We start from the raw sequence: 71,351 nt of genomic DNA on the forward strand, positions 1-71,351 counted from the left end.
GAGGATTTTACAGTGGATTTCATGTCCTTTGACTCTAATTTTGACACATTTCACGAAGGATATTAGAGATTCAGTGCATCCATATTCATTAAAACAACTTAGTGTTCTCTCAGAAATAACTTAGTCAATGAGATATAAGAATATATATATCGGTTGTCCCATGATGTTTTTTTATAAGGTTCATAAGAAAGTAACATTTAGATCTTCGTGGGATGTATGCCTTCCAAGTGTACATTCATAAGAGATTTCATGTTAAAGTTTTTAAAATTGTATGCCAAGTCGTGTGATTATTGTGTACCATCTCAAAATTTTTGCTTATTATAGCTATCATTGGATATTGATTGTAATCAATCTACAAGAAAATTGTGTTTATGTTTTGGAGTCTCTTCGAAGCAAGGTTCAAGAGGATTTTCATGGAGTTATAAATATGTAAGTGTAATTGAACTTTCTTAGCTCTTAATTGAAGTATTTATGTTTAACTAATGTTTTTAAACTATTTAGTGGATTGAAAACATGGTAAGCCAACCACGATCTCCAACACTATCAGTCTTCTCCAAAATGGAAACCTATAAAGGTAAATTTGTATTCATTTTTTAACAATTTATGTTCATTCGACTTCTTTATAACAATTTAACAATTGTTTTCAAATTCTTTATATGCAGTGCCCTCGTCAATTAAATTCTGTAGGATGCGGGTACTATGTGCAAAAATATATACACAAAATAGTGCATAATCCTACTACTCTCATTACTAGCCTCGTACGTAAATTATTTATTTTTTATATAGTGGTAGCTTTAATTTAATAAATGGACGTAAACTTATGTTGAATTTATCTTCTTTTTTTTTTTCCTTTCTGTAGTTCAATACAAAAGATGCATATATGCAAGGAGAGATCGACGTAATTTGGACCCAATGGGCAAGTTTTGTTGGCCGATTTGTGTAAGGATGTAATTCTTGTTTTTTGTCTTAATAGAATGTAAATGCTATCTTAGAATGAATTTGTGGATAAATTCATAGGTGGAAGACATGATCTGTTTATCATTGAAAGCTATATTTATAGTATTGTGATTCTTGTTTATTCATGGAATTAGTACTACTTGATATTTGTGAATGAGAGAAATGATGGCTTGGTGTAAGTATTCTATGAAAGTCTAATTCTGGTTGGCTTGGTGTAAGTATTCTATGAAAATTTGGTTCTGGTATTGTGATTCTTATTTGTGGATAAATTCATAAGTGGAAAACATGATCTGTTTATCATTGAAAGCTGTATTTATGGTATTGTGATTCTTGTTTATTCATGGAATTAGTACTACTTGATATTTGTGAATGAGAGAAATGATGGCTTGGTGCAAGTATTCTATGAAAGTCTGGTTCTGGTACTGTGATTCTTGTTTGTGGATAAATTCATAGGTGGAATACATGATCTATTTATCATTGAAAGCTGTATTTATGGTATTGTGATTCTTGTTTATTCATGGAATTAGTACTAATTGATATTTGTGAATAAAAGAAATGATGCCTTTGGTGTAAGTATTCTATGAAATTCTGGTTCTGGTATTGTGATTCTTGTTTGTGGATAAATTCATAGGTGGAAGACATGATTTGTTTATCATTGAAAGTTGTATTTATGGTATTGTGATTCTTGTTTATTCACGGAATTAGTACTAATTGATATTTGTGAATGAGAGAAATGATGGCTTTGGTGTAAGTATTCTATGAAAGTCTGGTTCTGGTATTGTGGTTCTTGTTTGTGGATAAATTCATAGGTAGAAGACAAATATTGATGAGTATATGTAATGGATTGGAAATATTGATTCTTGTTTGTGGATAAATTCATAGGTGGAAGATAAATATTGATGGGCTCGCCAAACAATTTTTTTATACTCTTTAATATAAAACGGACATTTCCTGACCCAACACGAGACATGTAATATCATTTTTAACTTATTTGACCAAAAAAATGGATTCGGCAACGGAATTTTAAAAAAAACTGATAGATTCGGGCTTCAATGTGGTTAAGAATTAAAAAGAAAACAGGCTTTAATGTCCGTTGTAATCGACATTAAAGACCTTTAATCACTAAAGACCTTTAATGTCGGTTGCAAGACCTTCAATGTTGAGACATTCAATGTCGGTTACAATCGACATTGAAGGTTGCAATATTGGTGTTACTAAAAGCCTTTAATGTCAGTTTAAAACCGACATTAAAGGCCTTTAATAACACTATCTTTAATGTCGGTTGTCAACCGACATTAAAGCCCGAATTTCTTCTAGTGAGACTATTCATTTCGTGGTCCGATCTTATACAAACCCCTTTGTATAGAACACCCTTGCTCACATGTAGATCTCTACATGAGTGATCAGGATCAGATCATTTGTAGCACTTTACAACAATTGTAACATCTACAATGAGGGTTGTATTCGTAGTGTCACCATGATAAGGTATCCACATTATCAATTTACTACAAACCATTTAGGTTATCACTTAACATGATCTATCCGTATGTCTCTATATACATGTTTGAGCTACAAAAGATAATTTAAGAAGTTAGTTTATTGGTTTTGTGGGTTAGTACTACTTAATGTCAAATAAAATACCTTAGATTTTATTAAATAAATAAATCGTTTGTACATTACGATTACAAACTATATGACCCATAAAATTTAAGGCATCAACCTCAACAGTAGAATCATCGTAGAGTCATCCATAGACTCGAAAGTATCAATTAATATCCTGAACTTTTGGGTTATATCAATTTAAATTTTAAAATAATAATTGTATCAATTTAAACCCTCAACATTTATAAACATATCAATTTAAACTCTAAATTAATAATTACATCAATTTAAATTCTGAATTTTCATAAGTGCAACAACCAAAACCTTGAAGGTTTCATAAGTATATCAATTTAAACCTTTTATTATGTTTTATTTTGATATACTTATGAAAGTTTAGGGTTTAAATTGATATACTCATGAAAGTTTAGGTTTAAGTTGATATACTTACGAAAATTCAAAGTTTAAATTAATATAATTATTAGTTTACGGTTTAAATTGATATACTCATGAAAGTTTAGGTTTAAGTTGATATACTTAAGAAAATTCAAAGTTTAAATTAATACAATTATTAGTTTATGATTTAAATTGATACAACTATTAATTTAAATTTTAAATTAAAATAATCCCAAAGTTCGGAGTTATAAATTAATATTTACCCCTAGCAAAAAACTAAATGACCTAACAAATGGTGCACCATTCTTTACTTATTTTATTTGTCTAGACAACATCGATTTATAGATTTTTTTTTCTTTTTCCTTTATAACACTGACTATTATCGTATTAAATACAAACATGGGCTAAAGACTACACGTAACTCATCCATTTACTTAACATATAATATTAATTATCATATGTTACGTATTTAGTGAGGCTCTAAACCATAGATAAGTTCTACATTAAATTTTTTTCTACATTACAAAAATCATACAAGTTGAAGATATGATTAACAAAACAATAGTACTTATCTAAGGATCTTTTGTGAACTTTGAACTTCTTGGAAAAAAAAAATGAGGGTGTAAAGGTAAAAGGCTAAAACTAAAAGCAATAATACAAAAAAGACAAGGTTAGGGAATTGACTTTGGAGGGAAAGAATAATTTTTTTTTTGTCCTATATTTTGGATCTAATTTGGTCTGTCACACATTTAGTTCTTATATTTTGAGTTTGATTTCAATTTAGTTTTTAGGTTTTAAAATGTTACAATCTTACCATTGACATTTGAAATGTGTAATAGATTTATAAACTTTTAATTTTATGTTTAATAGATTTCATAAATATAAAAATAAATTGTATTAGATAAAAAATTATTTGGGTCTAATTGAAATTTTAATATTTAATTTGTAGTTAATATAGACGTGAATTTTGAAGCTTGTGTACTTTATTTCTATAAATTTGTGTCCACTGTAACATTAAGATCTGGATCTGCTATTAGATCAGATGATGGGTAAATTTAACCTCTTTTATGTTTGAACAGTTCTATATTAATTTCATCTGCTATATTTTGTACACTTGATTGGATGAATCTTCACCATTCGAATTGAATAATATGGCCCCATTTCCAATTTTCTTCAAAATATTTCACTTTTCATGAGCAGATTGATTCATATGTAAATGCCCCATGTGGGTTTCGAATATTCAATTTGAGCCTATGTCAGTATAGTATTCCGATCAAATACAAATTTAGAGTTCTTTTTTTATTTTTTATTTGTTGGGTTAAAATCATAAAAGGTCACTCATATGAAATCAGAATATTATTAGATTAAAATAGAAAATTTTGTTTCATTTATAATTTACTTGTTTCATATAATACAAAAACTACATATTACAATGTTTAAATCCTCGAGAACTTAAATGAGTTAGGGTGAATTTAAAATGATATATGTACTCTCTAACACTCATTCACTCATGGGCGAGAATCAGAATTCAATATTAATAAGAGGAAATGGAACTCAGAATTTCCTAATTTAAAACTCTATATATTAAAGCAACTAATTAATCCAAAAAGTTTTAAGTATGGTTTACGGTAAATTTAATATTATATCAATGCTTTCACAAAAGATTTGGTATAATTTTCTTCTCGTCCCTAGATTTTGGATATACTTTTCATTTGGTTTCTAATTTTCAAAATGTTGTATTTTTAGTTCTTAAGTTGTGAGTTTCATTTTAATTTAGTCCCTAGATTTCAAAAACATAACAATTTTATTCTTGAGATTTAAGTTTTATTTCAATTTAGTCCATACATTTCAGATTTACATTTTAAAGTCTAATTTTTCTCGAAATGCCCACTTTCAATCTTTAATGTTAACGTCTATTGAATAATTTTTAAAAAATATAAAAAATATATATATAATTAATTGAGTTTAAATAATTTTTTTCGTCATTATTAAAATTTAATTTTAAATTTCACTTCACATTATCTTAAATTAATTAATAGATTTTAGCATCAAGATTGAAGTAAGTATTTAGTGAAAAAAATGAGTTTAAATTTTAAAATTTAAATTTTACTTAGAGATCAAATGGAAAGAAAATTCAAATCTCAAAGAAAAATTTGATATATTTTAAAATTTAAGAACTAAATTAAAAACAAATTTAAAACTAAAAAGACTAAAAATGTAACATTTTAAAATTTAGAGAAAAGAGAAATTAGACCTAAAATATCGAGATCAAAATACTAATTTTCTGAAAAAAAATTAATATTTTATAGAGCAATTTTTTAAAGCAAAGGGAGCATGAATACATGTATGAACAGATGCACCATTAATTAACTACCGAACCCATGTAATTCAATTCAATAAGATTAATGCTTTCAGACCAAACCCAAAATTGATCTGTCCTTTTTTTTTTGGGGGGGGGGGGGGAATTTATAATTATTCCAACCTGTTTCCAGGCTCTGGTGACCTTTAATAATAATCTTCTGAATAATGGCAACTGCTTTTTATTGTTGTAAAATTGAAGAGAAAAACGAGTTACGGCCAAAATATGGATATTTAGAAAATATATTATTGAAATAAATATAACCTAATATATAAATAAATAAAACAACAAAATATAAAAAATTATAGAAAAACGAAAATTATGAAATTCTCTTTAAATTTCTCTCCAAAGTCTCTCTTCAAAATCCACCAATATATATTATTTATAGACAATTTGGCAATTGGGATGTGACATTATTTGAACACTGAGGATGTGATTGATCTAAGGAGTTATGAAGTAAGGGATTTAGAAGTAGGAGTTGTGAACTCTACTCCTTGTTTGGCCCGACCTAGAAAACAACAATTTTATATCTTATCAATTACTTACATAGGCCTCAAGAATTTACAACTACCTCGATTTCATAACTTTTATTTCTCACTATTCCACTCCTTAACTCAAACACCCACTAAGAATGTGTAGGCAACATGTATAAAGACATAATGGTTAGTGGTAGAATGTCATTTAGTTTTTTAAACACTAAATATTGGGCATCTTTTTTTTTTTTTTTTTGTAATATATAAAATTTATTTTGTTTTATTTTATTTCTTTTTTTTTTTTTTGGGGGCAGTCTCGTGTTAATTAAATAGAATTGAGATATTAATTTGTGCACAGTTGTACAATAACTTCAAAAGGGATAACCAACAACGAACATATTGGCAATTTGACATTAGAAAAAAAGAAAGTAGCCAACAGACGTTCCCATTTATTTGGAAAAATATGTAGACCTACTTTTTTTTTTAATTTTAATAAAAAATATAATTCTTAGTGAAATTTCTTTTTGGTGAAATCTTGAATGTACTTATAATTTGTATTGAGAAGCTAAATTTATTTAAAGACAACGACTTGGTGCAACATATTTGGTTGATAAATAATATGTACTCTTTGTGAGTTAAGAAGTTCAAGTCATATTGATAATTATTTTATACTTAAACAAAAATTAATGTATGTAGTTGTTGATTAATTGATACGAGAAAGCATATTCCATATGATCCAATAAAAGCTTATTTAAGCTTATTTTATATGGCGTTTAGCATGCAACCAAAACTGGCATATTTGGTTCATCTCCATTATTTGGTGCCCTTTTAGGTGATGTATACTATACTTGGTTGCTTAATTTATATACTATGTTTATCTTATTTTTTTGTACTCTATCAGCTTCTCCCCCCACCAAATAATTCTCTTGTTCATCATTTTTTTTTCTTTTACTTATTACTAGTATGCTTTAAATTAATTCTACAAAATTCATTGGATACAATAGATTTAATAATATATTTTCAGAACGTCACATGATGTTTTTACTAAATATAACTTAAATTTCACTTTCATTATTTTCTATCACCGATCTTTCTTTGCATAGTCATTTGATTCCTATAATATGATTATCTTCTCTCATTAAAATTCCTTTTTTTTTTCTTGAAATAAGGTTTCTTTAATTTGAACAACAAATTAAAATTTTTAAACAGGTAGCTTTGAAGGATTTTTTTTCTTCTTGTGTATGTAATGGTTGGTTGCAAGTGCCTTTAACATAAATAAATAACCAAAAAAGAAGAAAATATATACTTAAATAAGCTCGATGTTTTCTTTCAAACAAAAAACACTAAACAAACAAGATCTTAATTATTTTCATTTTAGTAATGGGAAATTGAAATCCAATTTTAGTCCTTGCAATTTGACTCTATACTATTATTTTTGAAGAATATTGTTGACTCCCACTTGAATGCTTCTACCCAAGATTCTCATCCCACTAACAACAAAAACATGAGCATATTTTTCTTAAATAGTTTCAAAAGTAATTGTTTTTAATTACTAATTTTTCTAACTTTGCATCAAAAATATCTCATCAAGTTTGAAAAATACCCTTAAACTTCTAATATAGGTTCAAAAATACCTTTACCGTTAGTTTCGGATGAAAATCGTTAGTATTTTATGTTAAAAATACCCTTGAACTTTCAAAATTTTAAAAAATATCCTTATTTTTTTTTTTAAAAAAATACCCTTACCGTTATATGAACAAAAATTGTTACTACCGTCTTAGTTCTCTATTTCCATCTCTTTTTCTCCCTTTCTTCTTTAGTTAAGGTAGATGAACTATAATAAGAAGAAAGAAAATAAATGAAGCACCTAGGGATTTTAGTAGTTAAATATTTTAACAAAGTTGTACATTAATAGATAAATGTGTGTTGATAACTAAATACGTTTTTTTTTATTTGACTATTTATCATTTTGGTATGTTTTAAGAGGAGATTTTGATTTTAAAAATCTGGGAGATTTTATGTTTTAATTTAAAATTTTGGTTGGTGAGAAAATTTGTATAAGCTAAGAATTGAAAAATTAAGAGAAAATGAGACTATCTATATAAAAAAAATGAGGATATTTATATAATTTATTTTAACATTGATTCTTTTTTAACTTAAAAACTTCAAATAAATTGATTACCACATCGACGGTGAAAGCATTTTAATTTTTTTAATTCTAGAATTATTTTGGCAATGATATATTAAAGGTTTATGTTCCTATATTAACGTTGAAATTATTTTTGAACTTTTTTTAAGTTAGGTTTTTTTTTTATTTTTAAAAATTTAAGGGTATTTTTTAAATAAAACTTAAATAGCTTCATCCCAAACTAACGACAAGAATATTTTTGAATTCTTTTTTAATTTTAAAGATATTTTTGAAACTTTAGAAAGATTAGAGGTATTTTTGACCCGAAGTATAAAGTTTAGGAATATATTTTTTTTTTATAATTTAGCCTCTTTCTAAACACCGATATTCTTTTAAGCCCCTCTGGTTAAGCTAAAAAATAAAACTAAAAACATTAAAAAAAAAAAATAGTTTATTTGTTTTAGAACCATATAGTTTCCAACAAACTTTTGAAGTTTATTAATGTAGAGTATATGTTATAGATAATAATATAGATAATATGGAGGGGGCGACGTCGTTTGGTTTTGTATAAATTAGTGAAAACCAAATCAGTTTGCCGGCAGAAACATAAAAGAGACGAAAAAAAGGTTAAGGATAGGATAATGATGATGAAGATGATTATACTTCCAAATTGTTCCCTTAATCAAAAGCCTTCCATTTCCCCCTCCCTTCTTCCACCTTCAAAATTACCCCATCTCTCTTCTTCAAATACGGTGAGATTTCTCCTTCAGTTAAACATATTTCAAATTTAAATAAATAATATTTCAGAAACTAATATTGTATTTTTGTTGAACAGCCATTAATAATCCCAACGGAGAAGTTGAAGCCTCGGCAGATCATTCCTTTGAAAATTCATGTTCTGAAAAATCTCAAAACAGCATGGATGAAACTGTTGGACGGCTTTGTTGATTCAGTCTTTCAATTCTCTGATCAAACCCTTCACCCAAATCAGGTAATTATATCTATATAATCTAATTATGTAATTACTTTCTTCGTTAATTCTACTTCCTCTTTATATTTTGGGTCTACTTTTCATTTGGTTCCTAAATTATTTTAGGTTTATTTCAATTTAGTCCCTAGATCTCTAAAATGTTACAATTTGATTCTTGAGGTTCGAGTTTTGTTTCGATTTGATCCATAAATTTTAAGATTTATCATAAATTTAAATTCATTTTTTTTTAACTGAAATGCTAACTTTATTTAGTTTTTGGCTTTAATGTTTATTAATTAATTTAAAATATTTATGAAGTTAAATTTTAAAACTAATATTAATAGTGATTAAAATTTAGTAAAACTTAAATATTAATAAATATTATTTTAATTATTTTAAATTAGTGAATGCACATTAACATTAAATACTACATGTGAGTATTTAGTGAAAAGTTGGGGTTATTAATACGTAACATTTTGAAATCTAGAAATTAAGAGATATTTTTTTCCTTAAAAGTATGTATGTATATATAACTTAATTTTCCATGCATATGTATGAGTTGTACCATTTTTTATCCCTAAAATTTGTTCACTTTTAATCTCATTACTTTTCTTAAATCTCAAATTTCATCCTTCAAAGTTAAATTTTTTTGAATTTGGTTAACTAAAGAATAATAACTATCAGGTAAGAAACATACACTTCTGAAAATATTGCCGAAGAAATTGATACAAAAAAAAGAGAGACAATCTCTTGAAAAGAAAGAAATTTTTGTTAATAATGTACAAGGAAGAATACTTTTGAGAGAACACTCTTTTAGTGTCTCAACACTCACTCACTCTTCTTCACTAATTCTCTAGCTTTGCTTATCTTTCTTGCTTTCTTTGCACGTTTGCTTGCTTTATGAATGGGGATATATCTCCTATTTACAGGCATTAGATTCTTGGAGCCCAAGTAAAAGATCTCTCTAGGTTCTTCTTGAATTCTACATGTCTTTCAGATATTTCTTGAGTTATCTTTATCTAAAAGAATTATCTGAAATTTCTTGGAACCTAAAGAAAATTTAGGATATTTCTAGATCTTTTTTTTTAGATATTTATTTATAGATTTCAACACAATTCTAGAAATGTCTAATTTATATATTAGTGTCATTATGTACATATTTCAATAACATTATAAAATAGTTAGTGTTATCTTTTACTTCAACAAAAATATTTCTAAAATTTATATAGAAAAGACACATAGATAATTATTTTTTATTTTTTTTAGAAAAACCAACAATAAACTAGTTAGAAGTATTAAAAAGTAAATAGATTAAAATTGAAAAGTTGCGGGTGGAACCAAAATAATATATATATTTGAGAACGAACCAAAATAATATTGAATTTTAACCAATTTATATATTTGTATGAACAGAGTAACTTTGCGCCGGTTGAAGAGATGGGAGCGGCTGTTGACGTCACCAACATCCAAGGAACCCTCCCCCAGGAGTTTCCCCAAGGAATCTACTTAAGAAATGGTGCAAATTCTTTAATTACTTTAACAAAAATATTCCAGAGAGTATCGACATTTGCACATCTCATCAAATTATTCGATCATACTTTGATATATGACAAATTATTTTTATTTATTATTTGAAATATTTTAATTATTTTTTTTATTGGAAATGATAAGAGAGGGAAGCATAGAAGATGTACCCAAGTATTATTCATACTAAGATTATCTTATCTTTTTAAAACGTAAATAAAACAATAATTTTTAAGAAAGAAAAGAAAAATCAATAGCTTCTCATGTGCTAAATTTTGGTTGGAGTTGGACCTAAAAAAATAGGTACACACTCAATACACCAAATGTTTCCAAAAAAAATAATAAAATGCAGTTGAATACCAACAAAAAAAAAAAGATTGTTTTTAAATAAAAAGAAAATAAACCAACTAATTTATAAATAAATATACTTGAAAATATTTTTAGTAGTTTTTTTTTCCGCAAAGGTATTGTAATTAAAGTGTGAGGGAGAATCAAACCTCAGATTACGAGGTTGATAGTATAAACACTATGTCAGTTGAACTACGTACTTATTGGTTATTTTAAGTAGTTTTAATATTTAAAATATTTACCCCAATAAAAATCTATCATGTGACATATTTTTTAAAAACAAAATAATTAGATTTTTTTTTTTTTTACTATATAAGAAAAATTGAATGTATGAGATTAAGAGTAGGCTAATCATTATCCATATTTTCTAAAGAAAATATTTGGATTCATCCTAGCCATCACCTATGTTTGCACATCTCACTAAGTTATCCAATCATAATTTGTCATATTTTAATTTTTTTTTAGTTTCAAGTATTAGCCATTTTGTAATATGAAAGTTGAATTATAGAGAGTTTTAATTGAATCCGCAGGAGGAAATCCATTGTTTGGAGGATTGAAATGGGCGAAATCGGTTTTTGGAAGATCGAGTTTTATATGGGTGGAAGGAGAAGGAATGCTTCACGCCTTGTATTTCAAAAAAGCCGACGACACCAATAATAATGACGATGCCAAATGGAAAGTGTTTTACAACAACAGATTTGTTCAAACTGATACATTCCGTTTGGAAAAACATGAGAAAAAACGACCCTGTTTTCTTCCCACGGTGGAAGGCGATTCTCTGGCTGTTCTCTTTGCCTTTTTACTCAACTGGGTATGTGTGTATGCATTAGTTATTCATAATTTTAATAATTATATTGTAACGTAGCAATTAGTTGATATTAAGGGGTGATTTTATGGGTCGCCCCAGCTTAGATTCGGAAAATTCAACAAAGATGTGAGCAATACCAACGTATTTGAGCACTCGGGTAAATTTTACTCAGTTGCTGAAAATCATTTGCCCCACGAGATGGATATCAACACTCTCCAAACTTTGGGGAATTGGGACGTCAATGGTTCTTGGAACAACCGCCCCTTTACAAGCCATCCTAAGGTAAGGTTTACTCTTCTTCTTTTTTCTTTTTTTTTTTTTTTTTTTTTTTTTATTTATTTTTTTTTATTTATTTATTTTTTTTTTGTCTTTAGGTTTTGGATTTGATTTCTATTTAGTTTATAAGTTTCAAAATGTTGCACAATTAATCTTTAAGTTTTGAGTTTGGTTTTAATTCAATCCTTAAGTTTCAAAATGCTACAATTTTATACTTACATTTGAATTTTGCTTCAATTTAGTCCCTATATCTCGAGGTTTACACTTTTAACTTCGATATTTCACTAAATACTCACTTTCTGTCTTTTGGAATTAATTTATGTTAATAAATTAAAAATTGTTAAAAGAATTATAATTAATTAAGCTTCATTAATTCTATCACTTTTCAAATTAAATTTAAAATTTCACTTCTAATTATCTTTAATTAATTAATAGAAATTGACTTCAATGATTTTGAAAGTAAGTATTTAATGAAAAATTAAGGTAAAAAATGTAAAATCTTGAAATCCATTGATCAAATTGAAACAAAATTCAAATCTCAATGGTAAAATAGTAACATTTTGAAACTTAGGGACTAAATTGAAATAAAACTCAAAATTTAACAACTAAATGTATAATATTTTGAAATCTAGTGACTAAATAGAAACTAGAATAAGACTTAGGACCAAAAAGATATTATTATTTTTTTTATAGTAATAATTGAGGGGGTTACATAAAAAAGATGGATGCATCAAAATACACTCAATTATTACTCGTTTCATTATTATTTGAAAAAAAAAAAAATTTGGGTGTATGTACCAAATTTTTTGCTACCTACCCCAATTTTTCAAACTACAACTTGTATATGACCAACTTCTCTTTCTTTTTCTGAAATATTTTAGAATTTTTTTCCATATGTATATGTCTCAAGTCTTGTTATATATTTTTTTTAAGGGGCAATACTAGATGTACCAATTTTCATGTATTTTACTCTTGTCATACATAAAAATAAAAATAAAAAATTATTATTTTTTTTTTTTTTTAGAAAACAATTAGTCATGTGATGAATTGTGACTAGAAAATTTAATGAGATGCACAAAAATGAGTAATGATTAAATACAATCAAGGCACCTAATCTACCTGCATCCTCTTTTTTAACCCAAAGAAAAATAAGAAAAATAATTCAATTTTTTAAAAAATATTGTCACATAATAGAATTTTATTTGATAATTTTTATAGAATCTATTAAGATAGATGCATATGAGAGAACACCAAGTTTCTCTTAAGAAAAAAAATATTGTATTTTTTTTGTTTGAAATTATATGTTCACCATCTGCAATCAGAAAGCACCGGAAACCGGGGAGCTGGTTATCATGGGCGTCACTACAACAAAACCCTTCATGGAAGTTGGAGTTATCTCTGGTAATTTTTTTTTAATTAAAAATAATATATTCTCCTACAAACTAGTTAATTCTTTTATTTCAACGTAAAATAATGATTTTCGAAATTTATGCTATTTGACACCTGAAATTCAACTAATATATTAGCAAAATATAATTTGCGAATTTATTATTAGACTAACTGACCTACCCCAACTATTAATTCAGGTATATGAAACAATAATTTAAAAAAGTTAAATACAAACTCTTTAATATATAATTGAAATTTTGAACAATATTATTAGAGGATTATCATTGTGACAATCCTATTTAATAATTTTTGTAGTCGCTTATTTTGATATTATTTGGTCCATATCATGGAGGATTATTTTTCTCTCTTTAATTTCTTTATGTTAATTTCATCTGCAGGAGATGGAAAGCGAATGGTTCATAAAGTAGACGTCAAACTCAGTAGAAGTAGCCTTAGCCATGAAATTGGTGTCACAAAGAGGTAAAACTAGTTGCTTAAAATGTTAGAGATTTGAATGTTTAACGTATTTATTTTTATAATTGGTTGATCAATGCTTGGAGTTGAATTATAGGTACAATGTGATATTGGATTACGCATTAACCATGGACTTCAATAGACTTATTAGAGGCGGAGTGTAAGTTAATCCTATATATCAATCAAAATTAAATCCAATTCAACATATTATATAAAATAACTTATTTTTAAAACTAAACATTTGAATATTCCGTATTACAGATTCTTAAAATACGATAAGTTAGGATATTCCAGAATAGGAGTGATGCCTCGTTATGGAGACGGCGATTCAATTCAATGGTTTGATGTGAAACCCAATTGCTCCATGCATCTTTTCAACTGCTTTGAACACAACGACGATGAGGTTAATTAATTTACCAAGAACAAAAATATGCATATTTGAATTTAATGAATAAATGTTGATTAGTTATTAACCATGAAGAATATAATAATTAATATAAGACAGGTTGTGGTGTGGGGATGTAGAGCTAGTGATTCAGTGATACCTGGACCTGAAAAAGGAGTGAACAAATTTGATTGGTTCTGTGAAAGATTTAAACAAAACATTAATGTTGAAGATAATGATGATGAGTCATCGTTGGTTTCTCGTCCTTACCAATGGAGGCTAAACCTCAAAACAGGAGAAGTTAAAGAGGAATATCTCACTGCAACTTCCATGGATTTTCCCTTTATTAATTTACGTTTCACTGGTCTTCCAAACAAATTTGGTTATGCCCAAGTTCTTGACTCCGTTGCTAGTTCTAATTCAGGTATTGCTAATTAATTTATTACTGCTCAATCTCTTAATAGTTACTATTTTAAATGTGGATATGATTAATTCTCTCTAGATTCATATAAAAAAAAAAAGTAACGTTTTAATTGAATTATTCATTTTGGTTAGTAAATATACAATATTTTATCTGCTTTTCTAATGTTATGTTGAATTTAGGGATGTTCAAATTTGGGGGCTTGGCCAAGTTGCATTTCGAAGAGCCTCGGACTAGTGATGAACTTTCACCGGTAATTTCTTTTTTAATTATCCAATAAAAAACAACCATTTCTGAGTAAGTTTTTCTAAATTTCGATATGACATGCAAATTGAAAAAATCGGAGGACTTCACCATTTTTATTATGCATATAGACTATTCCTCTCATTTCTAATTAAATTTGTGATAAAATGCATATTATCGAATATGATATTGAGGATCATCTCACTTTAAAAAAATAGTAATACTTGAGTAAAATCTAAGCTACACCTATTTTCGTGCATTCCTTTCGATTTAAAAAAAAAAAAAAGAACATTAAAAAATATTTTTTAAAAAAAAAAAAAGAAAAAACTTTACTTTCTAGGTTTGAGATCTAATTTCTATTTGGTCCTTAGATTTCAAAATCTTACACAAGTTTTGAATTTGGTTTCAATTTACCCTATAGATTTCAAATTGTTGCAATTTTACCCTTGACATTTAAGTTTTATTTGAATTTGGTCCTAGATTTCAAGATTGTACATTTTTAACCTCAATTTTTTATTAAATACTCATTATGAAGTAAAATTTTAAATTTAAGTTTAAAAATGATGAAAATATTGATGAAAAATGTAAATTTAGAGACTAAATTCAAACAAAACTCAAATGTCAAGAGTAAAATTGCAATATTTTGAAACCTAGAGACTAAATTGAAACAAAACTCAAAATTAAGAACTTAATGTGTAACATTGTTAAACATAAGGACCAAATAAAAATTAGACCCCAAATCTAGGGACTAGAAAGATATTTTTCTCAAAATATTAATATAAAATGTATGAATACATTGCGAAAAGAATATGAATGTAAATGTGAACATATCTTGGTTGTGAATGAGAATTTGCAGGGAAAGAAGTGTAAAGAAGAGGAGATAAAAGTGGAATACCATATGTTGGAGCACAACTCATTTTGCAGTGGAGCTTCATTTGTTCCCAGAGAAAATGGAGACCAGGAAGATGATGGTTGGATAATTGCTCATGTTCACAATGAGATTACCAATACATCACAGGTTAATTTCATTTCGTTTAGTAGCTATTTTGTTTTTTTTAAAATTAAATCTATTTCATTCACATTTTTACAATGATATACATCTTTTTTAAACATAATAGTTGAACTCTTACTCAAATTCCAAAAACAAAAACAACTTTTTGAAAGTTACTATTTTTAGTTCTAAAAATTTGGCTTGGTTTTGTAAATCAATGGTGAAACGTAGAGAACACATGAAGAAATTTGTGAAATTGAAATAATATCCATAGGCTTAATTTAAAAAACAAAATAGTTATCAAATTAGGCCCTCGAATTTCTAATTTTGTTTTGTTTGTTCTGATTTAATCAGGTATATATAATAGACGCACAAAAATTCAACAATGAGCCAATTGCAAAAATAAGTCTGCCACAAAGAGTTCCCTATGGATTCCATGGTGCTTTCATGCCCATCTCATGGAACAAAAAATAGAATATATAATGCAATAAATTTTGATTCAGAAAAAGGTGTTCATCATAAGTCTGGTCCGTTTTTCAGTTGTTTAGGTATGAGTATCAACTTTTGTAATTATGGCTCTTTATTATATTTATTGTACTCTTATCAATATGTAGCAACCCCCTTGATTAGTTTCTTCACATTACATTTTCTTTTTTTGGTTCCATTTGTAATTAGATGGTTATTAGTTAGTCCAATTATGTTACTTTTAAGTTGTTGCCATATATGTTTTAACTAGTTTTTCTTTGCGAAAAATATCAATTTTTCTACCTTAGACTTCCGTTCACATCAAATTAAAACATTAAATTTAGGTTAATAAACTTGAATAATTGAGCTATATACTCGGTTTGACAGTTATATAAAAATATATAACATTAAACATGTTCATAAAGTAATTAATAATAATTTATATTTAACTTCTACAATGATTAGTTACATTGTTTTGTAAACATATTTTCAAAACACATTTTGAATACTATTAATAGTTTAAACTGGAATTCAATTTTTTCGAATCTATTATCAAACATATATATCATAACCTGAAATATATAACTTCATTTTTTTTTTTAATCTCATTATTTCAACTGGTCTATCAAACAATCTTTTAGTGGACGTTTATGACACTGAGTTAGTGGATTATAATAATCAATAAGTTATAATAGTTAGTTTTGGTACAAACTATTTTAGTTTAGGTTATAATTGTTTGTATTTGAGGTGGAAACTATTTTTATTTAGGTAGGAAATAGTAAATACTATAGCAAATAAAAAAAAACATAGGATGAGTGATAAATGGTAAATATTGTAATAAAAATGGTTTTGAAATAGTATTCATCTATATTTAATTGTAGGTTATAAATAGTTGTACACGTCACTATCATATTTGGTACCCCGATTAGAGTGGACTATAATAATCCACTCCACCGATTTCTAGCTACTGTTATTTTTTTTGTAGTACTAAAAACAAAAGTTTTTACTATACTGTTGAAATAGAAAGAAAGTAGCAGAAATTATGGGCTTAGAGTATTGCCATGTTTTTAAAATTATGAGAATGGATGAATAAATTAAAAGCCAATGGAACAAAGGATCGTGGGGAAAGTGACAAGATCAACTAGATAGTGAGACATGTACAATCAACACATTATCTTATGCCCTTACTTGAATGGAATTCCTTGCTTCCTCAACAAATTCAAATGATAATTTCAATCGTTATATAGAACATCTTGAGTCTAATTTTTATTTGATTAATAAATTATATTTATACCATAAAATTTGATCTTAATTTTCTTTTTTTTTTTTATTTGATCCTTCTTTATTTGTCACTAAATTATTCTATATTGCCTTTATAATTAAATTAATTTTACTAATTCTTCATTACTATTAAAATTAATTAAGAGATTGTGTACCATAATGTTTGAGCAATTAGTAAAAATTTCAAGAGTAAAAAGTAAAAAATATTGAAATTTAGAGACCAAATGAACTAAACTTAAAATTTAAAGCAAAAATATAGCATTGAAAAGCATAGAGATCAAGTCATAATTAAGCTCAAAACTCTGTTTAAAAAAAATTAAGCTCAAAACTCATGATTAAAAGTGTAATATATTTTGGAACTTAAGAGTAAATGAAATTAGATTTTTAAAAAATAAATAAATAAATAAAACTAAACCCAAAATCTTGAAATTGAAAGAGCATAATCTCGTACTTATGAATTAGATTATACTCATATACTTAGCATTTTCCCTCAATTACCCCACTGTCTTTATCTAATTTACATTAATTATCCAATCCCAATCAACTAGTCTATAAATTTATCCGTCCTTGTTTTCTTTGTTTATGTTTATCTGATCAGTTAGATTTTTTTTTAGAGTTGTCAAAATAATATAACTCAACCAATATAAAAGGTTAGAAGTTCGATTATCCACTCTATATATTTAATCTAATAACTTTGAAAAAAAAAATAGAGTATGATGAATTTAAGTCATTCATGACCCCATTTGCAAAACCTTTCCCTACAAATTAAAGACTTGTCGTTTTTCTTTCAATATTAATCAACAACATTGTTTCAAAAAAAAAAAAAATGAACAACATATTTCTTAAGCGTTTTTATTCAAGCCCTAATGCTTTTATATTTAGTTTGATTGTTTTCATTAGTTAGTTTTATTTAATGTTCAACTTTTAACTTACTAGCTATAAAAATACGTGCGATATATGTGGTTAAAAATTTTTAGATCATCAAATTTGTTTATGAAATGTCAAGAACAAATAAACTTAGATTTTATTAAATTTAAATAACAAATATAGAATTAAAATAAAATAATTAATGATCAAAATTATATATATCTTATTTTAGGTTAATTCACAATAATATAAAATGAGTTGAACATTTTTTTGGATATTTGAAACACTTGAAACATAAATTTTGATAATTGTTGGTTTTATTAGTATGCTTGTGTGATTTAACCGAATTTATTTTCTTCCAATAAAAATAGTACAATTCTTATTATTAGAGTAAATTTGAGAATAAATTAAGATAAAAAATTATAGATATGTATGATGTATGCTAATACATTTAGTTTAGATCTTTTGAATCTATCAATTTGATTATGTTGTTTTATGTTGTTGTCATGGGTAGTTCTCCTAACATAATGAACAAAAAAAATATTAAATTCAAACACATGAAAACCAAGTAAACATTTTGGTTCAAATATATAAATAAGATATTTAAGATTTTAATAGTTTAGAAATCTAATAAAAAATCTAATAAAATAATAAAATAACAATAATATAAAATTTCTAAACTAATTAACAAAAAGATTACATGCTCAACATTAACATTATAATTTAAAATGAGACAAATTTATGAATTTTTGTGATATTCATTATAATTATGAGCTACCAAAAGGAAAAAAATATTAAAATAGACTAAATAATTTACCAATTAGGAGAAGATCCATTTGACAACTTGAAAATTAAAAAGTTTCCTATAATTTCTCACAAATAATGGAACATACAGGAATGAATAAAATTGTAACATCGTGGTATTGTGACATCCTTTACTTTCACGTCTTCTATAGTATTGCTATGAGGTCAATTCGCAATGGTTAATACTCCCTCCTGAATCTTATTCTTTACTTTCACATCTCTTATTCGTCCCCTTTTCTCCATTCAAACTCATTTTCATTTCTTCTCAAAAGACCCAATTCTTGTTTATTTTTACTTCTTCTTTTTCAATAAAATTCTACACTATATCTTAAATAATTGGTCAATTTGGAGAAGACCTATTTAGCAAATTGAAAAAAAAAAAATTATCGTAATTTCTCTGAGTCGTCTCCTTAAAATTCATATAAAAAGACAACAAAATTGTAGAAATTAATCATTATCTTACTTGTAGAAGAGATGTTTTAGTAAAGTGGGGAATTTGAACCATGAGGATGAATATTATGAAAGAGATGTTTAATTTGCTGGAATTGTGTGTTTTTATAAAGATGTAATTTTTCCGAAAGTTTCAAAATGAAGGGATGGAAAAAATAGTAATCATTAATAATTTTCACATAAAAATAATAATAAATTTATATATATTACTTACCTCAAGTTAGAAATTGCAACTCCTTCCCCTCAACATTATTTAATTTTATACCGGCCAGAAAAACGCTAGTGGAAGAGGGAGAGATTGATGTGGCCGAATGTGTCTGGTGCCACTAAACCAAGAATCAAAAATCGAAAAGAAGAAAAAATATTGGGGGAAAGAAACAAGAAAATATTTAGAAAATATTTAAGAAAAACAACCTAACAAGATTCACAACCTATATATTTAGTCAAATATATTTATTTTAATCATTTATATATATAAACATCGATATCATATCTCAATGACCAAGTAAATCTCAGAACAAATTCTATTACTTTTGTTATCCTTTTCTACAACTTCTTGATATTAATTGAGTTGTGTATTTTATTTTTTCGGTAGACGGCGAAGAAACTCACCTTGATGACTTCAATGTGAGAGTCTTGGGTGTTGGTGACAATAGAAATCCATTGAAAAAAAACAACCAATGCAACCGTGATACGAAGGAGGATCGAGGTCATCATGAAATGGAGGACGAAAACTTGGTTCTAAAATTCTTTCGACAACATTATGAAAATGAAGAGATAGAGCCAAATAAAAGTAGAAAAGTTTATATTTACTATTAAAAATTTTGTAGTTATAATGTGAAGAAATGTGTCGAATTCAAAAGGTTTGATATTGTACGTAAAATAGAACATATTAAATGAGGGTAAAATAGGAATTTTTAAGAGATGTAAGGGCAAAAAGGGAAGATAAAAATTCTCCCCTTATTGTCCCTTTTAATATAGTATAGATTTAGTTTATTACTCTTATTAAATTTTCAATTAAGTACTTAGGGTTGTAGAAATAATCTTTCATGTTTGAGAATATAAATAGGGACTATTCAAAGCTTTTCATATCATGAAATTATTGATATTTTCTCTCTATACTGAGAATTTGCTAGCTAGTTATATTTCAGGTGATTTCCTATGCTATCGACTAAAATTTTCGCATTTTTCATTATAATTTTTTTTTACTAAACCAAGAACAATCAAAAGTGAATTATTACCGGCCCCTTGGACAATGGCAATGTGTGATATACACCCACTTGATGAACAAAAGTAAGGGGACGGTACATGAAAACAAATATGAACAGCAACAATAATTATGCACCATTAACTGCCTTGAAAGCACGAAATTCAATACATTTTATTATTCAAACCAAACCCATTTTCAAACTTAAATTGTTATCCTATTCAAAAAAATAAAAAATAAAAAAACCAGCAATAATTATTTTCATCCCATTTTGATGCTCTACAATTTTCTAGGTACAAGAACAAGATGCTCGACAATCAAACATATTATATAAAACATGCAGCTAGGGCTTATAAATCTGGTCTTATCCATCAATACAACAGCGTTTATTAATGTTTGTGAGATCAGTATATTAATTAGACGTAAATTTGAGATACTTTTCTCTCATACACGTCAAACGATAAAAAACTGTTGCTAATCACATTGTGGTGATCACGCCGAAATCTTTCTTGTCATGATGTAAACGGTTGAATGTGTGGATTCTAAAAATCTCTACCTTATAACAAATTGATATATACATTTGGGAAAATTTTCTTGTATGCTAGTCGAGTTTACACATTTTTTATACTCAAATTAGTGATCCAATCACAGTTTAACACGTGACAGACTTTTCTTTCATCTCTTTTTATTTTGATCTTTTTTTTTTCATTCCAAATAACATCAGTTAAATATACGTGGAAAGTTGGTGAATATTAAAAAATAAAAATATAACGGGAAACTTAGATGCCTACACAACTATAGATAAACTTAAGGTACTTTTCTATCAACTACAAGAGTTACACATTTTTTTCAGCCAAACTCATTGTTTGAATCATATTCCTTTTAGTACAACAACTATTGGGGTGGGAATCAAACGTCCAAGTTCTAAGAAAAGAAGGTGTTAGACAATGTAGATTCCATCTCAAAATCAATTACCTATAAGAGGAGTAACTCATCTCTATCTTTTTAAGAGTGTGAAGTCCTTTGGTTTTCTCAATGTGGATTCCTTGAGAGAATGTCATGTTAATTACCATTATTGGCATGTTCCAATAAGTGACAAACTTATCTTTTTATCTCTCTTTATAATATTTTGACATTTTTTCTTCCGTCCAATAACTATGAGACGTATTTAAATAATAATATGTATAATTAAAGTATAAGCTATTAATATTTTATCAAATTAGTTATTTTATTAGATTGTGACCTATTATGTGATCTAATTAATTAAAGTCTTAAATTCCTAATTGAGTTAATAGGTAGAAGAGTCCATTCTTAGTTAATTAGGGTTTAATAGGAACCTTAATTGAATATTATATAAAGAGATCTCGGGGTTAGGATCCCTAATATACCAAAACAATATACACTAAATTTTTTTTGAATCTCATCTAGAGAGAGATCTCACTAAGGACAATTGGAGTTTTGGTTGAGGAAGACAATAGCCACTTTATTTTATATTTATCATCAAATTTTCATTGGAGTCCGGTATGTTATTCTTGACAATTTGACATGAATGATCATAGATTAATCTATTCCATATAGATTTAAAGTTTTTTTTTTTTTGTTTTTGCTAATAATAACATGTAACAGTTGTAGAAAACAGAAACTATGGACTCACGGTGTGGCAACTTTGATGGAATAAAGTCTCCATAAAGTGTGAAATTAATTAGTAACAAAATTGAATTTAAACATCAACTCCTGGTTTGCCCAGGCTTAGGTAGAGGCACCCACATGTGCGTTCAACTGTGCGCTGCTTCATTCCATAATATATTATTATTATTTCATGGGTCATGCACGGATGCCGCAATTTGGCAATGCCATGGGCAGTCTCCACCGCAACAAGTCGTGTAATTTACACAGCATAATGGTGGAAAATGAGAAACAAAACGATAATAAGGCAATAAAAATCCCTCAGCCGCGGAGTCCGGAATCGCCTTGGAGTTTGTCCCCAGCTCATAATTTGCATTATCATTGCATAGCGTCGCTGCGTCGTGGGGAAGGGAATATATATTGCATTGCAATTTCAAAGGGCGTGGTGTTTACTGCCTCTGGTACCTGCCGTATTCGTGCTTGGAAGCAGCCTGACTGTATGGACCCTGCCTATTTCAAGGCCCCCGCCGGTGGAGTCAATGCCATTGCAACTTCCGGTAATACTTGTTAATATTCAATTTGTCTTCCCTCATCACCAATTTCTCCATATACCCATACCTAAAAGCCAAAGCCCCCATCATACTATACTTACTGATTTTTTTTTCTCTTTTTTTTGGTTTTTTAGTACAATCGAGGCTAGAAGAATTCGAATTACATAATTAGTGTTTATTAAAACACTCGTATGTTAATTGAACTAGGTTCGATTTGATCTAACATTTTGTTGGAGTCGTTATACAAATGAGTTAATATGCACAAAAAAAAAAAAATAATAATAATTCCGGAATCATAAGTGTTAGAGAGAAGATAGATAGAGAGAAATGAAGGCTCTCTTTGATTAGGGTTTTCCTCACTGCAATGCTATTGAAAATAACAATAAATACTATAAAACCTAGAGGCTCATTGAGCTTTTATAGAATAGAAAAATAACCTAAATTAAAGTAACATAATATAAAATGCTATTACATTAAACATTGAATATTCTAACACTAGACTTTGCAATTTGTTTAAAAAATACTCATATGCTTCAAAAGTTGCAAAACTTACGCTTGAGAAGTAGAAATCCATTAAAATTTCAAAACGTTGTATATGGTAGTAATAAAAAAAGATTTGGAAGATCACCACAAACATTTTCATTTTCCAAATTTTGTCTAAAATTCTTACTCCAAGGATAGGCTTGAAACATTTTTGAAAAAATGAGGGTATTTTTTAAATAAAAGGAAATTTATTTTATTGTCATAATTTAGTCTCTTACAAATTTAAACAATAAAATATAGTCCATTTGATAACAATTTTATTTAAACTTTATATTTCTAAAATTTATGTTTGTTTCCCCATTTCTTTACTATGTTATTTCCCTTTTTTTATTGGAGTAGTTGAATTCTTAATCAAATTTAAACAAGGTTCTTCTGATTTTTTTTACCAATAATAATGTTTATAAGATTAATTTTTTATATAAAAAAATAATAATTATTATAACACGACCCTAAATTAACATAATTTAGTGAAAATAGGTAGATTCATGTGTTATTTTAACTATTTAGTTACTTTCGTATGCTATGGTACAATTTTAATTCAATTAAATCAGTTTTATCCTTGAAAATTTGTGATTTATGTTTATAAAGTCCTCATCCTTGGAGGAGTATACTTAATATTCGAAAGTATTTGTTTTATTGAAGTTTTTTACCATACTCGTTTTGATACTGAACTAATGAAAAAGTGGAAATACGGATAAAGTGGCAGGAAACATGTTGTTCACGTCACATAGAGACCTAAGAATCCGAGTATGGAATTTCACAGTTTCAGAAAAATTGAGTTGGAAAAAGGTTTGTTGTATTCCAAAGAAAAGCTCTTTGCTGTCATTGTCCAAAACCAAAAGAGAAGCAAGCAGCCACAAAGACACCATATCTTGCATTGCATATTACCTCTCACAAGACCTCCTCTACACCGCCTCTCACGACAAAACCGTCAAAGTCTGGCGAATCTCTGACCGCAAATGCGTTGACTCTTTTCTCGCCCATGAACACAAAGTCAACTCCTTAACCGTCAACCAAAACGACGGCTGCCTCTTCACTTGCTCCTCAGACGCAACTGTCAAGATTTGGCGAAGGCTATTCCCAGAAAACTCCCACACCCTTACGATGACACTCAAGTTCCAGGCTTCCCCTGTAAACGCCGTCGTTTTGAGCATACACCACGACGCCACTTTCCTCTACTCCGGATCCTCCGATGGGACCATTAACTTTTGGGAAAAGGAGAAGGTTTCTTATAGATATAACCATGGGGGGTTCCTGCAAGGCCACCGATTTGGGGTTCTGTGTCTGGCGGTGGTGGAGATGCTGGTTATGAGTGGCTCTGAGGACACCACCGTCAGGATATGGAGGAGGGAGGAAGGGGGTTGGTCTCATGAGTGCTTGGCAGTGCTGGATGGCCATAGAGGGCCTGTCAGATGCCTGGCAGGAACCTTGGAGACCGTGCAAAACAGAGTAATGAACAAGATGGAGACCATGGAAAACAGAGTAATGGAGAACAGATTAATGAACAAGATGGAGACGAATGTTTTGGTTTATAGTGGGAGTTTGGATCAGACTTTTAAGGTGTGGAGAGTGAAGGTGTATTTGGGTCATAATGATCAATACCAAAAGGAATTACTGGAGTATGAGGAGGAGGAGGAGGATGAGAACTTGAAGATGAAGAAGCTCTATGAGATGAGCCCTGTCTTGTCTCCTTCTTGGGTTCAGAAAAAGCTTCAACCTAAATATTTCTGACTTCCTCATTCAAAATTGTAAATTTAATTGCTATGATCTTTGTAAGATTCTTGGCTAAAAGTCACCAACCGAAGAACACAACAATAGACGATATATAAAGCAGTTTCATTTTATTTAAATGTTTGAAAAGTAAGCCTAAATTTTAGGGTCCGAATCATTTCATGTAAGCACGAATGTTCATCATATATTGTATCCCCTCAATCCACATTTGTTTTTCTCCTTTCCCACTGCATTCAAACTCTATTGTTCTATCTGTTGTTACAATCCCAAAGTAAGCCCTCTGCTGCTCGCCATCCATTTCCCTTTCCCGTCCAGGCCACGCCGCAACGTCACAGTTCACACCCGAGATTACACCTGAAACAGGACATGGTTCATCAATAGAGAAGTTGTGTAGGGAACTGAAGAGATGGTCTGTTATTTGAATGAAGCTTTGTCTTACATTTTTTGTTTTTCGTAAATGTTCCTGCCATATACCTGCTTTTCAATTTTGCCACAACCTGTAGACATATTCTACTTCTGAATACTTATTTCCAATTCCAAGAACGTCGATGCAAGAGAACATTAACAGAATATAAAGAAAGAAACTTGATGCATTGTTAATTGTGAAATACAAATATCAATCTCAGAACTTCATCACTCCAGCCATTTGACACGCTTCTTGTCTTACCTGCCAATTTGAATTTATGTTGAAAGAAACTTGCTTCCAGTGGAGAACCCCTGTCACCACCATGTTTCTATCAGAATTTGATCATTTGTGACACTATTCATGCTAAAAATGCATACTAACTGTACCAATTATCTTTTATCTTTCGTTTTAACCAATACCTTTCCTTGTGCGTTTGAGAAGCTCTCCTCCTCTGGAAACATAGTTGATTGCTATCAAGATGTTTGATTCCTTCCCTTCTTCTTCAACCTTATCCTCACCCACCCCAAAGTTTGTTGCTCCCAACCCTTTCTCAAGCCTTGTCCTGAGGGTTGCAGCTCCTCTTAAAGCTGCGGTAGTGAACAAATGTTGTGATTATTATGCATTTTACTACACCAGTTCTGAATATTAGCTGCTTATGAAGTTTTCTTAGTAACCTGTAGCTGCTCCTGCTGTTAGTGTCATGATATCTCCATTAGTTCTAGCATTGATTGCAGAGTTAACTACATTCAAGATATGTTCATGGCTAGCTCCCATTTCCTCTGCCATCTCTATGCAATGAGATGCAACTAGAGCAGCTGCAGAAGCTATGGCTGCTGATGTCTTTAAAGGCCATTTCTGATTACCAGATGATGTTTCCCGTGAAACCAGTGATGCAATAAATGCTGCAACTGAAGCAGCAACACCTGCGACAGATACAGCTGCATGTAATTGAGCATTCTGTGTTCTGATTTCCTGCTTCTTCCTCTCCTTTTGATCCTTCATCCACCTCCCCAATGTTTTATTGCCTCGTAATATGCTCTTGTATAGCTGCATCAAAGGAAAAGGAAATGATGAATATGATATACTTTGCTTCTTCTTTCCCATGTACGTGTGTGTGTTCTGAAGGAAGAGTGAGAGACATACCCCATTTCCAAAAAGTTGCTGGTTGGAAAAGAATTCTGGGTTCAATGCTTGGTGAAGTAACAATAGTTCCTGCTCATAAAAAGATGCATGTGCAATTCACTGAATTTGAGAGAGACTCTGTACAATATTACAAATGATGTAGCAAAAACTAATTTGTTTGCAGAATTTATATTTCCTCTGGTGTGTGTGCTTGAATTGAATGTTTGCTTCAGACAGATTCAAGATAAAGTACCTTCATTTCGTCACTTCCTCTTGGTGAAGCTGGAGGACTATCTCCACTGGGTAAGTGTCGAAGTAGCTGAAACATTAAGAACACAGCCAACACATAAAGTTCCAATCAGGATTAACATAAAAGAAAAAGGAGGGGGATCAGTTTGGCTTTTTGCAAGATATAGGAGGTACTTTAAATATAAAAGATACGACTAAAGAAAAGAAGGGTGGAAAAGGTATCTCACTGGTTCCCTCAAGACCGTGGAATTTGAATCATGTGCTTCAGCACTAAGAAGGCCAACCATAGAACTTTGAAGATGACTTGGTGCATCATGGGCAGTGGAAAGTGCCTTGGTGAGCTCTTTGGCAGAAAGGCTCCAAGATCTGCCAAGATACTCCATGGACTCGATTGGAGTTTCAGGTAGAACACTTGAACCTGGTAACCAATTTGCAGGGCCATTTTCATCTATGTTCTCAAGCCGGGTTGATGAACATTTAGCTAAACATGAGCTCACTGAAACCATTTCAACACACACACAGACAATTAATCACTACTCTAGTTTGGCTCCTTATAACATTTAGCCAAAATTATGATTTACAGTAATGTCAAGAGAAGTGACTATGCATGGCCTTACTTTCATTGTCTGAGTTAAGAGAGATGAGCATGACTTTTTCCTTCAGTCTTCAGATGCTCATTTACTGAAAGAGACAGAGACCCGGCTCCTGAGGAAAGGAGGGAAGTTTATTTGGGGTATTTAACAGAGAATGATGAAATGAAGGTAATGTTATTGTCCCGAGTTTCAAGATTCTTTTACTTTATTGAGGAAAGTGAAAGCCAAACAGAGGACACGAATTCCATAGAAAAAATATAAAAAGAAAAGACCCCATTACAAGGTCGATGGTGTATTTGTTTTCGCTGCTTTCATTTTCCACTTAAACTCAGCGGCCGCCTACATGATTGCTATGGTTCTCATCTCTGTCCTTCATGACTTTATCAGAAAGTAAAGTAAAAATCTGTATCTGCATCCATTGAATTTACTCTGAACTCTGAATAGAACTAAGCAAGTAGTAAAAAGAATGTCACCATATTTTGCTAAAAGCTATGGCATTTGTTTTTATTCCCATATCAATTCTTCCTTTATAATAAACTTTTCACAACGATCTCAACCATACCATACTTTAATTCACTTTAATTCACTCAAAAAATAAAGTAAGAGGCCTATGAACTTATGTCGAACAGTTAGCCTGCATTTTGAAAAATAGCCAGCGATAGCTCCTAGAAAAAGAGAGCCATGTCTTGTTTTTTTTCTCAGGGGCCTGAAATTTTTACTGCAGATAAACATCTGATGATTGATTGATATACGTTTATACCATATACCAATACAATATACTACTTTAACAAAGCTTTTAAAGTGTGCAACATTTAAAATTGTTAAAAGGTTTATATGATTTGCAACGCCGTACCTTCTGGCTTATCTAAGAGCCACGGGGAATCGATAATATTTGATAATGATGATCAATAATTATGATAATCATAATGATAATCCCAAGGATGGCGTCCCTCTGTAACCCAAAATGAAAGTAAGCAAAAACATGAGACCCACCAAGGGAGCCGCCATCTATGCACTTTGCAACTTTCATAATTGCTGTTATGTATAATCATAAAAGCGGTATATAGTGCACTATCCCTAGTGCCTCCTGAATCTCAGGCACTCAACAACACGCATTCATTTTATTATTTAATCCTTCCGCAATTTTTTTTAATCCCATTTGATTGCAATGTCACTCCAATTTATACCTTTTTTTAATTTAAAGATAATACCCAATATCAAATTGATGACAAATTCATAAGGAAGATCCATACCCATGACTCTGTCAATAATCATCCAAACACACCCGTATTTGTCAACTTGAGCACAATATAGGTTCAAAACCAGAAGTTCAAATATTTCATCTCACATGTTGAGTTAGAATAGTGACTCATTCTACTTCTTTTTTATAAAAATAATATATAAAATCTTTCAGGTTGGCAATAGGATCTCATTCGTTTAGGATGCGTCACAGGTGCCTGGTGGACTTGACCTCCAACCCACTTTCCTTTGGTCAGGTCTCAATCTTGTCCGAGTTAACCTACGCAAGAGATCATCACACCTATGTGGTGCATAATTGCTAATTCAACTAAGCATGAAAATGAATAAGATGGAATCTCTCTTTTATTGATTACTTACTCTTCTCTTTATGGTGGTTGAATTAGGTTATTTCTACCATGGGATCCTCTGACACATGTCCATGATTGCATATGATAGTAAAAGGTGTCAGAGACGTTTTTGGCACTCGAGTGTGTAAGGGTTCCACTCAAGCCTTGACTTGTTTATTATTCGATTGGTATATATTTTTTTATTCAATTCGTTGGTGCAAACTCCAAGGCACCGACATTTCTCTTTTGGAACGCCCACTCCCCCTATGCTCTTTCCAAGTATCCTTTGGACTTGGACCCACTTGTGAGTTCTAGGCCTTGCCTTGGACATCCCTCAACAATTTATAAATTTCACACAACACGATAAAAATTTAAAAATCTTGACTTCGTAAAAGAGTAAAGATTCAAAAGCCTCGACTTCGTAAAAGAATTTACTATTGTTTTAACTCATGCTTAACACTCAAATTTATCTGTATGTGAAAAGTTCAAATTCAAGAGTAAAATAGTAACTAATAGAAACCCTCTAAAGTAGCATCATTATATCTATATCTAAAAATAGTTAATATCAATTATAAAAATGTATGTCAACTTACACATACTTCAACATGTAGGACACCCATTATCTTCCTCAAAATTGAAGATTTGATCCTCATGCCAACCTTTATTGAGTATAAAGAAATTATATACATTTATATCTGGCCAGAAATTAAAAACGAAAAAAAAATGTAAAAATTAATTAGGTACAAGATTTTCTTTTTTTTTTTAATGGCCTTTTATTTTACCTATCCTAACAAAATAATTGGATGTACATCAAAAGAAAAGAATTTGAACATGGAAGAAAGAAATTGATGTAGTGGCAGCATGTCGTTAGCTCCATAATTTGAGAAAGGGAAAAGACGATGATGGCAACAGAAGGCAGAGTCAGGTAAAGCACGAGGATCATTATTACTGCGAAGAGAGATGTTACAAGTAGTGGTGAACAACATTCATAGCTTGTCAAGCATGCCAAACCCAAATCTCCATTTTTCTTTTACCTTCATCTGTGGATGTCTTATGTTGAATCGTAGATTTTGCTGTCGGAAAAGAGATTTTATACCCAAAACATTAACACCAAACCCCATTACCCTATACACCATTAAACACACACCCAATTCAATTTCAGCTTTCACTTCTCCATAAAACAGACACAGAACTGAGTAAGCATCATACAAGTCCCCCACAAATACTGAAAGCAGAGCAAGGGAAGATGATAGAAACAGCACAACCAAGAGGAAGAAGATGATGATGAGGAGAATGAGAGCAATGAAGGAACCGTAGAGACAAGCAAGAGCTATCAGATCCAAATTAGGAACCATCGGATCGGTTAGGCTCCTGCAATCTTTTGGAAGCCAGTGTGGTAATGGTTAAAAGTTGGAAGTTGAGGAAAGGAATAGGGATGGAGTGACCTGCACTTTATGCTATGCTTTGGAGATTGAACTAAGGAAGAAGGAACTAAGTTTGTGGTGGAGAATTTCATAGGATTGCTGAGCAAGGCAAATCCTTGCCTATTCTTGTTTGCCACAAAAGAGAGCAAGAGAAAGAATCTAGTTTGGTTACAGTACTTATGAGTGTTAAGAACCTCCCATTTCTGAGAAGGCAAATTTCAATCAATCAGAATTGTTCGATATGGTTTTGTATACAAACATCTGCATTTTCATTATTATGAACAAAATTATCAAAATAAGAACCCATCAAATCAAATTGAATAATCCGGGAGTGAACAGTAGCAAGCCAAAGCAATCTAGTTTGACGCCTTAAAAAAGCCATTCAAAATTGCTTTAACTTTTGCAATGATAAAAAAAATAAACTCAAAGTCAGTCCTCTTCAAGCGCTCTCTCTGAATGTTAAGGATGGTTTGCCAATTACAGTCTCAGCACCTATCCCTATCAATGGGAAGAAAAAGCAGCTGGGTCATTCTGTACAAAATATCAAATCATCAAATGTCCTTTAAAAGAAAAGGAGACCAATATTTGAATTGTACTACAACAAGACTTCCCTCCATAAGCTTTGCCATTTGGACAAAGTAAAAGCTTGCATTAGCTACATAAAAGTGAATGTTCAGTCGATATATTTGAAAAATGCTAGCGGGAAGTGCACTGTTCATATCTCTCACCAAAGATGCCAAACAATCCAGACGCAGGAGAAACAATTTGAAAATTATCCTGGACAATGGTGAAGGCCATCTGAGCTGATCAAGGTGCCATGACAATGTAGTTTTTTTTCTGGATGACATGAGGATATACCATCAAAAGTTAACTCATATTAGTTTTGAATTCCAGACCATAGAACAAAACTTTTACATCTTTAGGAAGTCCAAAAAAAGGCCAAAAAGATGAGTTTGTGTAAAGAAATTAAAATGGTCCCACTAGACTCGACTCATTACACTTGAAGATCCAATGGGGTCTCTTAATGTCAGGTTTTCCACTCAGTTAAATAGAAAAAGTCATTCATTACAACTTACAAGTTATCACAGAACAATAACCATCATTGAAAAGATAAAGATTCAAGTACTCACCTTCCTTCCAGATCTTGAATCTCATGAAAGTGAAGCGGTGACATCCAGATTATTCATCATGAACCATTTTTTAGGATAAACTGCACTTGACGGTTTAAAATTAACGTTCCAGACCATGATTCTAGAGCAGTCTTCTAGTAAACCTTCCATTTGGCTTTCATCTTCCACAATTTGTTCGATGAAGTCGCTTGCCTGAAAGAACAGATCCAGGTGCTAGTATTTTAGGTGCTACATATAAGAAAATTATGGATTGTCTTTGATCAGAATATTTATTAGTAAAGAAAGTTGGGGGATCAGTACAATCTCCACTTAGTGCTTTACATAATTCCTTTTGTAATGTTCCTTCTATCTTCATATCTTTAGATTGGAGGCCTTTTATATGACTCCTTTTAGGCTTATGAATCCCACATTCCTTCTGCCTTTAGGTTGTTGGTTTATTAAATATATAGCAGTCTCTCATTACAAAAATTGTAATTAAAAGGGAAAAAAAAGGAATTTACAGTGGATATCTTGATCAAATATATCTCAAATCTATATTTCCAAATAATGATGCTAAACATGAAGAAAGAAATACACCTCAGTTGTATAAGTATTCAATGAGTCAATTAGTTAGCAAAATCTATCACAGATTTTTTTTCCCCTTTTTTGTTGAGAAAGAAGACAATATCATTCCAGCGGCAAAAGTCCAAACAAAACAACTGATAGATGATTCCAGCGGCAAGGGGATAAGGCATCCCCTCTCTCAAAGCTGATTACAAAAAAAAAAACCTTCCAATCTAAGTTGATTGTGTCTAACGTGAAGTTACAAAACAATCTACATTGGGCACTCCAAGTGGAGGCCGTAAATCTATCACAGACTAGAGAAAACAGAACGTCAAATACTATTTTTCTAATGTTTTAATTGTTAATAAATTCTGTGAATTTCTGCGTTGCAAAGGCTCAAAAGTATATAGTCATAACTCATAGATGAACAGTGGACTGCAAACTATGAAGAACTTCAAGTCCTTCTTCTACCATGGTCTATGGAAGTATTTCCCCCCATTCTTTAGCTGATGTTCCATTATAATTCTCGTAATGGTTTTCAAGTCAAAAGTGTTACAAAATTCAGTACCACCATCATTCACTAGCTAGCAATTGAAGTGGATTATAAATGAAGAGGAATAAAGACTAACTTGGAGACCATCTCTGATGGTATCAAGCTGCCTCACAGGTTCAAAAATGCGTCGATGCCACCTCTCTGGATCCCATAGAATGGTGCTATTAAAAGCAAAGCCTGATAGTTCAGCATGAAATCTGCGAAGTCTCATACTTGATTCATAAATGTGCCATCCAATTACAAGACTTCCATTACAAACGGGGCCTTCCAGAATGGATCTATGTGTACCCCCTAATAATTTCGCCACCGGCCAAGTTCCGAACCGTCTACAAATGAAAATTTGAAATAAATAAACTAATTGTAGGGGCATTCATGAGATAACAGATGCAGATATTGATGATGCAAAGACTCACATAGCCTAACCAAAGAAAAAAGATGTTTAAGAGAAGATATAAACAGTTTGAAACCGGTACCAACAGAGAATATCTTCCTGTGTGTGCAGAGAAAGAGAATAGTAATGTTGACTTCACACTTTTTGAGCTAAAGTACAATTTTGTTTCCTCTTTATTTCTATAATGATCTTCAGGAAAATGAGATTACGAATTCATGCTTTTAGACAGCAAACTAAGGTGCTCGAAAAACATGCTATTCATAGGTACGCAGGCATCTGACCAGCTGCTCATGTTTCATTATAAACATTAATCTAATGAATCGGTACATTTGTTTTTGGATAAGAAAAAATTTCATTGATAGAATGAAAATATTCATTATCCAAGATATAATAAATCGGTACCTTAACAGTACCAAAATATTCAAAAAGCAATCACAGATTTGATGGGGGATCTAATTATTTCTTATTATTATCTATATCTGCCTTGCACCAAGATCTCCCAACTTAACTAAATCAAAATTTAAAAGGAAAAAATGAAATACTAAGATCCATGGTAACATTCGGTCCATCCTCATTGGTGCATACTCCAACAAGGCAAATATTTTATAAGCACTAAGAAATAACAGATCGGTAACATGTATGAATTATATATTACAGCAAAAGTACCTGATCTCCCTCATTTTCTCGAATAGATCAACCAAATAGAAGTTATTCTCATCTGCAAAGTAAACGATTCCGTCAAGGCGGTGGGTTTCAATGTGAGACAGGGCTAGATTTCTTTGATGAACTCTTCCATCTCTTATATCAGTTAAGTTTTTAATGCAAGCAATATGCCTAAACATAATCCCAGTACTCCTCAATACATCAGCTGTTTCATCAGATTGAGAGGACATTTCAACAACTATCCATAGAAGAGGCGGCCGGACCAACTTTAGTGTTTGAGCCAAACGATTAAGATAATAGTATTGTAGTGGATGAGCAGACGTCGGCGTCACAATTATCAGTAGCTTTCGAGGCTCTAATTCTTGAGTAATTAGATGGTTAATCAAATTATCATAAGAAATATTATTATACAATGGCACTTCTGATAGGATTGGGTTGCTCTTCATGTCTTCACTTTCCAATGGAACAGAGATGGTGCTGCTAGAACTATTCTGAGGCTGTGATTTTCCATCAGTGGAGATTCTATCAAACTGGAAAGCTTGATATTTTGACATGACATTCATGGATAAGTTGGTAGATGCAAATGGTACCAATCCAGCAAGAAATCCAACGAAAAAACACATGAAGAAATGGAACATCGCCCTCCTCCAAACCTGAACCTTTGGTTTCAATTTGTCGATTGGTCTAGAAGACCTTGGAGAGTAGATACCAAGAATGGCAGCTTGGGTCTCCAATGTATTAAACAGGGAATAGTGCAGTCCAGTAGACTGAGGGTAGTTTTGAGGAGATAGTGAAGACCTGGACAGGGGAGAACCTACTGAACACGCTTCTCCATTCATTGAAGTTCCAGGTCGAGGAACTGGGGATAAGGTTCTTCTAATAGAAGCCATGAAAATGAAAACTCTTACTTAAAAGTTAAAACCCCAGCTTCCCAATTCAACTAGTGTTACCAGAAATCCGCCATTACAAAGCAGAGCTCCAAATCTACACCGAGCTTAACTCTGAGTAAAGAGTCAATAAACATTACTCAATAAAGTATCATAACGAAAAAAAATACCCATTGCAGCTCATCCTATTGAGCTCGCAATGTCATGAAGGAGAATTTGATCCATCCATCCAACTTTCCCCAAATTACTGGAGACTTCAAATATTAATAAAAGCAAATCCAATCCAGACCAGACACAAACTATGAACCAATAACCTAGGAAGCCAACATCATGATTGCAACAGGTTCCAAAATCCAGAAAGGAAATAAATAAGACCCAAAACCCAAGTTTGAATACCTGAAACAAAGATGTTTCACAGTGAAATGGCGATTAGTTCCTGCTCATTTGCAACTGGGGCAGTGTCCATAAATCTCGGTTGGAAAACGCAGTCCTCTGTTACACACAAAGTTTTTGGATTTAAACATTCAAAATTTGGTGAGAGTAGAGATGGATTTGAAATCTGAGAGTGTTTAGTGGGAGGTTAGTAAAGTGTAGTACAGTACCCAGTTGGAGTTCGTACCAAAAATACTCTCTCACCTCTCTCATATGGAGATTCAGACGATGAATAAAAGAAATAATTTTCTTTTCTGAGCTGTGTGTTGGCGTCAGGGACGGTAGTGGACATAAAATGAGAGGCATAGCATAGGCACACATGACTCCAAGTCAAACATGGGCAATAGATTTGGAAATATGAAGCCTCAATCCTCAGAAACCAATGGTTTTTAATTCATTCGCTAACTTTTTGAAATTAATTAGAAACTGATTTTATATTTCCCCCTTTTTGTGCTATACAAGTGGTATTTCTATAAATACACAGATTAGTAGAAACAGATATTATATTTTCCCTCTTTTTTTTATAGGGATAACATGATGGTTTATTACTTACTTAACACGTGTTATTTCTCATTTAATAGTTTCTTGCTATTTTTATGAGCTCATAACACTTTTTTTCTTTAAAATATCAATAATCTTCATCCATCAATATTCTTTCTTTGTGTTTTTTTTCATAATTTCACTTACAACACTATTTACAACATAATCGTGATTCAATTAATTAAAATATTATATCTTATATCTTCAACTAATAAATCAAATATTTAAATCTCCACCTCACGTATTGTTCAATTCAATAAATCAAATTATCAGGAACTTCTTTACTTTTTTATCTAATAGGTTCTTAGAGTTAATTTTGCTTTCAATTTTCTATTTAATATCTACCCGAAATCTATAAAATACACAAACAAATAGTATTTACCCTAAACACTAGCTAATTAAATTAAACAAAAAAAAAAGTTATTATATGGATTTTTCATGTAATATTTTATATACTTGTGTGACAACTTTATACTTTGCTGTGAACCTAAGTATTGTGGTGATAAATCACTTTGAAAAATAATTAATGGTTCAATTTCTTACCTAAGCAAAGAAAAAGGTAAAGAAGAAAGAAGAAATTATTTCCATTGGTTTACGTGTATTTGAATAATATAGATAAGATTTTATTAATAAATACACAGAAACAATAATTGAAGGGCATTCGTCGGATTAGCAGCCAGTCCTGCCAAATTCTGCATCTTATGTTTGTACCATCAACCATGACACTTCCGTTACAGTTCACACACACAAACAAACATAAAACCATTTCAAAGCAATGCGTAGCTTCATTCGTTGATTCTCTGTTTTCAGGAACTTTGAAAACGCCATGAGAACTCACCAACCAAAGCTTAAGACTCAGCTCTTCTCTTGCGGATTCTTCCGCCACTGCACTCGCTCTGTCTTGAGCCCCACCGCTTCCCATTCCCCTGCCCTTCCTTCCTTTCCCTCCGCTTCCGACCAACCCCCACCGCCACCGCACTCCCGCCGTACTCCGCTTCCCGATTCCGAATCCTCTTCCTCCTCTGCTTCCCAAAGCTTCACCCAATGGAGATTCCCACTTCCACATTCACCTATTTTTACCCAACAACCTTCTATTTCAGACCCACCTTCTAGTTTCTCCATTCCCCCTTCCGATCCTCTCCCACCACCCATCTCCGCAGCAGCCCTAAAAGAAATCCTCCAGGTTGCAGAGCTCCAGCTCTGTTCTGCTTCATATTCCGACCGCCTCGCCGCTCTCCAACTCCTCGAACGCTCTTTGGTTCCCAACCCATCTCTAGACCCGGATTGCACTCCCGAATTGATGCGCGGTTTAATCGAAAGTTTCAACATAAAAACCGGTTCCAAACCCGCCACCAAAATTCTGTTGGCCCTCTGCTTGGCAGAAGGTAACCGTCACATTGCGGTGGAGGCAGGGGCGGTCGGCGCGGTGATAGAGTCTCTCCCGGAGATGGAAGACGCGGCGGCCGAGCGGGCACTTGCATCGCTTGAACTTATGTGTACGGTGGCTGAAGGAGCGGCGGAGGTGAGGGCCCACGCGCTTTCGGTGCCGGCGATGGTTACGATGATGGGAAGAATGGCGGCCAGAGGGAAGGAATCGGCCATAAGTGTGCTTGGGGTTATTTTCGACAATGAGGTCTCGTCGGAAGCCAAGTCCGCGGTGACAGCGCCGCCGGAGGAGGTGGCGCGTGCTGTTGTTTTGGCGCTGCAGGGGGATAGTAGTGTGAGGGGGAGAAGAAAAGGGGCGAGGCTTCTCAAGACACTGCAAGAGCAGCAAGACGGTTGCTCCACCGAAGCCGTAGATTAGGCGACGGTGGTCGGTCGGAGTTGATCGTTAATGTTTGAAGTGTTAACCAATCCATAATTCGAGACGACAAATACAGTTAGTGGTTTTTGGTTAGATAAATAATATACTTTATGGGTATTTTATTAATAATTTGCTCGTTAGTGTGTCATAAACTCATATTTCATTTGCATGGTATCAATTAGCGCCTCATCTCAACTTCTGTGTTGTTTATTACATTGCAATTTTTTTTTTTTTTTTTTTTGAAAAAACTATAGGTTTGTCCTAAATTTTAAAATATTACACTTTTAATCTTTAAATTTTGAGGTTGATTTTAATTCAGTCTCTAAATTTTGAAAATGTTACAATTTTACCCTTAACATTCGAATTTTATTTTAATTTGATTCTTAAATTTCAAAATTTATACTTTTAATTTTTATTTTTATTTTTTAATAAATACTTATTTTTCGTCTTTTGTCTTAATGTATATTAATATATTTAAAATAATTCAAATAATTATAACTAAATTAAGTTTCACTATTTTTTTTATCATTTTTAAAATCAAAATTAAAATTTTACTTCATAATTATTTTTAATTAATTAAGAGACAATAAAGTCAATAATTAAAAGTGAATATTTAATAAAAATTAAAAATTAAAAATATAAAATCTTGAAACCTAGGAATTAAATTGACACAAAACACAAATCTCAAAAATAAAATTGCAACATTTTGAAACATAAGTATTAAAAAAAAAAATCCTTCTTTTTTCATTACAGCCAAAAGTTAACACTAGGTTTAAGGTTATCTCTTAATATTATCTTCTGATTCCCATTTCATTATGCTTTTATAACCACATCAAAAAATGGCCGTTCAAAATTCTTATAGATCAATTGCTTTTTTTTTTCCTATTGAGAAGATGATAAATTACTTATTAGTTATAATTATACAGTATAATCCATAAGGTATGGTGTTACCATTTTAAAAAATATATCTAGTTAAGTATCAATACTTAATTTTTTTTATCCTTTTTAATAAAAAGTTAAAGATTTTAGTATATAAATAACATATCTCGCCCTCTTATACGAGATAAAAATAATTGTATAGTCTTTTAGAAATCATATAAAATAGGGGGATTTTCAAAAGTAGAAAAATAAGAAAAAATTATTTATGTAAAATAACAAATTTTAATCTTCTTTAATAGAGGTTGATAGAAGTCTATCAGTATTTATAAACTGATAGATTTCTATCAATATCTATCGTAGCTTTTTTTTACTACTTTTATAAATAGTTTAACATTTATTATATATGTGAAAATTTTCTTATAAATGCAAAAGTATATACGCAAATGTACTTTATTTACCTTGTTTAAGAGTTTAAGTATGAGTGGTCTATAACATAATTGCAAAATGGGGGGATTAATAGTTAGATCAAATGTGTGAGATTCAAACGTTTTCAATTAGTTGATTACATTTATTGTGTAGATAAGAATATGTAAGAGGAATATATACTATGGTCGATATATAAAGGATAAATTTTATGTTTATTTGGTCCATAAATTTTTTGGATGCTTCTGAAAATAGTTTTAGTTGATTAGTGCTATTACTTCTTATTACAATAACAGAAAAGGCTAATTAGAATGATTAGATTTTTTTTAGCTTTTTTAAAAAAGAAAAATTGTGGTCTTTTTTAACTTTATTTAAAAAGATAAGCATATAATCTCTAAAACAAAAACAAAAACAATAAGCAAATAAAAATCTGTAAGGTATTTTTTTTTTCATTATCTTTTAATTTAAGCACTTTTTAGAAACAAAATTTTAATGAATATGTTTTTATAATTTATCATTTAAAAAGGTTTTTTTTTAAAAAATACTAAAAGTGGGATCACGAACTGCACTGAAACGTCTCATTGTGTTTTTTTATTTGACTTTATTAAAAAAAAAATTGTTATATCAATTACAAATACATTTCTTTTTTTAATTAAAGATTTCCACATAATCGCTTAAAAGTAATTTTAGACAAATCTAAAATTTCTAAACGTTTCTTCAAACGTTGGTTTTAAATTAATCCATTTTGTAACGTGATTAATTTTTATGTATTAAACTTTCTTAAAATATACCTTTGATAATCATCTAAAACCATGGAAGAAATTATATATTAAACATATTTTAAATTATCAAATTTTTATGTGTACATATATATATATATCGATATTGATTTTGTTTAAAAAGTTATATTTTTCACCCATGGTGATTTATACACTATTAATCCCACATCACAGCCTTTATCCAAAATAATAATAATAATAAAATAATCCCACACCCCCATTTAATCAATAATTCTCGAATGTAATTAGTGTATTCTAACCCCACAATGTTTATAACAAAATTTCAAATTCCGTAACTTAAATTCAACCAATAAAGATATTGATCACCTCGTTTGAAAAAGATTTGTTATGCTCAAAATACTATTTTTCTTTTTGAATTTTGAATTTTTGTATAATCTAATTGTAATTTGTACCGTCATTGCTGCATTCAATTAAAATTTATCATGTGATAATTTATTTTTTAAAAAACATACTAAAAATGATTTTGTAGAGGAAGGAGAAGCCACTAAAGTATTGCTCTTTTGGCAAATGTTGGGTGATAATTATAGAGAGAAAATAACCCATTAATTAATAATAAGAAGTTATATAAAAATGGTAAACTGTGTATGTATTATGGATGTTGGATACTAAAAAATAAATGTAAAATCTGTATACTTTTAAGACTTTGAAACAATGTAAAGCATATTTGTGGTATCATAGTCTGCATTTTCAGAGATATTTATATATAATTTTTGAAAGATTTGGAAAGGTGTTGGAGACACACTCTGCATGCACACATGTTCGCCCATTGTTTCAATATGATAAATAAGTACTTAAATATACGACAAAATTAATGTTAGTATCATATAAAATTCATCACTTTTTACCCTCCAAGTTTTAATAATTAAATACATATGAATAAATCAAAGTTCATGGTTTCCAGTTCAGAACCAAACATGTCTTTTATTTGTTCAAAATACAAATTATGATATAAAAATAAAAAAAAAAAACAAGTTCAAATTTTAGATATAATATGAACGAGAGATTATTGAGAATGTATATCAATAATAGCTTACTTATTGAGTTAATTTGTAAATCCAATATTAAGAAAGAGTCTTCAAACTATACTAAAATTTATGTATATTATATTACATATTTACCGTTGACTTAACTATAATTTTTTTAAAATATTATTTTAATCTAAATACTTTAAAGTTTGTTCAATTTTTAGTCTCTATACTCCAAATTTTTAGTCTCTATGTTTAATAGTCTAAATTGATTTTATGAAAATTTGAAGTTTTAATTGATATATTTATAAATTTCACACAAGGTTTTTCTAAATGGAATCTAATGAAGAGTATAAATTGTGATAATTACAAGAATTATTATTTAAATTTTACAACCCTGTAAAATTTAAAGATATAAATTAATATTTATAATTTTTTTTAATGTATATTACTAACGTAGGATTTATAATAAATAAAATTGGTACCGTTCCTATTTTTTACACACTGGAATAAAATATAGGGTTAAAGGTTAATGCATGTGTTAGGATAGGAATGGAAATGTACCTTTAGATAACATTCTTTTTTGCCAACCATAGCATAATATAATTCGTCTAGTTAAAACATGTACTTTGGACAAAACAATTAAATTTCTTTTTAATCTTCTTCGTTCAAAAAGCTGCCAATACTCCAACACCGAGCAAAATTGTAGTTAAATACTTTTTTTAAAATTATTATAAAGGTATAGTGGTAAAATAATTGTTACATTTTATTACTCTTTATTAGAACGTTCAATCAAAATTTCACATAGCTTGAAAGAAGGAAATGATTATTAATATTTATATAAGATATTTTGAGTAGTTCTTAAAGAATGAAGATTTAAGTTCAAAGCATAGGTTTACATCCATTCATTGATAAAACACACACATATATATATATATATATATTTACAGAAAAGAAAATTCTTTTTTGCCATGTTTTAAAAAAATATTTGCTACTTATATTGATAATAAAAAAGTAAAATAAAAAATAAAAAAAGAAGTAGAGGAAAGCCTCTCAAATATATCTTTTTTGCTGCAAAAATTAGTTCAGTACAACACCACTCCACATGAACTAAAAAAAACCAATTAAATAATCTAAGTTGACGGGGATTTAGCGATTAATATTAGGGTATATTGTTATTTTCAAAATCACTATAGGAAAATGTTTTTAATCATTCAATATTAATTTTAATGATATGAAAGTTACATTCAAGTGTAAAATTATATAATAAATTGAGTTTCAAAATAATTTTGAACATGAGAAAAAAAATATTTTAACCATTTCGAAATCACTCTTAAACATATCCTTAAAATATAAATATATATATATATATATATAAACATTTGAAAAGAAAAAAAAGAAAATGTTGTTAAAAGTTTTAGGGTAATTTTTGGTAAAGCTGGCAAAGCAGCAATGTGTGGGGCTGTGAAGGGTGAGGATGTAAGTGTATGTAGTGATGCTTTGCTGTGTTTGAGCTAAGAGAGGCTGACCATTTGGCAGTTCCTTTGTACTCTTTTTTGTTTTGATTGATATATATATATATATATATATATATTTATTTATTTATTTTGAAATGCCCATTCTGTCAAATTCAAATTATATAAAATATATCTTTTCTGATCTTTCCACTTCCCTTACTTGCCAAAATAATTAAAACCCTTTCATTTTAGACCCTCCCACCTTATAATTTTACCTTAATCATGACCCTACATTAAATTTAGCCCTACCTTTTTAGGGCAGTTACACTCCATTGAAAAACCACTTTTTCAATTTGGAAACCACATTTTTTGCCCAACCTTCCCTTAACTAGGAGAATCCTTCTTTTTTTTTTTTTGAGGGCCAATTATTTAGTTCTGCTCTCTCTTTTTCTTTTCCTCTATTCATATACCCTATAAATGGACTATGTCACTATTATTTCTTAAATCTTTATCTTTTTTAATGCACTTTCTTTCCTTTAACTATTATCATATTTACATACTTTCTAAGATCAGCTTTTGGGTACTAATTGGTTTGGTTCCAATTCTTATATGCCCTACAGGTTATATTGCACTTGGAAGTAATTTGAAAAGGACAATAGAATCTTGCAAAGGTGAGCCATGGGCTCATCTGTATACTGAAATATTGGAGATTACTGTTCTCTTGGATCGAACACATTCTCCACTTCTATTTCTAATTTATTTTAAATTTTGTAAAGGGTAATGCTCGAGAGAGATATTGATGAATCTAACATAACAAATATATTAACAAAAGTGTACTTTCCTTTTGCCAACTCAATTGTAGAAACTCTAAAGTTGAGCTGTGTGAATACGATGGATAGATATTTGAGAAAGATTCCTTGTTGATAGGTCATTTTTGTTGTATCCTTCGTCAGAAAGTGAAGAAAAAAACATATATCACCTTCTCTAGAGTATCTGTTTGTGAGATCTATGTAGAATTGCTTAATTCATGAGTTTGATTTTGTGCTAGCTCGCTAAAGGGATGGTCGTCTAATGATTGGGGAATTCTTCTTCCACCCAACTTTCAAAGAGAAGTCGTTTTTGTGGATTGTGGAGGTGTGTATTTTGTTGTGGGATCTTTTGGGACAAGAGAAACAATAAAGGGTTTTGAAGTGTGGGAAGGGACTTTAGTGAGGTTCTATGTTTCTCCTTGAATTTCGATTTCGAAGACTTTTTGTAATTATTTTTTAGACAATATTTTATTCTTTTATCGGTCTTTATATTTTTTCGTTTCTGTTTGTTTCAAAGAAAAAAAAAAGTCAGTTGATAAATGAGAAGAATACAGATTTTGAAACCCCATTTTTGGTCGTCAATGATAATAAATACCCAAAAACAATGTGGCGATATAGAGATTAGAGAGTTGGTACATAAAATTTAAGTTAAAAAACCCCAAAGATTATTAGGTTGAACCAACAAGAATTTATCATACTAGTTTATAGAAAAAAATTCCATTTTGATTATGAAATTAGAAGTTTAGCTGTAAAGGCAGTTGTTATTTCTGATGGTTTCCGGATTTGGATAATCAAAGTTCGGAGGAACCAAAACATAGACCTTTTGTTTTCTTTCCTTCGTCACATATTTCCCATTAAGACCATCTCTTTCTTTATCTGCCAATGCCATGTCTCTGAGGCTTTTTTCTGTCAACTAGAAACCGAGTCAAAAGTTAAATTAAATCAAAACCGACTCCCGACCCAGAAAGTACTATTTCAGAGGTCATGTTTTTGTCATAACCATTTTAGTATACCATTGGGTATAAATAGAAGAAACCCTCTGGAAAACACACAAGAAGAAGCATTGATTTTTTTTTTTTTTTTTCGTATGTGGTCAGCTTCTAGCTGGCAAGTGCGTATGTGCTTTAAGACAGCAATAGATAATTTTTTGTGTTTTTGTTGTATAATATGCTGAAACTTTTGTTGATTTTTAGAGCTTATACCTGCCATTAGTCATGTCTCATAGTGATCTTTGTTAATGATAACATTGTAAGTCATATGTTCATCGAGTGTCTTGTTGGAAGAGATCCAGGTTTGTAATTAATTGTTATCTATCATTTGAAATAAAATATCTTGATTTGGTACCAACTATGATAACACCACATGCATATGTAAATTGGTAGGATAGAATCCACTTCAATTCTTTGATAGATGTATTTGCCTTGAACTATAAATAAAAAGTTTATACCCACAAAGAAGTTCAATTTACTATTTTTTTTCAAAAGAAAAATAGCAATTTATATTCAACTGATGGTGTTGAGTATTGCATCGATTTACATCTTCCTTCAAATTTCGTTTGGAAAATATCATATAAAACTTATAATTTTTATCTATTGAACTCTTAAATTTTTGTGAGTAAATCAATTTAGGCTTTCCATTATGATTAATTTTGAAAACATCCATGCATCAATTCTCACAGATATGTAGAATTCTTCAATATTGATTTAACTAAACTGACAATTAGAATGGATCTATAAATGAGATTATGAATAGATACACTTATGAAAGTTTAGAAGTTTAATTGATATAATTGGTAAGTCTCACACGATGTTCTTCCAAGTGGAATGTAATAAAAAGTGTAAACTGATACACAATTTGGAGTTCAAATTTAATACAACTATTAATTTAGGGTTTTAATTGATATAATCCAAAATTTAAAGATATAAATTGATATTTTATTTAGGAGATTAGCCTCATGATGAACGAGGTTGAAACCTGAAGGACCTTGACAATTAATGATTTTATTTGTATATAAGAATCCATGAATGAGGCGTTATTTCATCAAGTGGCCAACCATGCACACTACTTGATGGATGCATACATGTCTCAGAATCACGATACTCCATAGTTAGGGAAAAGACCATCAACTCAAAACTTAAATACTTGAAACAGTCATCAATCTATAAGAAAAGAAACGACCTTCAATATAAGAAACATTCAACATTCTGATTGAAAGCTGGTTTGACATGATTTCATTGTTTAAAATAAAGTTTTTTAACTAAAGAAAAAGATCTTTTTACACTTAAAAAATCATTTCAAACAAATTCATAAAATTGTATGAAGAAATCAAGTTGAAGTAACTTTGTGCTAGTGTCACATCACCTTATATATAAAAAAAAAAAAATATAGAAAAATGTTAATGTTTATAAGTGTGATAGGCACTAATAAACATACATCTACTTGTGTCAATCACTCGCATGAATAGATGTTTATCATTGTATATCACTAGTATACAATGATTTTTTTTAATACTAAAAAATATTTATAATCATTTTGTTATTTAAAACAATTACAATATATATATAATCTAACTAGTTAAGTCTATCGTACACATAGTTCTGTTAAACTGACAAGAAAAGAAAGGGAACAAATTAAGGACAATAAATAAACACTGTGCTCCACCCATCATTGTCTTTCTACAAAGAGAAGCAGTACTCTTTTTTTTTTTTTTTCCCTTTCTTTCTTTCTTATTTCAAGTTCACTCCCACAACATCACAGTACAATATATAGTTCACACTAAAGCTACAAATATTAGTATTTTTCCAACAGAAACAATCCAACGAGCCTCGAATTTTCTTCAAATATTCTAAAGAGAAAAATCTAGCTAATTCTCTGTTATTCCTTCTCACACTGCTACCTCATCAGTGCATAAAACTGACGGAACTTACCCTCTTCCGAAAACCAAAAAGTAGAGAACTCAGTGTATATACATAACCTTATGATTTGTGAATGAAGTATAACAACGTACATCAAACCAAAATTGCATATACAATAAATGTACTGATGAATCTCAAGATTCACGATTTCACGTAGTCTTATGTACAGGCCTTAGCTTATATCGAAGATGCGCATCCGCAGCCAGTCTTTGTTGGAGAGTGCCAGAAAGAGGGTGAACACAATAATGCAGGGAAGTAACCCAAGCCACAAATATCCTTGGGTGCAACGGCAGTTCATATTCTACACTTTTTACCAATATTTTAACCGGCAAGACATCTATAACGTTCCCAAGTAATGAAAATGAACCATTTAAAACTTAAAATCCTGCTGAAAAATGAAGAAAATGCAATTAGATGACTTCAAAAGATGCATATATGACCAATGGCATGGACAAAAAAATATATTTTGATGCATCTCAAAAGACGAGAGATTTTAGAGTATTACCAGCTTGATTTTCTTGACGATGATCTCACATGCTATAATGTAATGCATGTTGTTTTACAACAGCATGCTTCATATTCCTTTTGCGTTTGCGCCCATCCATGTTATTCAAATCAGATGTATTTTCAGAAATCCTTTTTGAAAACTGTAAATCTTCAGCCCCTATCATGTATACATTTCCCGCATCTGGTATGCTAAATTCAGCAGGATTTTTATTAATGCTGCAGATTCCAAACTCAGAACTGACTTTCGAATGCTCCAACATTCTTTTAGTACCATGGCGCTCTATTATACATTGTCCAGGATTTTCTAGTCTATGATATCCACTCATAGACACCAAAGAACTAGAAGGACCACCAGATTTCTTTTGCAAGGTATGAATGGGAAAAACTCCTTCATTGGAGCCTTGACCACTTGTAAGTACACTCTTCTGTGATTTTTGAACTCTGTTCCATGTTGAAGTGGAGCACTTGGTTCTCTCTTTCTGTTTACATTGTAATCCTGTTAAATCAGAAACTATTTCACGACTTTCATTTCCCGAGGAAGGAGAAATTGATGCACCGCCCACTGAAGCACGATGGTAATAATCGTGAGACTTCTTTAAGGGGTGGATTTCACCATAATAATCAGATGAATAATTGATGGTATCAAATGCCTTGTGCAAACCAACATCCATCCCAGAAATATCCTTAGCTTTGGGATCGGGGGGAAAAGGTTTCCTGGAAAATTTTGGGTTGTCATGCATTTCACTGCGCTGCATTCCTGCATCCATAAGGCTGAGTAAATGCATTGCTGACATGGTTTCATTAGAATACAAATCCAACGACCCCCTCAGGTTTCGAGGAAGCTCAATGCCATTAGAATCGCAATGAAATGGGTACTTAGCACGGGTCCCGCTGAAATTTTCCAAACCATAATTACCATCATCTTTTTCAATATTGGTAACTTTTGGATTAGAAAATTTAAGATTATGCCCTCGATTCATAGCCCCTTTGCTACTTGATTCAGGATAGTTTTTACTAGCATTCACACTAGTTGACTGAGATGCAATCTTTCTAGGAGTGGTAGGTATATATGAATGATGATTTGGCATGGCTTCGTTCCATAGATGAGCTACGTCTACATTGTTTTGTGAAACAGGATGGTGAACGTCATTTACCCTGAAAGATTGCGCCCTGTAATGAGAGGACTCCTGATCTTCCAGACCACCAGTATATTGGCGATATTGAGAACATGCATTCTCACCAGTACTTCTTGCCAAAAATTTGACGGGATTTGATGACTTATTTTGAGAATGTCCAAATGTAGAATATTCTGCAGGGATAATAGTCTGACGTAGGTGATCTATGTTAAAATGTCCTCCCTCAGTGTGAGAAAAGTAATTATCTGAATTTTGTTTGCCGTATCCCACATTATCTCCTGCCGTGTGCAAGTTATTTCTCCCATTCCTAACCTTCCACTTGGGACTAATTTTCTCCTGCAACGAGCCACTATTGCCACATGCATTATTACTGAAATTCATAATCTGAGCTTTCTTTGAACTTGTCTTTGATACGGATTTACTATTTCCAGTATTATCAAGGCACCTTTCATACTGATTTTTAGCCATGAGCTCAACAATTTCCATTGGAATGTCATCTAAAGCTCTTTGCTCAGATATCTTACCAACCGAATGCTCACTCTGTTTCATCTGAGCTGCCAAGTGCTCCCGAACACTCTTTTCAACTTTGTGTACCCCGGAATTATCCTACAAAACCAAAGAGACTAGTTAAGTATCAAAACCTGAAATCATAATTTGACAAAATATGTAGGGAGATCGGAAATAAAAGAATAAAAGATATACAAGTAATTTTACAGTAAATAAAGTAAAAAGAGAATCTAAGGAACATAATAATAGTAGATTTGTCATGCATAAATTTTACAAGATTCATGGTTCCATATGCAATCTTCAGTGACTTATTATTAAAATTTGGGAGTGATGCATGTACGAAAGACTTAGAATTTTTCTTAAATGTGTTGATGCAATTATAAGTTGCAAGTTCCATGAAATATAAACAAACAAGATTTCCATCTTGAGCACACAGTTTAAGACCTAGCTACTTGTGAAAACTTTGCAAGTTTTCCATTCATAAAAATCAACACATCGGAGGATTGAGCAGGAAGAGGAATAAACAGAGATGGAATCTGAAAGCTTTAGAATAAAGCAGCAGACACGTTTGAGACTTAAAACTCAAAGTTCCCTGGAAATACAATAATAGAGCAGGGATGAGAGAATAGTGGTGGAAATATATAGCTGAAATAAGTGAAACAGGAAGCAACAGATCTTCAGAGACTTTGCTCTTGGAAAAGGCCAGGAGGGGAGTGAAATTTCAAGAAATGTAATAGGTTGCCACTCTCCACTTCCAACTTCTCGTGAGAAAATGGTAAATAAAACATTAAGAAAATGAGAAAAATTCAAAAGTTTCAACCAGATATGATCTGTAACCTTGACACTTGAACTTTTCATATATTAACAACTATATAAGTTCATCCAGCTGAAGTCCTTAAGCCATTATGCAAAACACTTAATGTTTGCATCAGTGAATGATTCCATTGAAAGCCATGAAACATTTTATTTATGAAGCTATGTCAAACAGATGAACCATGCAGAACGCAAGTAATCTAGAAAAAAAAAAAAAAAAAATACTCAGGCATCATGAGTGCATCATAAAATTGTTTCATATATAGGCTACAAAAACAACACAGTATGGCAGAACTAATACCATTGCCTGCAACTGAGACCAGCTATCATCATTAACTTGAGAATTTGAATTTTGTTTCCCATTTGAGAAATGCATTCTGCTAGTGGTTGTCTTACTATTGACTCCACCATGTCCTACTTGCCGAGAAAAATTATCTGAATAATTAAAAGGAACATTTGAGTCTTTAAGTTTCTTGGCTTTGGCATCTTTGATCCTAACTACACTTGCTGTTCCTTGCCAAGATAACAACGAATGCGAGCCATCCTCAGTCCCAAAAATGGATTTTTTTTCATTTCTTGCATTGGCTAAATTGCTAGTGAGGGAAAGATGCAAACCTCCACTATGTTTATCCAGCACTGATGGACAAGAAACAACCACGGGCTCATTGTTCCCGAGTTCCACTTCTTTTGAGGCTGAATCTCTTCTTGGCATGCTATTGGTCCAGGTAATTCCCTGCCTGTCATCAATTACAGTGATCTTGCTTTTCCTCTTAGACAAACTAGAAATTGGCTCAATTCTTGAACCAAATAAAAGAAATGGATCCATTGCATGGCCAGAAAACTCGTTGTGTTTAAGGGAAATGTCAGACGTATTGTCACCACTTCCTGGTGGAATATTAAGAGGAGAGCATGCTTCGATTTGGATCTTTTTGTTCTTCTTACCATGAAGAGATTTCACATCATTCCTACACTTGTTCAAGAAACTTTTCTTATTTCGTAAACCGGTTCCGACTAATGCATTTTCAGATTCACTAGCATGAAAAGAATTTGTTGTTTCCACATCTCCCTTCAATGCCTGAATCTTGTTATCCACGTTGTATGAAGAGGAACTCTCTGCAGCAAGGCAATCTTCATTCAGAGGCAGTTTACCTTTTAAATTCTGACTCGAACACCTGACATTCTTTTTGGCAGCCACTGGACATTGGGAAACAGAAGGCTCTTTTAACCCTTCAGATTTTGCTGAATTCCCATGGGATGGGGACTCTTCTGTATCGATGTGATTAGTTTTTATATTTTCATGTTCATTCAGCAACTCAGTCAGTAGGCGCACCTTCCGGAACTTTCGGCGGTGCAAACTGCCTGACTTATCTATATGATGGTCTTGCGTATCATTTTCTACTGAAATTTCAGTACGCTCAGATGCTGTGGCATAACTTCCATCAAGTTCTGCTGGATACGCATTTGCAGGATCCCTCTGTCTCTCGACATTACATGCCTGATCAAACACCTTGACTCCTGATGACAAAAGAGTTACCTCAGTTTGTTCATTGTGTGCAGAAATTTGTTTCTCATCATCAAAGACTTCAAGATTTTCATCAATCACTTTGAGGTTTCGAAGACCAAGCTCAACCTCAGCAACTTCATTCCCACAGAGTAGCTTGCAGTTGTCAACAGATTCCCTATGCTCTGGATTAAGAGTTACTGTTTTACAAATAAAATATAAAATTATGGGAGCAAGCAAATATGTATCATGCAACTATGAGAAGCAATATAAATGAACAGATATGCTTTTATAAAGATATGCCAGTGGAATTTTTCCCCTATATGACCACATGTGCGGTTGCTTATCTAAGAACTATAATTTCAGCTATGTTCTCCAAGCAGGTTTCTTCAATGGCATCATAATTTACCTGGATCACTTCTGTTATGTTCTAACATTAGATTTGTCTCTACTTCTGGCACTACACTAGTCGATATGGGAGTTTCTGTATTCAAGATCCATCCAGAGTCAACCTCATCTCCTGGAAAGAAACAAATAAATTAATCAAGAGCCTGAAAAAGTAGGGCATTAAAATGGAAAAGTCAGAACAAAGAATGCCTTCAGCTTTCTTTTCTTTCTCACTCATGAAAGATGGAGGATGATTGAGGTTGCACACATTCGTAGAGACATTAGCCACTGCCTCTCTTGCATCAGGCGTTTCTACATTCGAAGATTTCTCAAAACCTGACAGAATACAGCAAAAATGGAAAATTAAGACATTGGTGATGATAGAAATGCCATGGCAACAGTCAGCTATTAGATCCTTTTTAGCACCACCTGCAGGAGTCTCCTTCCTGCAATTTTGACATCGCCACCACCTGAACTGCGGAACATGAAAAGGTGGAAGCAAGGATATTGTCTCTGCAGACTCATAGTCACCATCTAAATCAAATGGCCAGCATTTTTTCCAATCTTTTTCGCGCATTTGAGATGCATATCCACTGAACAAAAGGCAATTGATGAGGAAAAGGAGTTTTACATTGATGTTGAGAACATGTTTTGAGGAAACTAATTCATGGCGCAATGTAACAAAAAACACTGGATTTGCAGGATATTGAACCTTCACTTCATCGAGAAATCTTTTCTTTAACCTAACTCTAGGCTCCTGTTTGAAATTCATGTTGAACGAACATGTTAAACTAGGTGAGCTCAAATGCTAAATATCATTTTGCACATTTGGTCTTGCCTGGATAGCAATATTAAAAAGCAACCATGTGATGAGGGTTCTAGTTGCTATGTATAGTTGCATTTTCAGTGAAGCTTCGAACTAAATTTCCAAATTGGACAAAACAATAGAAAGAAAGTAGATATGTTTTCATTTGTGCGTGGACAATAAGACTAGCATGAAAACCAAGCTGTGAAAATCGTCCATTTGTGTGTATATAAGTGCACTAGAAGAGGCATAAGCATGAATATTGATCTCAACGACACGGGCATGAACCAAGCTCTAGTTAACCCAGTCTCAGTTTTCAAACAAAGCCATATAACCTAATTGAAAAGAGGAAGACAAAAATATGTTTAAACTTGATAGGGTAAAGATCATACCGAATGGAGAAATGATCACAGTTTCCAGCATCAGGTTTATCAATACAACTGGAAAGATCTATAAATAAAGAGTCAATCTCAATGAATGGGACTGTAGTCCTCAAAATGATACTTGAATCATTCTTCTGGTGATGCTCCTCGTCCATTAGAAGACTTCTGGTATGCTACCGGTTTAAAGCTGTACAATGATCAATTTGTGAACATATATACAAGCAGCAGAGCTAATTGGTGAAAGTATCATAAAATGATAAGCATCAAATTTTTTATACGTATAAAATATACAATCAGATCTATCAAAGGTTTTTAAAGACAATAAAAAGTTAATAACAAAGAATACACAAGCCTTACAGAAGTTACATAAAAATAATAATCATGTGTGCTTATTTCTCACATAAAATAACAATTCCTAACAAAGAAAAATGTATAATTCAAGAGAAACAACTCGTGATGAAGCAAACATTAATCTAAGACACATAACATTTCACATAAAATAATGAACACTTGCAAATTATTAGCACAGATAATTCAAGAGTAACGAACCTTAAACCCTAAATAATTATTTTAGATAACAAGCAAGGATGTCTACAAACCATAATTTCACATATTACAAACGATAAATTATATCAATAACCAGCTCCGCTCACATATAATTCAAATAAAAACAAAATTCAGTACTATAGTACGAAAAGCGTAGTCTAGGGTTTACCGAGATCAATTACCTGAAAATAGCGGAGGTACAGTAGATGACATAAGGAAAATGGATTTAACAAAACCACCAAAAATACTCACCATCCGAGAAATCTAACAGCAATGGAAGAGGCGAAGGATGCGAATTGGTTCGCTGATAAATATTTAGGGTTTTTATTCAGCTCAGAAATTCGAGACAGACAAACAGTTGACCCAGTGACAATCAAATAACTGAAAGTATCATATAAAATGCCGGATACTTAGACAATTCACTTTCGAAAAATCAGTCATATAAGAAAATTTAAAGGAGAAAAGAAAAAGTAAACAACAACCAAATATTTCGGGGTAAATAGAGAAGAAAAAAATGAGCTAAAATAAGAAGAAAACAGCTGAAAATAAGCTGAAGAGAATCTGAAGCGATAAAAAGGAAAGAAATCGAAAATTTCACACAGAAGAAGAAGGAAAATTAAATGGAGTCAAGAACGTACCTAGGTTCAGCCAACTGACAATCGGAACGACGATGAATTAACAAGAGAACGATTCTTCACGGCCAGTCGATGAAACTGTACTGGTAGAAAGAGCATTTAGAGACGAAGACACAGATCAAAGCTGTAAGATGAGATTCGAAGCTGATCGAGAAGAATTCGAGTGCGAAGCTCCGAAAACCCTAGAGAGAGAAAGGGAAGTTTCGATAGTTGAGAGAGAGAGAGAGAAAGAGAGATCTATAGATAGTGGAGTGGATTTTTCTTTTTTCTTTTTCTTTTCTTTTTTTTTTTTTTTTTTTTTGGAGTTTAATAATAATTTCTCAGTCCTTGAAAGGAGGTTTGGATTGTGCGTATTAAAATCATCCATGCCCATGCCATCCACATTCCACATGTACATAACATCCGCGACCTATTTATTTAGAGAGAGTGATGTTAATATTTAAAAATTAAAGAAAAAAGGGTGGGTACTCGTGGAGGTAACTACAGGTCGACACGTGGCAGATTCATGTGGATTGTTATCTGAAGGGGTATATCAGGCTTTGGGCGTGAATGAACCGAAAGGGGAAACCCTAGCGAGTTAAAAAACAAAAAACAACCATTTCACCACGCGTAGCTTACACGCACGCTTACTTGACGAATGGAGTTAGTCCATTTGTGCCTGTCGTGTCACCAAAGGCAAAAGATGCCTTCCCACTTAAACGCATTCTAACTGGTGCGTACATTCCACGCAACCTGCCTAGAAGTTCGACTAGGACCAGGACTACTATCTCATTCGAAACCCTAAAATTTTCTAAACCACTCTGCTCGTTTTTTTCCTCTCTCTCCCCTTTTTCCCCTTAGATCTTTTTCTCTCTTCTTCTTATTATTTTTTATCTTAAATCTTTGTATCTTAAATCTTTGTATCTCTTCTTTGTATCTTTTTATCTTAAATTTGGTTTCTTATTACTTATTAAATCTTTTGTGATTAAATTAGAGAAAGGTTATAATTTAGTATCCATAGTTTTAAAAATTGGACTATTTGTATAAATTTTATTAAATTATAGAGAAATCAAATTTGTAATTTAACATTTTTTTTTTTTTTTGTTAACATTTGAGTTTAATCATTATGATGTGCGATAATTTTTTTTAACCATTCAATTTTTCTAAATTAAATTTTCAGTTTTTTAGGTTTTATTATATCCTTAGTTTTCCCCTTATTTGTTCATTCATAATCTGAATAATATAAACCATAATAAGTAAATATTGATGTTTATAAATTTAAAAAATTGTATTTCATCATTTTAATTGAGTGAATATGTTTTTATACATGTAGGTAAATTTATGTGTATTTATGAACCATATTGTAATATCTTTGGATTATATTTATTTTTAAAGATAATTTTTATTTTTCTTGTATTCAGTTATTTTTTTTATAGTATTATTATCTTTCAAACTTTGTAATTTTATTAATTGAACCACTACCGATGAATTTTATATAAATCCAGCACAAAATTCATTGTCCTATAATTAGATTAAAAACTGGGCACAATTTTTCATGGGGAACCAGAAAAATTATTGGAAAAAGAGAGTTTCATGAATTCAAAAGTTAAAAATTGATTTATTGACATTATTGTCATAGACAAAGTTGGAAAAAAAAATGCATAATTATTTTTGGAAAATTTTAAACTATTTTAATTTAGAAAGCAAAAGGGAATTACAAAAATGAGATCTCTAAGGTCCCAAATTTAATTTACTTGAACACATCTACATCTAGGTCCATTAAAATTGCATCTCTTTAAAGGATTCAAATATCAGTGTCTAATAAAAAGATCAATAGAAAGTAATTAATTCGAATTTTTTTAAAATAATATTTATCTTTTATCGAAATTATATGATTCAAACATTGCGTTCACGTAATGTGACATAACATAATATAACATCGTTAAAGTAAAGGAAGAAACAAGTTCTAAAAATTGCAATATAATTATTGAAATGAAAAAAGGGAGGGGGGAAGAAGATATTTAGATAATACACACATATATATATGTATAGGGGACAATATAAAAGTGAGGAGAAAACCTAAAAAGGTGAAATGTCGTGTTGCCATGAATTACCAATGTGTATTGATTCCAATATATATTTGCATGGGCCAGTGAATCAGTTGGAGATCCTGTTTACAATCCCCTTCATAATTAAATATCACCTGCTGCTTACACCCCATGTATGCCAAAGCCAGCTCAAACCGGACTCCCAGGCCACCATATATATTGACCCACCACTGTTTATTTCCCAAAAAATATCAAAATATCAAAATATCATATTTTTATTCTAATTTCTATTTTTGCTCCACAAATTAAGCTCGTATATATTAAGAATATAGTTCTATTTATCTACCTACTATTCTTTTCTATATGTCTTTTCTCATTGTCACATCAAAATTACTCGATGGATGTTGATTTTATATATATATATATATATATATATATAGATATATGTACTTAATTGGAATTTATAGTCGATCACAATTTCCGATTGTTGCTAATTATATTGTTTAGCTCCAGATTTCTCGATTTAGTTTCCTATATTGACATTGGACTTTTCAAATTACCCTGTTTTTCTTTTTAATTTTATTCATTTCTGTACTTCATATTTTTATTAGGTTTTCTTTCTTGATTATCTTAAACTTTTTTTTTTATTGGGATGATTTATATGAAAAGAAAAATTAAAATTCGTATGGACGGTGTGTTTAGAGTTAACATAATTTTTTTGTATTTATGAGTTCAAAGATAATTAAGATGAGTTAGGTACAATATCGATACTTTGTTTAACGTACTAAAACCTAAATATTTGAGGTATCAAATTTGTCAAACTTAAATAAATATTAGTTAGGTGGGATGGATTCAATCTATCCAATGTCTAATATCTACGTAAACGTGTTTTAAGTTTTGTAAATTTTTTTTTTAATGATGTGGAAATAGGTAAAAAGATGAGTACTAAATTAGATATATTAGCCTCTTGCTTGAAAATACAAACAATACTCCAATTATTTAGACCCATTATTACCAATTTAATTTAGTTCAAAATCAAATTGATTTTTTTTCAAAATAATAATAAACCTAACTCATACAATATTTTATATATTTGTATCAACACAAATTATTTATATAACTGGATTTTTTTTTCTTTTTTTCTTTTTTTCTTTTCTTTTTTTTTTTTTGTGGAAGCACACACAAGAAAATAAATTTCTATTAAACACGTTCGCGGACGAATTATTTTACATAATTTTATTGGTAAGATTATGGGATATGTAATTAGGTGCGATTTTTTTCTTCACACAATCATTAAACGGTTAAAATCGTTAAATTGATTGAATACGACTTTTTGAAGACATTAAGAGGGCAAATGTACCCTTTTGGTCGGAGCTTGCAAATTAGAGTAGAAAAGATTAATAATGGGACGTTTAAAGAGTGTATTAAAAGCCTAAGAGATCATTAATCGAACGATTATTGATATGTATTTTATTCTTAAAGTTGGAGGTTGAACATATCCTAGGTGTAATGTATGGAAAAAATTTACCTTTTGAGAAGCACAAATATCCAAATAATTACGATAATAAATTTGTCTCTGCTAAAAGACATAGTCAATTAAGAAAATCATCCCACTAAATTTCATGAGATTGAGACCTATCCATAACCCAACAAACTAAGCTATTAACAGCCACATTTTGAGATCACATGGAAGAATAGACAACTATTTGATGATAGTTTTATTTAAAACTTATAAAAGTTACGTTTTTATAGCATAAGTTAAGCTTATTTCTAACAAACAAATTTTAAAGTAAAATGCGAAAATGAGCTTAACTCAGTGATTGTTTGTGACCTTTCGTTTAGAGGTGAGAGGTTTGATCCTCCATCTTCACAATTGTTATACTAAAAAAATAACTTGAAAATAAAATAAAGTAAAATAAAAACTATACTTCAAGTTCCAACTATAAACATAGTACCTCCCTTAAAAATGAAAGACGTTTTTATTTGCATCGCATTATATTGTCTCTATTCAATATAGTATCTCTTCAATCCACGCCTTTGTTAGATAAATCAATTCGAATTTGGGTAGGATATATATTTCATTCGATTTATTTAGGCTTTGTTTGGTAATTAAATTTTATTTATATTAACTATAATAATGGTTGAAACAAATATTACGAGTTCAATTTAATTTCCAAAATATAATGAAACTAAAACAAATCTTCCAACAATTTTGGAATCAATTTTCGCCATGTGGCCCCAATGGCCATGTCAATCTCACAATTGATCATATGCATAAAGATTTCCACAGGTACTCACTAAAAAAAAAAGAAAAAAAAAGGAAAAGAATTCCACATGATTAATTTGAGTATAAATTTTAAGCTAAGTTAAAGCTTTAGGATAATCAATTTTCATTCATGAAATTTTGGAAATAAGAGTTGAGCTTATGAATAAATAAATTTTGACAACTTTTATAATTCATTTTGGTATAATAGAAGTGGAGAAGTTGTCATAAATCTCGTGATGGTTAACAAATATCGTATTAAATTATGTTTGTATAAGATTGACTTGAGTGTAAACTGACTTGTATGGAGATATGTTTTTCATGTGTCAATCTCCCTCACATTATGTTGCAAATAAATGTATGTTAGAGATCCAATCATACTGAAAAGAGAAAAGATTACGTTGGACAAAAGAAAAACACAACAGGAAGTAGATGGGATGAAATTGTATTTTAATGCAAATAAGAATTTATACCAATAGTTTATTTGTTTTATTTTACATTTTAGAAAATACTTACGCTTTTTCAAGTTTTAACCAAATTTTGAAAATAAAAACTCGTTTTCCGAGAAACCACCTTTTTAAGTCCTCCTCATGCATGACTATTTAGTTTTTAGTCCTTTTTTTTTTCAAATTAAAGTTTATTTTTCTTTTCAATATCGTACTTTCTTTAAATAATGTTAGTTATAGTAAAAGAAAAACTAATATTTTAATTTGTTTCTTTAAAGTAAAAAGAAGAAATAAAAAAATTATCAATAGACACAGGTGGATCAAAACACAATATTAAAAGAAATTACAAGATTTTCATGAATTTTGAAATTTGCATATATCTAGTCTTTGAAATTTTAATATGTTTAATAAATCTTCAAACTTAATTTAAAATTATTTAGTAGTTCCCTCACATAATAAAATTTTTAAAAACGAATTTGATTTATTAGACATCGATTCTATATCTAATGAATTTTTAAATTTTAAATTTTACATCAAATAAATTTGTAAATTTTCTAAAAATACACCAAATAAGCAAATGACCCTATTAGGTGCTATACAATTGAAAAATTAACTATTTATTATCTGTGATATTGAAAGTTTAAAATTTTAGACACTTTTAAAAATACCAAGAAGTCAATCATTGCACAAAATGGAAAGTTTATGCCTTATTTAATAACCCTTTATTTTCCATATTTTAGTTTTGGATTTTTGAAAATTAAGCTTATAACATACATTTCACTTCTAAATTTATTATTTTGCCATCTACTTTTGACCTATATTTTAAAAAACCAAGTCAGTTTGAAAACTTAAAAAAAAAAAAAAAAAAAAATAGTTTTTGACATTTGGAATTTGATTAAGAACTCATTTTTTTTTTTTTTTAAATATGGAAATCATTGTAAGGAACTAAAGGGAATTAGGTTCAATTTTAAAACACAAAAAATATAATATCATATGGTTATCAAATGAGATATTAATTAAAAATATTGTAAATAGATTTTAAAATTTTGGGATCAAATTAGACACATTTAAAAGTCATGGATTAAATTAATAGTTTAACCAATATTATATTAACGGATAGACCCATTTTCCAGAAAAAAAATAAAAATAAAAACATTACCTTAATACACAAAGTAATACTATATAATTTTCAGTGAAACAGTCTTAGTCTTTCTTTCTAAAAAAGATATGACTTTTGAGTAGTGGTCAGTCAATTAAACAACACAAAAAAAGTTCTCTTTGTTCCTTGTTAAATGCGTTGAAAATTTAAAATATGTGATGTCAGTATATCACGTAGATCTAACAAAAGTACGATAGCACTTACTTTTCAACGTTGCTTCTGTTACTCTATTCTCGGTCGTCGTTAATAATTCTAGAAATGTAAATTAAAATGCAATACTTCAAAAATCAGCTATAAGTCAAATTCAAAAACTAAATAAAACCAACAGAATATATAAGCCATAAGCTTAAACACTTTAGGTTGATTGTAATTTGGCTTGTTTTAGAGTAGTTTATGTATTGTAAAATGTTTTAATCTCATTTACTTTTACAAATTTTATAACCCATAAATAAAGAGAGTGGTGAAATATTGATATAATATTTACTACAATTTATTAGTTGGAGCTTTTTTAGGTCAAGTGATTTAACAAATTTTATGGTTATAACGGTGAAAGTAATGATACGACAACACTTGAATAAATTACAATATGTAGGAACTATTTGGTCCTAGTTCGGTGACAATTCAATGTCAATCTTACTCAAAGATTATGTTTGTACCAAATGGGGTTGAGTTAGGAAGATAACATCATGGTGAAAAATTTCAACTTTCGACGATGATGAGAAAATTTCATTACAAAAATCTAGGATGAAGTAAGAAAAAAATCGTATATATTGAAAAAGAGAAATAGTTTGATATATTATTGACTGTATTTATCTCTTTGCAATAAATTTTAATTAAAAAATAGTTAAAATAAAAGAAAAAACTCACATGGCAACTCGTAGACTATAGTTACACCGATTGGACGAACTATAAGAAAAGATGATGTACCTAATATTTTTCTAAAAAAAGATGGTGGGATTTTGCCCCATTTGGGAGTTCGCAAATGCCAAGAAACGCTGTCTTGCTTAGCTCAAAACTGTCTTTGACAGAACACTCCCTTTTTAGTATTGTGCTTAATGCTGCTGCCCATTTTGATTTCTACTAGTGCCTTCACTTTGCCATTGACATGAGAAATTTCAGCATTCTATTACTTTATTCTATTTCTCTTTATGATTTTCTAATTATATATTGTGATTTATTGTTTCCTATATGGTAATGTGTTTCATTGAAAAACAATACGATGACCTGTTTTTTGACACAAAATAAAATTAATATCAATTTGACTCAAATTTAAAAGTTTAATAAAGTTTATTAGACATTATTTAAAAAAATAATGAATCTACTATGACAAAAAATTAAAATTTTATAGATCTATTAGATCATTTTAAAAGTTTATTGACCAACTTGAGACAAATTTAGAACTAATTTTATAATTTAACTTCATATTTTATCGCAACAAATTATTATTTTGCGAATTTTTACGATTGTTTTATTTTTATTTAATACTTTAACATGTCATTATATTATATATTATTTTATTTCACATGTTACACATAATTTTTAATTTTTAATTTTCTTTTTTATGTTACGAACCATGGAGGAAGGCATTACGATCTCTTTCTCTCTTTCCCATATTGTACAGCGAATTGACCGTTTGTTTGCTAAATTAATTAGCTTTCTTCTCCTTCTTTTATTTCTTTTATTATTTTTTTCTTTTTCAGAAATTAGCTTTACCCGACAATTTAATTTTTTCACATACTTAAGAAAAAAGAAAAGAAAAAAATGAGTTAGGTAATGAGATATTCCCACGTATGTCTGTGTCTGGCTGGCGCGAACCGCCGATACTTGTCCGACCCCATTCGCGCCAAATTGGAGCCCCAAATCACCGCTTGATGGACGAAACCTAAAACCCATCCGCATCAGACGGTACCTGGCCCATGCTCTCCGATTCACTCAATTCCCTAGATCACTTCGATTTTCAATTTCACCCGTCCGATCATTCTCATATCGATCGCGCCGTCGGATAGAGATAGATCGGTGGGGTTTGTGTCAATCATCACATATCGCAGTTGGGGAATTCAATTTTCAAATGCACCGACACAGAGCGCGTCAAAGACGAAGCGCTCTCAATCTTCGTCGACTTTGCTCCCCCTTACGAGTTCAGTATTCCGGAGGTACGATCTCTCTACTCTTATAATCTTCACCACTTTCTCCTTGTCCGTACAAATTACCATTGTTTTGTTTACAATCAGCTCTCAGAGAGCGTCTTTGTAGCTTATTGAATCTTGATTTCTTTTTAGGGCTGGAGTTCTGGTGTTAAGATTAATCGTCGTTTTGAAAATTAATTCCATAATATTTGGCTTTCTAGAATCAGTTCGTAAGACTAATAAACGATTTCCATAATTTTCCCCAAACTTGGTGAAAGAAGTAGATTGCATAACGACGAATTAGGGTACTAGTTATATTTCAAACAGAGCGGTCGGCATTCGCCATCTGTTTTTTCTCCAGCTGCAATCCAGGACGGATTATCAAACAAAATATCACATCCGTGTGGCGTAATCAGTTGCAATCTCATTTGGAAGCACAAGAACGACTTTGGCATTTCTGGCCACACAATGAGTGAGGCTTCAAATTGTTTTTATTCGGTTGTCGGTTGTAGTGTAGCTCAATCGGAAGAGCATTCATAATGTTGCGGCCCTTTCATCAATTCCCCACCCTTGAAATAAGATTCTTGATGGCTGCCGTTGCATGGGGGATAGTTTTTCCTCTAGTAATTTCCTTTTCTTTATGATATCTTTTAGTAGGTTGACATGCTAATTAATCAAGTTCATTGTCGGTATGAAGAGCTTAAATTGTGAATTATCAAAGTGTCTAATAGAACGACTTTTTTTTTTGGTTCCATAATGCCAACTACACTACTCTGAAAATATGTAATTAAAAATATAGTCCTGGTGGAGATTTATTAGGAACTACCTAGAAAGTACCGTTAGATACAATCTAATTTAGAAAAGAGTAATTGACTAGGTAGGAGCTGGGCGAATCAAATGACGTTGATTGAGTGGTACATTATTGAAAAAAAAATGTGATAAAAGTCTCACAATAATTAGATGAAGAAAAATTATGAATAAAGTCAACATAACTAAATTAGCATAGTGTTTGTATTATCAAACTTGAAGTTTGAGATTCAATTCCCCCACCTTACATATTGTAAAAAAAAAATGAGGGATATTTGACTTTGTGTAAAAAAAGGACAAAAATGATCCTTTTGGGGTTTCACTTTGTATATTTGACCTTTTTAAAAACAAGTTTTTTTTATCTTGATGATGAAAATGATGCAAATATGAGAAATTTTTTATGTACAATTACTCTTATGTCCCTTTATTAAATTATCACTCTTAAATTTCAACAATCAACTTACTAAATTAATTTTAAATTCAACAACCAACCTACAAAAAAAAAAAAAAAAATTGTTGTACAACTAAAATTAGTTCACAAAAAATTCTCCACCAAAATCAATTCACCAAATTGTTTTACAACCAACAAAAAAGAATTCTATTCACAAAAAATTATCTTCATGTAATTGTGATTCACAAAAAGTTCTCTTCACCAAATCATCTCTAGAACGAAAAGTTTTTTGTCAAGTCCAAAACTTGTATTTCACGAAATTGTGATTTTGTACTCCGTGAGAAGGTATATATTTCATTTTATATTCAATAGTCCAATAATTTCTTTCATGTTAGAATTCATTTGCTTATATTGATATTTGCTTGCTTGTTTCTTTTTTTCTAATGTCATATAGAAGCATATTTGAATTTTTTTTTTTAAAAAAAAAGATAAAAAAGACAAAAAAAAAACCTTTTTTTTAAGATACCAGGTCAGGATTCACCGAGTCCTCATCGGGTACGAAGAAAATAGGTTGAAATTACCTGGATGGGCTTCATAGGATAGGAACCAGAAGCGAACGAGGGTATTTGAAAAAAAAAAAGGACAGAAAAACTATTTTTTTAAGATACCCGGCCAAGCTTCACCGAATCTTTACTGAGTATATTTGAAATGAGTTTGAAAATACCTGGGCGGGCTTCATGGGATAGAACTGGGTATGGGGTTGTGGGGCGACCCGGTCAGAGCCCGGACAAGTATTATGTGTATTTTGCATGAAAAAAAGTTTACATGACCCGGCTGGGAATTGGTGCCTACATGCATGGACCCGAGCGAGAATTACATGTATCTTGAATGTTCATGAACTCGGTCTGACCGGGAATCGGAAGGCTACATGCATGGACCCGATCGAGAATTACGTGTATTTTGCATGAAAAAAGTTTGCATGAGCCGACTGGGAATTGGTGCCTACATGCATGGGCTCGCCTGGGAATTACGTGTATCTTGAATGTTCATGAATCCGGTTTGGCAGGGAATTGGTGCCTACATGCATGGACCCGATCAAGAATTACATATATTTTGCATGAAAAAAGTTTACATGACCCGCCCGGGAATTGACGCCTACGCCCTTTCCCAGTCCTACCCCTATGCCCTTTCCCAGTCCTGCTCTCGGTCCCGCCCTTATGCTCAGTTCCCGATCCAAGCCCCGATTAGGCTCGCATGAAGCCCAGTCAGGTAGGAATCGTTTTCCATAAAATAAAGGTTCGATTTTTTTGGAAAAAAATTAACTTTTTGGGTCAAAATCGTTCAAATAATATCGAAAATGATGTTCTAATGCAAAAAGGTTTCTCAAATAGATGAAATATCACACAAATCACATATCTCAAAACCTAAAAAATACGCTTACATGCTAAATATGGCAGATCTCAAACATTGATTTAAAACAATCATTTTTCAACATCTCGAATAAACTAACAATGAGGAAAAAAGGGGGGGGGGGGTGGTAAATCCAACTCTGATTGAATATCCAAAATTATCTACAAATGGAAAGGAAAAGTAAGAAATGGTAGAAATTGAACGGAAATGGAAAGAGCCAAACGACTGGAATGGAGATAGTGAAGAGAATGGATTGTGATTTTGAAATCTCAAGGGCAGTATAGTAATTTTACCTTGTTTGAAAATGTAGTCATGAGAATTCATGTTTAAGGTGGACAATATCATATCACTTTAGTGATATATAATTTACGGACAATTATAAATGACAACTAGATCCAAAATATTAGCCGATATAACACAATAAAAAGAATTCGTAGATAATTTAGATCTAGGTCTTTGAGTTTATTAGTAATAAGTTATATCACTGTTAGGAGTTTATTTGCGATAGAATCTATCATTGTATTGACGATAAAGTTTATCGCTGATGGATTTTAATATATTTACAATTCTTTAAAAATGTCGTTATACATTTAATTATTAACCATAAAAGTGTTACCTATTGCAATTATCTTATAATTTAATGGATTTATTAGTAAAAAAATCTGAATTGTGACTATCAACATGAACCTAATTCAATTGATACGAACTTGTATTACCAATCGTGAGATTTGAGGTGTGATCCCCAATCTCACATATGGTAAAAAAAAAAAAATCGAGTAAGATAAATTTAGAAGTTTCAATTTTGTAAACACTAGATGGGTGAATTAGTAGGGAAAATGTGAAGAAACTATGAAACATAAAATTAAGTTGGAAGAATTATTAAACACAAACTGTTCAAATAAAGGTGGATGTGTACAAGGGATTTTCTTTCGAGTATAATTTAACATTATGTTTATGTATCGACTATCAACTCAATTTAATTTGTTTCTTTTCACAGCTGGTTCGGGTTTCTATATGTAGTATATATTAAATATGGTCGCCGAGGAGTAAAATAAATTATGAGGACTGAAAGCGATTCAATATCTGATTCACTCATATGGCCCAGTAAGTTTGCTTCCCTTCTTCCTCAGTAAGAAAAAAAAAACAATAACAATAATAACAATGGGAAAAAAATATAGCTACTACATGGTCAAAATTATGTTAAAATTTTGACATTTTTTCTACAGTGGGGTGTGATAATTAATCTGATTTACATTTATATAGCATTAGATTTTTTTAAAAAATAAGCAGGGGCCAGACATAAACCAACTTTATTTAAGGAATATTGGAAATAGTTTAAAGCATCAAATGATCTTTGCTTTTTTCATTTAGATTTTTGAAGTCAACCCTTTTCCCCTCTACCCATCTGTTAATCCTAGGAGAATTAAGCTGATTCTCTCTGATCTCTCTTTTTATTTTATTTTTATCTTTTCAACAAATGTAAAAATTTGAGATTTAAATAGTTGGCCTTTGGACATGTGAGAGTACTTATCATTATGATGGAACTTTTGAATTGTTTGGAAAAACTGAGACCAAATGAATTATAAAAAAATTGCCCATTATGTAGTTGGGTTCAATTTTGTCCCTAGTGTTGTGAAAATTGAAAATTTAACTCCAATCTTTTACTTTCAATTAGACATTTTAATGCAGATTGTTAATGAAGAGGTTTTATGGGATTTTTTTAAAGAAAAGATTATATTGATGGTAAAATTGAAACCTTAAGAACAAGAGCACAATCTAACCAACAGCATATATATCCTGCCCTCAACAAAGACTAAAAAGAAAGAAACGAAGAGAATATAACTTTTTAAGGCCCATTGTAATTATAGGACTCGTTATCTTCTAGAGAATACCATTACCCTATTACTGGTCCAAGGAAGTTTTGTCCTCCTTTTGTCTTTTTTCTGTAATAATAATAATATCATCTCCCAAAAGTTCATGATATCAGAGCTCAGAAGCTGTGCCCTCTGAGTAAAACTTAATCATGTACCGTAGAAGATCTATGAAGTAATGCTTTTAATGTGGCCCATGTGGAGCACAAGCGGCCTCGGACTCTCAGGAGGAGTACCCCATTTGTGCCTTATGTAGAAGACCGTCGATGATTGTCACCAAAGACCCTAATTCAAGCGCCTAAAACCGACTTTAAAAAAAAAAAGAAAGGAAAAGAAGAAAGAAAAAAACACCTAAAACTGTATAGGCTTGCGGTGTCTAAATTAGGTGCTACTACATCATTTAATCTTAGAGGAAAGAAAAAAGGTTCTCTGGAAGCGAACGACTTGGACAAGATACCCTTACATTTGACCGTGTCTGATTAGAGGAACCAAGTTAGTGGTACCGTTACTCCACACTTTTTCTTTGCTCATATATTTTGAGAATCATTCTATTAATGAGAACAACTGTATATTATTTCTATGGGGTATGAAGTCTCACGTTGAGAAACCAAAGTAACATGGTCATGTGGGATTATTCGACTATATCCAAAGTAAACAATATCATACTATTAGATGGTTCATTATGTTAGGAATAACAACCTTTCAACTATCTTCACAATGGTATGATCACATAAACCCTCGTGACTTTACCTTTAGTTTCATCCCAAAAAGCCTCAAACTATTAAAGATAGTTGTCATTTTTTATAAACTCACAATCATCTCCTTATTTAACAAATATGTAATTTTGGTTGCATTCCCAACATATTGGCCCTAACAGAGTTAGGGTGTTGTAGTCATGCAGAACCTTTACCATAAGTACTAAACTGTATTGCTTTCACACTTCTTTGAAGTTTTAAGAGTCACTTTTATCAGATTTAACTTGGTGAAATAGGCATATTGTGAAAACTGATATATATGTGTGTGTATATATATATTTTGGTGTTAGACTTAGGTACTGGAGTTGATTGGTTCCGGAATTTTAATTTGCTAGGGAATTGCTTTCTTCCCAAAAATGTTGACAATGAAGCTGCTAGACATGATATGACGCAGCTCGTACAACCCTAGAACGTAATATGCATTTGTACCAAATTAAAGATTGTCAGCATGCAGTTCCGTGAATCACAAGATTCGAGGTGTACGGTACCGATTTTTCCTTTTAGTAATAAGTGATTTCTGCTTAACTTTTGCACAGTTTACTATAGATATTTGACAGTCTGCTTTTACTCGTGGACAATATCCAGATACCAGGGCTTATAAAGATCATGGTGGCATGCATGTTACATTTAAAAGGCAGCTAATGCAGCCAATTTACTTGGGGAGGTTGGGTCCTGTGTCCCAGCCTTATAAAACCAAATAAAATCCCCTCCACCCTTTTTCAAAAGGCATTACTTACTTTATGCTCCAAAGTGTGCTTTATGCGTCTATTTACTAAAAGACAGAACAATTAAGTACTTTATGGTTTATGCGCCCTCTTCAATCTCTACACGTCTTTTCAAGTGTTTGAATTTGTCTATTGAACTACTTCTCTTCTTTTACTATGTTCAGAAAATTCGGCCTACAGCTCAATTTGTGGATCTTGATCACTTTCACCTAAAACTTATTCAATTGTTACAGGTTTTGATCTGAGGTAGTCAAATCACACAGTTCCTGTCCAGAGCCATCTGTTATCTCTCCCCTGCATATGCAACCCAAAGGTTTGTGTTGGGCAACAAGGCAATACCTAAATATTTTACACCTTGAAATAAAAAAAAAATTATACCTATAATATAATAATTAATCTGTTTTACATATGTATTAACTGTAAATAAGGATTAATAATTTTTTTTTAAAAAAATTATATGTCGGCCACTTTAAACAAGTTTCCTTGATTATATGTGAATCATTAGATTCCTTCGTTAGTTGGTGATGAAGCGTGGAGGAGGGATAAAAGAGAATTTTAAGTCAAAAATAAGTCAAGAGTCATTTCTCATGAATATTTGAGACAAGTCTACGACTTGTAAACTGCAAAGAATTATGAAATTGAATTGTGAATTCACATTTTTTTAATTAATAAGACTTAAAATCGATACTTTCTAGGCTCAAATAATAATAATAATAATAAGTAATGCAATTGAGGCATGATTAAAAAAGGTCGATATGGGCCGTCTTGGCTTAGAAAAGAAAAAGGAAACGGAAACTAGGAAAAGCGGCAATTCTGCGTCAGCCTTCGGAAAAACGATGTGGGCCGTCTTGGCTTGCCTCCACTTCAATTCCCAACTATATTATTAATGGCAATTCTTAGATCTCACGTGCTACTCCGACCTTCCCTCACATGCCTTTGCCACACAGCAACTGTGCCATGGAACCGGAGAAATTCCTATGCCTTTAAATCCTCGTACCGGGTTGCAGCCAGGGGAAGCTACCAAAAGGAAGCTAATCAAATGGAAGAAGCTATCGTTGACGCCGACAAGTTTCGGGCCGAATTCCTCAGCGTTCTGCGTAGCAGACGATCTGGAGAAGGTCCGAAATTGAATTCGAACGCCATTTCTCTATTCTCCGTTTTAGTTACTTCGAAAATTTTGATGTCTGTTCTTGGTAGCTCAGAAGTTTGTGAATTTGTTTCTGAAATTCTTGCTTGATTTCAATGGTCGCCGTCTATTTGCTGACATATTTCTTGCTTTTGACATCTTTTCAAAAGTTATGCCTTTTCGTGAAAATTAGCAAGTTTTCATTCCAGTACCATTTTTCTGTTTGTCTAGTTCATCTTTTCAGTCAGTGGGTGTATTGTCTTTTCTTGTCGTGATACTTGGTAGCCAGTACAACTGAAATTATGAATATATGATGTCTAATTGAATTTCTCAGTTCCGCTGAATGTGAAGCATGCGAAGCCTGTTCTTAACCCTCTGATTCAGGAGGCCAACCCGCCAACCTTCAGTGAGGTCGACGTAGTATTATTTCTTCGTTCTTTTATCTTTGTTTAAGTAGTAGTCTACCCATTTTGATTTGTTTTACCTGTTTAAAGGCGATGGCTTCTTGTCCAAAGGCAACTTTTAGCAATTTGAAGGACTTGCTTCACGAGGAAAATCTTCATCTGACGACGGAGGCAAGCTATGCTTTTATACTTTTCACATTAACTTATGTGCAGGACATGATTTAACGGTATATTAGGAGAAGTTGAATCAGACCCATAACTTTTCTACTATGCAAAACATGTATTCAGCAAAAGATCTGCTGGCATATCTTGCAAAAAGAACAATTTCTTGCTTTTTAGTCCACATGTACTTTTTTTGGACAAAACAAATAATGTAGTTTTCCACTAATCATTTATAGGAAGGAGAGCAAGGGCAGTTGCCCGTATTGATTATAAGCATGAAGGATAGCAGACAGCAAAAAAGACCGGCAATTGTTTTTCTGCACAGTACAAACAAGTGCAAAGAGTGGTTGAGACCATTGCTTGAGGTATTGGGTTTCTTTGCTCCTGGCTTTTGTTGTTGTCACCAAGTTGAGAACTAGATCTTACAATATATTCTTGCTTCTTTCAGGCTTATGCATCGAGGGGATATGTAGCTATTGCCATTGATTCTCGTTACCATGGTGAAAGGGCCAAGAACAAAACCACCTACCGTGATGTATGCTGATTATTGTTTAAGTTTCTCCCATTTAGCCAATTGAGCTGTCTTTTTTCTCTGACCTAAAAATTAAAAATGTGCACGCCACTTGACTGGCTTATCAGTTATCACCAATTAGTGGAACTGTGAACCCAAGGTCTTAAATTTACCGGAATCTCAAGTCAATCTGGTTGCCAAGGAAGTGATACACCAATAATTATGTTTATTTAAAAGATGTTTATTCTCTTGAGAAAAATATACCTGTGCTTTTGAGATTGTCAATCAACCCATAATATTTTGCCATTTGCAGGAAAAAAAAAATGTACATGGCATTTTAGCTCTTCTCTAGTCCTACAGCAAAGTTCCCTTTTCTTTTGCAGAGTTAAATCCTAACCTGATGTCATAATTTGGTGCAGGCTCTTATTTCTTCATGGAAAAGAGGTGATACCATGCCATTCATATTTGACACGGTAGCTCCTCATTTCATTTGGCAGCTGAATTGTTTGGATCATGAATGAATATAACTTCAGTTAGACTAACTGAGTGACTTTGGTTTACAAATAACTAATAGATTATATCACTTGCAGGTATGGGACTTGATAAAATTGGCAGATTATCTGACGAAAAGGGAGGACATTGACCCATGTAGAATAGGAATTACTGGAGAATCACTTGGAGGTCAGTTAAAAGTAAAATAATAAGGACCAAATTGGAACATGCTTTTTCTTTGTTATATAAGACTTACCTGATCTTAACATTTTCATTGCAGGAATGCATGCATGGTTTGCTGCTGCTGCTGATACTCGCTATTCTGTGGTTGTCCCCATAATTGGTGTGCAGGTAGTTAATCCAAATGATGTCACGCTGGATCTTGTGTTAGTACATTCCATTTTGGAAAGGAGAAAGGGGGGCCAATTGATATATTGTGATATGATTGCAGTGTTTTCGATGGGCCGTGGATAATGATAAGTGGCAGGCACGAGTTGAGAGTATAAAGCCTGTTTTTGAGGGTAAGGTGGATGTGGCGATTAGGTGACAAGTAGTTGTTACACATGAAACAGAAGCTAGAAAGAAGAAAACATTAAATAATTTAAAGACAAGTAATTAATTATTGTTGAATGATACTAGCAAGATCATTATATAGCTGTAACCTCTTGTGTGAGCATTTTTTAAGTTGAGATAATTTGAAAACATGAACAACTTCATAAATACACATGACCAGTCTTTGTATCTTGTCTGCAGAAGCACGAATTGAATTAGGCATGAATGAAATCAATAAAGAAGTGGTGAAGAAGGTTTGTTTTCCAAGTTCTTGGTTTAGTAACTTTTGATCTAGAATTCGGTGTTCTGAATGCAATTTATGAATTATGATCAATTCAAACCGACTTCTATATTGTGCTTATTACCAACTATTTGTTTCTTTTCTTCCTTTCTTTTTCTGAAGGCTTGAACTTATACTTACTTTATCTGCCAATAACCAGCTTTTTAACGCACATTGGAAGTTGAATTACCGTAATTATTTCCTACTGTTTTATTCAGGTCTGGAATAGGATTGCTCCTGGTTTAGATTCCCAATTTGACTCAATTTATTCAGTTCCAGCTATTGCACCACGTCCTTTGTTGTTATTAAATGGTAATGTTCATATACTGCCTATACTTACATGATTTTAATCACAAACCAAACTCAAATTTAGAGGAATTGAAAGATTCGGATATGCAGTTCAAACATAACACTTATGCTGTATTTGTAAGGATCCAGTAATGGCATCATGTCAGTAAACAGGAGGCTATCTCCTTATAGATGCTGAAATTCACTTATAAAATAGGTGGCTATCTTTAATTTTCTAGAGATTGATACGCCAAAACCTTGAAGTTTAACATTGAATTGCATCCTAGTAGTCTGTTCAAATATAGTTAATGTGCAGTTTGGTGTTCGAATATAGTTAATATGCAGTTTGGATTTGAAAAACAATAGGTGCAGAGGATCCTCGATGTCCAATTGCCGGTTTGGATGCTCCCGTATCAAGAACCCAGACAGCTTATCAGAAGTTTGGTTGTCCAGAAAATTTCAAGGTACATATAACTTTCTACCTTCTTTTATTTGTTTA

At 31.2% G+C, this 71,351-nt stretch overlaps 7 protein-coding genes and 1 long non-coding RNA gene across 18 annotated transcripts in view; 5 read left to right on the top strand and 3 right to left on the bottom strand.

The window, feature by feature from the left end:
* Positions 1-8,556: 8,556 nt before the first annotated feature.
* On the top strand, positions 8,557-16,322 carry LOC120084872 (carotenoid 9,10(9',10')-cleavage dioxygenase 1-like). Its single transcript, XM_090318233.1, has 13 exons — positions 8,557-8,664; positions 8,748-8,903; positions 10,296-10,398; positions 11,285-11,565; positions 11,662-11,844; positions 13,161-13,239; positions 13,626-13,707; positions 13,799-13,861; positions 13,963-14,104; positions 14,207-14,510; positions 14,690-14,760; positions 15,616-15,768; positions 16,096-16,322. Exons 1-13 carry the CDS (start codon positions 8,557-8,559, stop codon positions 16,213-16,215), a joined length of 1,845 nt encoding a protein of 614 aa, XP_090174359.1. The 3' UTR covers positions 16,216-16,322.
* A 6,327-nt stretch (positions 16,323-22,649) lies between these two features.
* Positions 22,650-25,488, top strand: LOC120085391 (protein JINGUBANG-like). Its single transcript, XM_090317211.1, has 3 exons — positions 22,650-22,998; positions 24,242-24,972; positions 25,051-25,488. Exons 1-3 carry the CDS (start codon positions 22,650-22,652, stop codon positions 25,264-25,266), a joined length of 1,296 nt encoding a protein of 431 aa, XP_090173337.1. The 3' UTR covers positions 25,267-25,488.
* Positions 25,356-27,812, bottom strand: LOC120085390 (phosphoinositide binding protein). The gene is given in 9 exon segments (XM_090318218.1): positions 25,356-25,696; positions 25,698-25,763; positions 25,934-25,983; positions 26,092-26,259; positions 26,347-26,719; positions 26,816-26,884; positions 27,048-27,113; positions 27,271-27,539; positions 27,661-27,812. Coding segments are annotated over 9 exon segments (1,368 nt in total). The 5' UTR covers positions 27,692-27,812; the 3' UTR covers positions 25,356-25,420.
* A 3,964-nt stretch (positions 27,813-31,776) lies between these two features.
* Positions 31,777-35,604, bottom strand: LOC120086169 (putative beta-1,4-xylosyltransferase IRX9H). 4 transcript variants are annotated; one of them, XM_039042676.2, is made up of 5 exons: positions 35,450-35,604; positions 35,210-35,305; positions 33,930-34,927; positions 32,949-33,198; positions 31,777-31,968 (listed from the first exon to the last, which is right to left on the bottom strand). In XM_039042676.2, exons 3-5 carry the CDS (start codon positions 34,814-34,816, stop codon positions 31,798-31,800), a joined length of 1,308 nt encoding a protein of 435 aa, XP_038898604.1. In that variant the 5' UTR covers positions 34,817-34,927; positions 35,210-35,305; positions 35,450-35,604; the 3' UTR covers positions 31,777-31,797. The 4 variants fall into 4 exon arrangements, with proteins under 4 accessions (XP_038898604.1, XP_038898603.1, XP_038898602.1 ...); XM_039042675.2 differs by having other exon boundaries at positions 35,433-35,575; XM_039042674.2 differs by having other exon boundaries at positions 35,416-35,558.
* An 822-nt stretch (positions 35,605-36,426) lies between these two features.
* Positions 36,427-37,784, top strand: LOC120085309 (ARM repeat superfamily protein). The gene has a single exon (XM_039041232.2). The coding sequence runs from the start codon at positions 36,612-36,614 to the stop codon at positions 37,587-37,589; it is 978 nt and encodes a 325-aa protein (XP_038897160.1). The 5' UTR covers positions 36,427-36,611; the 3' UTR covers positions 37,590-37,784.
* A 7,760-nt stretch (positions 37,785-45,544) lies between these two features.
* On the bottom strand, positions 45,545-53,384 carry EMF1 (embryonic flower 1 (EMF1)). 8 transcript variants are annotated; one of them, XM_039042698.2, is made up of 9 exons: positions 53,061-53,175; positions 52,675-52,726; positions 51,886-52,063; positions 51,118-51,281; positions 50,899-51,024; positions 50,711-50,821; positions 49,102-50,501; positions 46,343-48,086; positions 45,545-46,222 (listed from the first exon to the last, which is right to left on the bottom strand). In XM_039042698.2, exons 3-8 carry the CDS (start codon positions 52,029-52,031, stop codon positions 46,368-46,370), a joined length of 3,666 nt encoding a protein of 1,221 aa, XP_038898626.1. In that variant the 5' UTR covers positions 52,032-52,063; positions 52,675-52,726; positions 53,061-53,175; the 3' UTR covers positions 45,545-46,222; positions 46,343-46,367. The 8 variants fall into 8 exon arrangements, with proteins under 8 accessions (XP_038898626.1, XP_038898630.1, XP_090173481.1 ...); XM_039042702.2 differs by lacking the exon at positions 52,675-52,726 and having other exon boundaries at positions 49,102-50,486; positions 50,923-51,024; positions 53,061-53,384; XM_090317355.1 differs by lacking the exon at positions 52,675-52,726 and having other exon boundaries at positions 45,545-46,225; positions 49,102-50,486; positions 50,923-51,024; positions 53,061-53,384.
* A 7,188-nt stretch (positions 53,385-60,572) lies between these two features.
* On the top strand, positions 60,573-61,767 carry LOC150034080 (uncharacterized). Its single transcript, XR_016532522.1, has 2 exons — positions 60,573-61,105; positions 61,232-61,767. It is a non-coding gene; the product is annotated as an uncharacterized LOC150034080 (long non-coding RNA).
* Positions 61,768-67,978: 6,211 nt separating this feature from the next.
* Positions 67,979-71,351, top strand: part of LOC120085890 (alpha/beta-Hydrolases superfamily protein) — a 3,949-nt gene continuing 576 nt past the window's right edge. Inside the window, exons 1-12 of the mRNA XM_039042157.2 lie at positions 67,979-68,155; positions 68,498-68,574; positions 68,658-68,738; positions 68,966-69,094; positions 69,178-69,264; positions 69,660-69,713; positions 69,831-69,921; positions 70,013-70,083; positions 70,184-70,253; positions 70,486-70,538; positions 70,783-70,876; positions 71,219-71,316. Coding sequence (XP_038898085.2) covers positions 68,077-68,155; positions 68,498-68,574; positions 68,658-68,738; positions 68,966-69,094; positions 69,178-69,264; positions 69,660-69,713; positions 69,831-69,921; positions 70,013-70,083; positions 70,184-70,253; positions 70,486-70,538; positions 70,783-70,876; positions 71,219-71,316 — 984 coding nt within the window. The 5' untranslated portion in view covers positions 67,979-68,076. The remainder of the gene's footprint in view (positions 68,156-68,497; positions 68,575-68,657; positions 68,739-68,965; positions 69,095-69,177; positions 69,265-69,659; positions 69,714-69,830; positions 69,922-70,012; positions 70,084-70,183; positions 70,254-70,485; positions 70,539-70,782; positions 70,877-71,218; positions 71,317-71,351) is intronic.

The sequence above is a fragment of the Benincasa hispida genome, chromosome 9, assembly GCF_027475165.1.
Source record: "Benincasa hispida cultivar pf3 chromosome 9, pf3_genome.v1.1, whole genome shotgun sequence".
NCBI lineage: Eukaryota > Viridiplantae > Streptophyta > Magnoliopsida > Cucurbitales > Cucurbitaceae > Benincasa > Benincasa hispida.

Bases quoted from the DNA above. Each gene is read 5' to 3' on its own strand.
- EMF1 (XM_039042696.2), bottom strand. From the start codon at position 52,031: ATGGACGAGGAGCATCACCAGAAGAATGATTCAAGTATCATTTTGAGG. The intron at 51,025-51,117 runs GTGGTGCTAAAA...GTATTCTGTCAG, and splicing joins CAGGAAGGAGACTCCTGCAG to GTTTTGAGAAATCTTCGAAT. The intron at 50,822-50,898 runs GCATTCTTTGTT...GTTTCTTTCCAG, and splicing joins GAAAGAAAAGAAAGCTGAAG to GAGATGAGGTTGACTCTGGA.
- LOC120085391 (XM_090317211.1), top strand. From the start codon at position 22,650: ATGCCGCAATTTGGCAATGCCATGGGCAGTCTCCACCGCAACAAGTCG. The intron at 22,999-24,241 runs GTAATACTTGTT...ATAAAGTGGCAG, and splicing joins CAATGCCATTGCAACTTCCG to GAAACATGTTGTTCACGTCA. The intron at 24,973-25,050 runs GTGCAAAACAGA...AACAAGATGGAG, and splicing joins TGGCAGGAACCTTGGAGACC to ACGAATGTTTTGGTTTATAG.
- LOC120086169 (XM_039042676.2), bottom strand. From the start codon at position 34,816: ATGGCTTCTATTAGAAGAACCTTATCCCCAGTTCCTCGACCTGGAACT. The intron at 33,199-33,929 runs GTACTTTTGCTG...TTTCATTTGTAG, and splicing joins GAGAAAATGAGGGAGATCAG to ACGGTTCGGAACTTGGCCGG. The intron at 31,969-32,948 runs GTTAGTCTTTAT...CTGTTCTTTCAG, and splicing joins CCATCAGAGATGGTCTCCAA to GCAAGCGACTTCATCGAACA.
- LOC120085309 (XM_039041232.2), top strand. From the start codon at position 36,612: ATGAGAACTCACCAACCAAAGCTTAAGACTCAGCTCTTCTCTTGCGGA.
- LOC120084872 (XM_090318233.1), top strand. From the start codon at position 8,557: ATGATGAAGATGATTATACTTCCAAATTGTTCCCTTAATCAAAAGCCT. The intron at 11,566-11,661 runs GTATGTGTGTAT...GGGTCGCCCCAG, and splicing joins TTGCCTTTTTACTCAACTGG to CTTAGATTCGGAAAATTCAA. The intron at 14,105-14,206 runs GTTAATTAATTT...AATATAAGACAG, and splicing joins TTGAACACAACGACGATGAG to GTTGTGGTGTGGGGATGTAG.